We start from the raw sequence: 72,089 nt of genomic DNA, 5'->3' as shown, positions 1-72,089 counted from the left end.
GTCCCAGCGCAGTTGTGGATGCCGCCGGCCTTTTAAGGTCCTGATTGGCTGACCGGTCCCTCACCGGACTCTTCTTTTTCACGGGCACCGGAGATGGTGATTGGTGCCACACAGAGGCCAATTTTCTGTGTCCCAATTCTCTCCAGTGCCGGGACTTAGAGGTCTTAGACTGAGCCTCCTGTCTTGTTAGCAGTGCCGGAGTATGTGCACCAAGGATGAGGTGCTGGGCACCGGATCACGAGGGTCAGGGTCCAAGTGTGGCCGTAAATCCGCCTCCATCAGGAGCACTTTGAGTCACTGCTCTCTGTCCTTAAGAGTCCTGGGATAGAATCCCCTGCAGATACTGCACCAGTCTCTTTGGTGGCTCTCCCCGAGGCACCTCAAGCTGTACGAATGCAGTCCCTTTTCAGCATAAACTTCCCATAGTCCATGCAGAGTTTAAACCCTGGGGACCCAGGCATGCCCCAGCGGGGTGATGCGTATGTTGGGGGGGAAGCCCCCCCAACAACTATTAACTATCTATAACTAACCCTAACTCTAAACTATGAGAGAGGAAACAACTATATACACTTAAATGAGACACTGCTAAGCTTGCTGCAAAAGCAAGCAAAGTTCCAGCTAGCCATCACCGGTGGTAAGAAGGAACTGACGGGGGTGGAGGGTCGGTGGTCCACTATATAGGGCACCATGGAGGCGCCACTCCAGGGGGTGCCAGGACAGACCCTACAGACACTGCTAAGGGAAAATCTTCTGGCTGACATGCACACGGCACGCACACACCTGCTTGGAATGCACATGAGCAATCACTCGAAGAAGAACCTCCATATTCAGAGTGACCCAGATCTTTGCAGGAACCTATGTACTGAAAAATTATGAAGCACACACTTGAATTTCCTTACTTAATTAATATCTATTAAAATATATTTTAAAGGAACTTGGAGAGTAACCCATCAGTTTATCCAAACTTTCAGATAACTTGAAAACCAGCACACTTCTCAGCATAGCTCTGCTTAAGTGCATTTTAGCTAATACAGCAGACATACATACTCTTACTTAGTACATGTCCACACCCTATGAGAAAATTCACCCTTTAATTACAAGGCTAACATACTATGCAAATCACATATGTAATAACATACAAATTACATCTCTAATGGTTCCCCCATACTCGAGCAGTGTATAGAATACATTTCTGTTGGGTAACTATTACATGGCTGCATTGTGTAAAGCTGCTGCTAGAAATCTCAAAACGTTAAAGGTTTAACTAAGACAATGTGTTTCAGAAGAATTTGCTTTCTTTGGAGCAGGAATGTCCCCATAAAAAGGCATGATCTGTACTACACTGCTCTTTCCAATGATCTGCAAATACTACACGACGTGGCCTGGCGTAAACCCTGCTTTCTTCTAACCCAAAGTGGTTTGAATTTATCCTATGCATGCAAAGAACATTTTTGGAAGGTTATTAAAACTATATGTAGTTAACCTGCCAATTGATTTGTATTGTTCCCTTATACAGTGGCTTCAGACTTTCAGTGAGTTTGCAAATCCACTGACAACACCTACAACTCCTTCACTGTATCCTTTTCTCAGAGTGACTTTGTGTCTCTGAAACCAGGACTGTCCTTGTTTTCAAGGCTTATCCCATTGGCCCAATTTTACAAAAAAAAAAACAGTGTTTTGCCTCAGGTTTTCCTTCTCAGACTGGCAGGGTGATCAGATAGCAAAATGTTAAAAATCGGGACAAGGGTGGGGGGAGGTAATAGGAGCCCATATATAAAAAAGCCCCAAATATCAGGACTGTCCTTATAAAATCAGGACATCTGGTCATCCTACAAACTGGCCCCCTGAAAATGCTGTCACTCAGCTGAGCCAATGAAACCAATACCAGGGGAGTGGCACGCATGAACTTCAGTGACCTCCACAAAGCTAATCTCATATGGTCACCTTCCTGATCACAAGGCCTCCAGATGAGCTCCCCTCACTCAATAGGAGTCCTTCTCCCTGTGGTCCACCTCCCTCTGACAATCCCCTGCACTGCACCCCACCCTCTGCTACAACAGCCCCATTTTTAATCTTTGAAATATGGTCTCCCTATTATCTTCCCATATCTTTCTAAGCTTGACACCCTGTCACAGAGTGGGGGGAAGTCCGGGCTCTGCACCTCTCTTCCTGGGATTCACTGTGACTCTCAGCCAGCCAGTAAAACAGAAGGTTTATCAGATGACAGTTCCAAGCAGAACGTGTAGGTACAACCAGGACCCCTCAGTCAAGTCCTTCTGGGAAGCTAGGGACCTTAGACACCAGCTTTGTGGTTCCCTGTGTTTCACCATCCAGCCCAAAACTGAAAGCCAACCCCACTCTAGGCATCTCTGTCTCCCCTCTCCCAGCTCCTCCCCTCCCTTTGTCCAGTTTCCCTGGGCAAAGATGTCACCTGGCACCTCAGGTAACTCTCAAGTAAGATGATTCCCTGCTATCCCATCCCCCATGCAGACACAGTCCCAGTAAAGCTAGATGACATTCCTAGGTCAACCTGCCCTGTTCTCTATTGTGTCACCTACTCCCAACCAACCCCTACTTGATGCTCTATCTCTATAACACAATTGTGATTGTTCATAGAAGGGACCTCAGGTCATCTAGCCCAACCCCCTGCTTAAAGGAGGACCAATCCCCAGACAGGTTTTTATCCCAGTTCCCTAACTGGCCCCCTTGAGGATTGCACTCATAACCCCAGGTTTAGGAGGCCAGTACTCAGACCACTGATCTATCCCTGCCCCCTGTTGGGGTAGGTTTCAGTTAGTATTACTGCACTTGTACAGTCAACACACATTTTGCCTTTACTAAACTCGGTGCTCTTTTCCCCTGGTCTTTGAGATTTTTTTCTTATAAACAACAACAAGACAGTGCATTCCTACTGTGCCCTTCCACACAAGAAAAAAGAATAAGCCTAGTATAGATCATTTGCATAATTCACCAGCTCTGAATATTTCTAGCACTACTTGGTCTGAGCTGCAATATAATATAAATTAATCCAGGGTGGATCAATTTTCTGATTGTGCCCCAGCTGAATTCCATGTATTATTGATTTCAGCAAGAACTCATATGGCAGAAACAGTTAAGACAATATTTACAGGACACTGAGCTCTACAGCAAATCAGTAATGAGTTGGCTCATATGACCTATTTATCTATAACTCATGAGTGAGCTCCTGATTTTCTGTAATAATTTCTCTCTTAATCGTGGTACTATACTGTAATACTACAGAATGCATTTCACTGACAGGAAATAGTTTCTCTCTCGTAGTACACTTTCTGGCTCTTGAGGCAAAACAGTCAAAACAAAACATCTAGTTCCTGACTCCAACTCTTCCTCTACTGTATGTGAAATGGAAACAGAATTTGTTGTGTGGTATCTCATTCAAGATTATCCAGGTTTAGGACTGAGGCCTTCAGACAAGTTTACACAAAACAGAATATATTCATCTCAACATTATTATTTTCCAGAAATTCCTTTACTTATTTGGAGAAGATAAATCTTTAGTCGATAATGTAGACTATAGCTCATACTCAAAGTACCATTTATGGTGTTTAAAGAAATCTGCACTCACAGTTAAGGCAACGCTTCTAATTCTTTTGTATAGAAGCTTCATATGCAAAAAACAGATACTAACTAACAAAAAGGGGGGGGCAATAAATGTAACTGACTGTAGGGAGGAGACCCTCCCTTGCCCCCAGAACACTAACAAAGATATATATTTTTGGAATAAAAAAAGAATAGCTATTATCCTCATTCCCTCCCTGAGAGTTTTAGGAGATACTCCAAATGCGTCTGATTCTCTGGGGGCCTCATTTCACTGTCTTTTTTGTGCTTACAGTTTCTGTTTCCATATGGAATTGAGAATTTCACAGCAAGAAATGTAAAGTCACTTTCAGGGGAAAAGAAGGCATTATTAGAATGCAGGAGAGTCTTTTGCTGTGGCTGGTGGCCAAAATACTGCCTAATAGGAACTGCCTCCCTACATCACTAAGGACCCTTGGTTAGGACAATGTGTCCAGCTTCATTAAAATACGCTTCATTTTTCAAATCTCATGATCTGACAGTCCTGAGGGAAAAACAAAGTTTATCAAAGGGATTAAATTATCAAATGTGAGCTCTGAATTTGCACCAATACATTTCTGCATGCATAAAACTCTAGGTGCAGATGCAAAAGCTGTATGCATGACAAAAAAAATTATGTGCAAAATTGCAAGAATAAATTTAGGGGCTGAGTTGAGGCATCATTGGAAATTTGGCTATATGGTTTTACCAGAATGTGGTTTGTATTTCTGAGAAAAACTTATTTTGCTTGAGGGCATTATGGCCTGACCAGAACACCCCACTAATGTGAACTATATGAAATGAGAAGGACTCAGGATAGATTGGGAATAGTTCTCAAGCTAGCTAGAGAAGGGATAAGCAGCTAGTTTTTTTGTTGTTTTTTAAATCAGGGTCTCAGACCATTTAAACATCAAAAATAAAACACCAGTGAAAGAAGCATAGCATTAGTCTGAGTGAAGGAACCTGTCAAACTCTGAAGCAGAAAGAGATGCACTAAGGGAACTGGCGTTCTAGGTCACTTCACTTTGACGCTGCTTTCAAGAACATTGGCTAACAAGTAAGTCTTTTTCTTACTTCATCTAGTTCTGTTCATCAGCCTGGCATATAGTTAAAGAGTCTGTCTCAGTAACACACAAAGTATTTTGGCTGTATTCATGGATGCTGGACAACACGGCTTTTCTTTTTTGGATTTAACAATTCTGATATTCCAAAAATCTAGGGAATATTTGAGTAACAAATTGAATTGACAAGTGCAGCTTTGCCCTTTTAAATCCTGTTACAATGGGCATGTGCCTATTTTTGACTTTATCCAATGATTCAGCTGATTCAAGAACAGCACCCTTCTCTAGTTCAGATTAAAGCTATCAGCACCACACTTTCATGAAGAGTGAATTCATATCCAGATTTAAAACAAACAAACCTCCAACTAATGAGAGAAGTAAGGCTAACTGTCCATTCATGAAACAAGAATTTCTCCCTAAGTAGTGGTTTGAGCCAATGCTGAAAGAAGAGATGCATAACTTCTGGCCAACAACTGCAGTTCAGCTCAGAGACAGCAGTCCACTTGGGATTCTAATTAGTAATTATTGCAGCTGTGCCCTGAGGGTTCACCTACTTCAGAAGCCCAGAGGTTAAATTTATTTGGGACGTGATGGGAATTTGACGAACAGTGGATTGGCCTTTGTCAAGGGAGATTTCAATTATCTTTTTTGTTCAGGTCCACCAGCTTATGTTGTGAACTTGAGGATGGCAAGGTTAAAAAAGCTTGTACCTCATCGGACATCAGTGATAATGAAATTGATGTAAATACAAGATCAGCCCTGGAAGAAGGTTATCGGAGTCCATACTGATTTTGCTGGAAAACAGGGTCGCTCCTGTTATGAAATCCATTGCAGAAATTCTGAGCACTAAAATTTAGATTAAAGGTTCACTTAGTTTTATACAGAAAAAGAGGTCTTTTTGTATTTGTTTCAAGGCTGCTCAAAATGGTTTTTCAGATTTTCCAGTATAAAGATTTAATATGAGCAGTTTCTAGCTGAGTAATAAAAATTTTCACCACAAGTATAGCCTCACACTTCTACAGTGAAATATGAACAGGAGGCCAAATCCTGACACCCATGTCCAGGCAAAACTCCCACTGAATCAGATGGCAGTCCACCTGAATGCAGACTCAACGATAACTTCAGCGTTTCACCTGTGGTGAGTACCTTGTGTGTGAAATCACTTTTCTTTTAGAAAAAAACCAAACCAAACTGAATCTGGCTCTGGGGACAGCAGTTCCTGTATTTTTTACTAAGCACTTTGTATTACAATTCCCTTAAGGATTTTACAACAATTTTATATGGATATCAACTATGTGGGGGCTCCACAACTGGAGTTTTCAGTGTGCCTGCCACCCTATGAAAGGAACAGTAAATTTGTCTGCTAATCTTATTAATACACCAAGATGTTTTTTGTAATAGGCTGGCAAGTGCTTATGTACACCATTTAAAGAGTCGGTTAATTAAATTTCTTTTGATGCTGAACAAGGAACTTTATTAGAATTAGAAAAAAGTATCCCTAAAACTAGCCTAGCTCTGGCCTGGCCTACATTGAAACATAATATCAGCATGGCCAAGGGTATGAAATCGCTGGCTTATGTAGTTATGCCAGCAAACCCCCCCACCCCCCAGTGTAGATGCAACTATGTTGACAGAAGAGGGCCTCCATCGAGATAACTAACTTTGTTTGGGGAGGTGGTGTTCAGAAAAAATACTTTCTTGCAGTGTAGGCTGCATCTTCACTACAAAGTTATGTTGCATAGTTATGCCATTATAATCTCCGTAGTATAGACATACCCTCTGTTTTACTGCACAGCTTCTATCTAGAATCTTCCCTATCTCCCTCTTGCCTATACAGTTTCCTGAGATGGATTTAAAGAAACATGCCTCTCCTCACACCACTGCCATCTGCTGAATGGAATTAGAAGTGCTAAAATGTGTGATAATTCCTATACTACTAAAATGTGTAGCAGCCAAATGGCAGGGGACAATATGTTGGAGGAGGGAAAAATGGTTACTCACCTTCTCATAACTGTTGTTCTTTGAGATGTGTTGTTCATGTCCATTCCAATCAGGTGTGTGCGCGAGCACATGCATGAGGGCCAGAAGATTTTTATCTTAGCAGCATCTGTCGGGTTGCCCTGAACACCCCCTGGAGCCACGCCCTCATGGCACCTCATATATAGCCCTGTCAACCCACCACCCCTTCAGTTCCTTCTTGCCGGCTACTCCAACAGAGGGGTAGGAGAGTGGGTACTGGAATGGACAACACCACCACATCTCAAAGAACAACAGTTACGAGAAGGTGAGTAATTGTTTTTTCTTCTTCGAGTGCTTGTTCATATTGATTCCACTCAGGTGACTTCCAAGCAAATTTAGAAGATGGGGTCGGAGCTGTCCAGTGACTGGAGTGCTGCTCTACCGAAGGCCACATCATCTCCGGCCTGCCTAGTAATTACACAGTGTGAGGCGAAAGTGTGTATTGATGACCACATCACTGCTCTGCAGATTTCCTGGATGAGGACTTGAAGCAGGAAAGCTGTTAATGAAGCTTGTGTCCTTGTAGAGTGAGCCATTATAGGGAGCGCTAGGATCCCTGCTAGACTGTAGCACTCAGTAACGCAGGCCACAATCCATGATGAAATGCGGTGTATCGAAACAGGCTGGCCCTTCATCCTGTCCGCTATTGTGACAAAGAGCTGTATTGACTTCCTGAATGGTTTCATCCTTTCGATGTAAAAGGCCAGCACTCTGTGGATGTCAAGAGTGTGGAGCCTCTCCTCCCTGCTAATCGCATAAGGCTTGGGGTAGAAAACTGGGAGGAAATGTCTTGGTTGATGTGGAACTGTGATACCACATTCGGGAGGAAGGCCGGATGAGACCTGAGCTGAACTTTGTCCTTAAAAAACACAGTGTAGGGTGGCTCAGATGTTAGAGCCCTGAGCTCAGACACCCTCCGAGTTGAAGTTACTGTCACCAGGAACGCGAAATTGTAGGAGAGGTAGAGCAGGGAGCATGTTGCTAGAGGCTTGAAGGATGCCTCATGAGCCTAGAGAGGACCAAGTTAAGGTCCCAAGCAGGAACCAGTTGGCGGACGTGTGGGTACACCTGTCGAGGCCCTTCAGGAAGTGACTAACCAGGGGGTTAGCAAAAACTGAGCGGCTCTGTACCCCTGGGTGGAAAGCCAAGATGGCAGCTAGATGTACTCTTATGGAAGACAAGGAGAGACCTTCTTGCTTTAGGCAGAAAAGGTAATCTAAAATCTGGGGCACTGAGGCTAGCACCAGGGAAAAGTCACACTGAGCTGACCAGATCAAAAATCTTTTCCACTTGGCCAGGTACATGGCCCTAGTGGAGGGTTTCCTACTATTCAAGAGAACCTGTCTGACTTGTTCTGAACAAGAGAGGCTGAACGTATTCAGCCATGGCGCCTCCAGGCTGTGAGATGTAGCAACTACAGGTTCAGGTGCTGGAGCCACCCGTGATCCTGCGTGAGAATGTCTGGGAAGAGCGGCAGAGTAATTGAGGCTCCGACTGACATGTCTAGGAGAGACGTGTACCAATGCTGTTGGGACCAGGCTAGTGCTATTAGAATGACCCGAGCCCGGTCTCTGCGGATCTTGAGCAGGACCTTGTGGACGAGCAGTATGGCTGGGAAGACGTATAGAATCGGTCCCCACCCAATGGAGGAGGAACACGTCTGCTGTGGAGCCAGGACTGTAAGGAGCAGAACTGCTGACACTTCCTGTTGCGTCATGTGGCGAAGAGGTCGGTCAGGGAACAACCTCACCTCTGGAAGAGCGAAGATGCGACATCCAGGTGAAGGGACCACTCGTGGCTGTGAAAAGATCTGCTGAGGCAGTCTGCCAGCTCATTCTGGACCCCTGGAAGGTATGACGCCTTTAGATCGACTGAGTGCTCAATACATAACTTGTGGACTTCCTGGCACAGGGGAGAGTAGCATGCACCCACTTATTTGTTGATACAGAACATCGCGGTCACATTGTCCGTCATGACTGATACACATTGGCCTGCTAGATACGGGTGGAATGACTGACATGCTAGGCGTACCGCCCTGAGCTCCCTGATATTGATATGAAGCCTGAGATCTGTGTGCGACCAGATGCCCTGCGTCCTATGGTCCCCGAGAGGAGCTCCTCACCCCAAGTCTGACGCTTGCATCACTAGCATCAGGGATGGTTGTGGGGCAGCAAAGGGGACTCCTGAGCACACCTGCTGAGCTTCCATCCACCACAGGAGCAAGTTGAGGACAGGACGAGGCAGGGTCACAGTCCTGTCCAAGCTGTCCCTGGCAGGTCTCTACACTGATGCAAGCCACGACTGAAGCGGCCAAAGCCTGAGTCTGGCATGCCGAATCATGTATGTACAGTCCACCATGTGGCCGAGAAGTTTGAGACAATTTCTCGCGGTGGTGGTGGGGAACTGCCTAAGTCCCTGGATCATGGCGCTGAATGCCTGGAATCTCGTCTGCGGGGGGAATGCTCTGGCTTGGGTTGAATCCAGAACTGTGCCTATGAACTCTATTCTCTGGACTGAGGACAGAGTCAATTTTGTTTCATTCAATAGGAGACCTAGATTCTTGAAGGTGGCTCTGATGAATGCCACCTGAGCCCTGGATCGGCCTTTGATCAGCCAGTCGTTGAGTATGGGAACACCTGTATCTAATGTTTCTGCAGAAAAGCAGTGACGACTGCCATGCGCTTGGTGAAGACTCGAGGTGCCGCTGACAGGCCGAAAGGGAGGATAGTAAATTGGTAATGGGAACCATTTACCACAAACCTGAGGAACTTTCTGTGGTTGTGAGCAATCACTATGTGAAAATACGCGTCCTTCAAGTCGAAAGTGGCATACTAGTCTGCTGGATCCAGTGAAGGAATAATGGAGGTCAGGGAGACATGCGGAACCTGAGTTTCCTCACAAACTTGTTGAGGTCGCGCAGGTCCAGGATAGGCCTGAGGCTGCCTTTGGCCTTCAGGATTAGGAAATAGCGGGAATAGAAACCCTCGCCCCTGTGTTCCAGTGGAACCTCCTCCACTACCCCAGTGCTAGAAGCGACTGCACCTTCTGAATGAGAAGTTGCTTGTGAGAATGGTCGCTGAAGAGGAACAGGGAAGAGGGGTGAAAGGGCGGGAGGGCACAGAATTGGATGGAGTATTCCCTCTCTACCATGCGAAGCACCTAGCGGTCCGAAGTTATACGGGACCATGCATGTGTCATAACCTAGTCCCAGATTTGGACCTTAGCGTCCAAAATATGGGGGTTAGCATGAAAACCTCCAAGCTTAGTTACCAGCTTGGACCTAGTAAAGCTGCCACCAACCAAAAAATTAGAGTGTTTTGGGGCACTCTGGTCCCCCCAAAAACCTTCCCTGGGGACCCCAAGACCCAAATCCCTTGAGTCTCACAACAAAGGAAAATAAACCATTTCCCTTCCCCCCTCCAGGTGTTTCCTCCCTGGGTTCCTGGAGAGATACACAGAAGCAAGCTCCATGAATCTAAACAGAGGGATTCCACCCTCTCTATTTCCAGTCCTGGAAACAGAAGTACTTCCCTCTTCACCCAGAAGGTATGCAAAGTCAGGCTAGTAAATCTAATACACACAGATTTCCCCCGACTTCTTCCTCCCACCAATTCCCTGGTGAGCACAGACTCAATTCCCTGGAGTTCCCCACTAAAGAAAAACTCCAACAGGTCTTAAAAGAAAGCTTTATGTAAAAAGAAAGAAAAATACATAAAAATGGTCTCTCTGTATTAAGGTGACAAATACAGGGTCAATTACTTAAAGAAATATTGAATAAACAGCCTTATTAAAAAAGAATACAATTTAAAGCACTCCAGCAACTACACACATGTAAATACAAAATAAAAAATAAATTTAAATTACTGTTTTATCTTTTTTGTACTTACAACTGGGAAACAGAAGATTAGAAAGCAAGAGACAGAAATCCTCCCATAGCCGAGAGAAAGACAGGCACAAGACCAGAACAAAGGACTCACACACAAACTTCCCTCCACCCAGATTTGAAAAAGTCTTGTTTCCTGATTGGTCCTCTGGTCAGGTGTTTCAGGTTACTTCTTTCCAGGTGAAAGAGACATTAAACCTTAGCTATCTGTTTATGACACGCCCCCCAAATTGCAGACAGTGGGGAAGCTCACTGGCGGCGATTTCCTCCTAGAACTTTAAAATAAACAGAGTAATACAACACATGCACCTTTACATATACCACTAAGTATATAACTAACAGACTTTTACATGTTAAGAACACTTTTTAACTACTGGATTCTGGGAAACTCTCACGGGAGAGAGTATCAGCTACTTTGTTAGAAGCTCTTGAGATATGCTGAATATCAAAATCAAAATCTTGGAGAGCTAAACTCCAACGAAGAAGTTTCTTCTTGTTCCCCTTGGCAGTATGAAGCCACTTTAGTGCAGCATGGTCAGTTTGTAGCTGGAACCGCCGTCCCCAAACATATGGGCGTAGCTTTTCCAGGGCATACACAATGGCATAGCATTCCTTTTCACTGACTGACCAGTGACTTTCCCTCTCAGACAGTTTCTTGCTGAGAAACACGACAGGATGGAAGTTGTGATCTGTTGCTTCCTGCATGAGAACTGCTCCTATACCACTCTCAGATGCATCCGTGGTTACTAGGAATGGCTTGTCAAAAATCCGGGGCCCTGAGCACAGGGTCAGACATGAGCGTTGCCTTAAGTTGGGTAAAGGCCTTTTAACACTCATCAGTCCACTTAACTGCATTCGGCTGGGTCTTTTTGGTTAGGTCGGTCAGTGGGGCAGCGATTTGGCTGTAGTGGGGTACAAATCGCTTGTAGTATCTGGCCAAGCCTAAGAAGGATTGGATCTGTTTCTTTGACCTTGGGACAGGCCACTTTTGGATAGCATCCACCTTGGCCTGTAGGGGGTTTATGGTTCCTCGACCCACCTGGTGCCCCAGGTAAGTCACTCTATTTTGGCCTATTTGACACTTTTTGGCCTTAACAGTTAGTCCGGCCTGCCTGATGTGCTCAAAGACCTTTTCCAGGTGTAGTAGGTGTTCGGGCCAGGAGTCTGAAAAAATGGCCACATCATCAAGGTAGGCAACTGCATATTCTCCCAGTCCTGCTAGTAGACCATCTACCAGCCTCTGGAAGGTGGCGGGTGCATTTCGCAGCCCGAAAGGAAGGACATTAAATTCATACACCCCCGCATGGGTGACGAATGCTGACCTCTCCTTGGCAGGTTCATCTAGCGGTACTTGCCAGTACCCCTTGGTTAAGTCTAGTGTAGAGATGAACTGGGCACGTCCCAACTTCTCCAATAGCTCATCGGTGCGTGGCATTGGATAGTTGTCCGGATGAGTTACCGCATTTAGCTTACGGTAGTCCACGCAAAAGCATATTTTGCCATCTGGTTTGGGTACCAGAACCACTGGAGATGCCCATGCACTGGTAGATGAGTGGATTATACCCATCTGTAGCATGTTCTGGATCTCCCGTTCTATAGCAGCTTGGGCATGAGGAGACACCCGGTAGGGTGGGGTTCTAATGGGATGAGCATTACCTGTGTCAATGGAGTGGTATGCCCGTTCAGTCCGTCCTGGGGTGGCTGAGAACAATGGGGCGAAGCTAGTGCACAGCTCCTTGATTTGTCGCCGCTGCAGACGTTCCAGGGTGGTTGAGAGGTTCACCTCTTCCACGCCCCCGTCTTTTTTCCCTTCGTAGTAGACACCGTCAGGCCACTCAGCATCATCTCCCTGGACTGTAAACTGACAAACCTGTAAGTCTCTGGAATAGAAAGGCTTGAGAGAATTAACATGGTACACTCTGGGCTTTAGTGAGGAATTGGGAAATGCTATGAGGTAGTTCACAGTTCCCAGGCACTCTTGGACTGTGAACAGCCCTTCCCATGATGCTTCCATCTTATGGGCCTGTTGCGCCTTCAAGACCTTGACCTGGTCTCCTACCTTGAAGGAACATTCTCTGGTATGTTTGTCATACCAGGCCTTTTGCTCTTCCTAAGTATCCTTTAGGTTCTCTTTAGCAAGGGCTAAAGAGTGTCGGAGGGTGCTTTGTAGGTTGCTTACAAAGTCCAGAATGTTAGTTCCTGGAGAAGGCGTAAACCCCTCCCATTGCTGCTTCACCAACTGTAATGGCCCCTTAACCTCATGACCATACACAAGTTCAAATGGTGAAAACCCTAAACTGGGATGTGGTACAGCCCTGTAGGCAAACAGCAACTGCTGCAACACTAGGTCCCAATTATTGGAGTATTCGTTGACGAATTTACATATCATGGGCCCCAAAGTTCCATTAAACCTTTCCACCAGGCCATTGGTTTGATGGTGGTACGGGGTGGCAACCAAGTGGTTCACCCCATGCGTTTCCCACAGTTTTTGCATGGTCCCTGCCAGGAAATTAGATCCTGAATCAGTAAGGATGTTGGAGGGCCAACCTACCCTGACAAAAATGTCTGTTAGGGCCAGGCACACAGTGTTAGCCCTGGTGTTGCCTAGAGCTACTGCTTCCGGCCATCAGGTAGCAAAGTCCACGAAAGTCAGTACGTACTGCTTTCCTCTGGGTGTCTTTTTTGGGAAAGGACCCAGAATATCCACAGCTGATATGGGACCTCAATTATGGGGAGTGGCTGGAGAGGGGCCTTGACCTGGTCTTGGGGTTTTCCCACTCTTTGGCATACCTCACAAGACCGGACATACTTGGCAACGTCCTTGCCCATCCCCTCCTAGTGGAAGGACTTCCCCAACCGGGCCTTGGTTCTGTTCACCCCAGTATGGCCACTGGGATGATCATGGGCTAAGCTTAAGAGCTTCCCCCGGTACTTAGTTGGAACCACCAACTGTTTTTGCGGCTGCCATTCTTCCCGGTGTCCACCAGAAAGAATCTCCTTGTATAAAAGTCCTTGGTCTATAACAAACCAGGATCGATTAGAAGAGCTGAGAGGCAGTGGGGTGCTTCGTGCCGCCGTCCAAGCTTTCTGAAGGCTGTCATCTGCTTCCTGCTCAGTCTGGAACTGTTCCCTTGAGGCTGGAGTCACCAGTTCTTCCTCAGACTGTGGACTTGGGTTTGGTCCCTCTGGAAGCGATGTAGGTGATGGGGTTGTTTCTGTTGCTGGTGAACCGCTCTCCGCTGGTGCACCTGAGGGTATTTCAGGCTCTGGCTGAGCCTTTTGGGTATGGCTGACTGTTGCTTCTGCCAGTTCTGGCTCGCTGGTGCCCTCTGGCATTGAGTTTGAAGATGTGGTTGCAATTGCTGGTGCTGGTTGCTGTTCCAGTTCCGGGCCTGAGACTGGAGGTGCTGTGGCTGTTTCAGTGGTTGGCATGGTATCCGGGTCCACTACCTCTGTCTGGGTCTCTGGTAACACAGACGGGGCATCTGTGGACGGCTCAGGAACAGGAATGGGTCTGGAAACTTGCCTGGTTTGGCTACGTGTAACCATTCCCACTCGCTTGGCCCGCTTCACCTGGTTGGCCAAGTCTTCCCCTAGTAGCATGGGGATAGGATAATTGTCATAGACAGCAAAAGTCCACATTCCTGACCAGCCTTTGTACTGGACAGGCAGTTCAGCTGTAGGCAAGTCTACAGCTTGTGACATGAAGGGGTAAATTGTCACTTGGGCCTTTGGATTGATGAATTTGGGGTCTACGAAGGATTGGTGGATAGCTGACACTTGTGCCTCCGTGTCTCTCCACGCTGTAACCTTCTTTCCGCCCACTCTCAAATTTTCCCTTCACTCCAAGGGTATTTGAAAGGCATCTGGGCCTGGGGATCTTTTGGGTGATGGTGGTGTAATGAATTGCACTCGGATGGCGTTCTTTGGCAGTTGGCCTTGATATGTCCCAGTTCATTACACTTAAAGCATCTTCCATCTGATGGGTCACTGGGTCGAGGTGAGTTACTGGAGACTGGTGAGGTGGAAGAATAGTGTGTCTGTGGCTTTACTTGGGTTGTAGGTGGGGTTTTTGGCTGCCCTCGGTTGTAGGGTTTATAGTCGGTGTGCCCTCTGGGGTATTCGTTCCCCTTGACAGTAGCTTTCTTACTTTCTGCCACTTCCATCTATCTGGCTCCAATCTCCCCCGCCTCGGAGAGATTTTTGGGTTTTCCATCTTGTATGTACCGTGTTATGTCCTCAGGAACACCATCCAAGAACTGCTCCATTTGTATGAGGAGGTGCAGTTCTTCCAAGGATTTAACATTGTGTCCTGATATCCAGGCCTCATAATTTTTCCCAACGTAGTAGGCATGTTTGGGAAATGACACATCTGGTTTCCACTTTTGGGTTCTGAAACGCCGACGGGCATGATCCAGGGTTATCCCCATTCTGTATCTGGCCTTGGTTTGAAAAAGTTTATAGTCGTTCATGTTCTCCTTAGGCATTTCAGCTGCCACCTCTGCTAAAGGTCCACTGAGCTGTGGCCTCAATTCTACCAAGTACTGGTCTTCAGAGATGCGGTACCCAAGACAGGCTCTTTCAAAATTTTCCAAGACGGCCTCAGTGTCATCACCTGCCTTGTAGGTGGGAAATTTCCTGTGATGTGGAACCATAAATGGCGAAGGGTTGTTAGGATTGGCTGGCGCATGCAGCCCAGCTTGCGCTAAGTCCAGTTCATGTTTTCTCTGTTTTTCCTTCTCTTCACTTTCTTTTTGTTGTTTTTCCATTTCTCGGCGGTGGGCCACCTCTTCTTCTGCTTGTTTCATTTTGTGGGCCACCTCTTCTTCTTGTAGTTTTCTGTGGTGGGCTGCATTTTTGGCTTCTTGTTCTCTTTTATGGGCTGCCTGTTTGATCTGTTCTTCTCTTTCTTTCATCTCCATCTCTTTTTGTTTTATTTCTAGTTCCTGTTTTTTTTTCCATCTCTCGCCTGTGCTCGGCGTCTTTGATTTGTTCTTCGGCCTTCATTTTTGTCTTGGAAGTCATGGTTCCTGTTTTCTTGTGTTGGGGTGCCCTCTGGTGTTTGTTGTCTGAACTGCAGGTTCTCTGTTGCCTCCTGGGGTCTGCCTAGCAACAGTGCCTTTTTCCCTTTCTTCCTCTAGCTAATCTTTTAAATGTAAAGTAAACCAGAAAAACCACTTTTTTTGCATGTGTATAGTGCTGGTATTTGACTCCTAATGGGAGTGCTATTGTGTCACAAAAGACCCTTTTGTCACAGCTTAATGGTTCCTTGCTTAATATGCAAGCCAGAAACTGCAAGAGAGAGCAGAGAAAAAAATTCTCTCTGGTTCCCTTTAAAACCAAACTGTTTCTCTCTGCTTAAAAGCCCCTAGCAGAGAAAAGAAAAATATAATATTCCTACTGGCTTCTGGATTCTATCTTTCCCATAAACGCTGCCACCATGTCATAACCTAAGGTCCAAATCTGGGACTAGGTTATGACAGCATGGTAGAAAGGGGATAGTTGGGAGGAAAAAGTAAGGCGGGGTGAATCCAGTCTCTGGTCTGGTGCGCCGTCTTTCAAAAGGCCGGTTTAGGCCCAGAGGGCATTTTGGGCTGGCCTTGATTAGCGAAGAGATGTTGCCTTCTCCTACTGTTCCTGTTCCTCCAACCAGAATTGTCCTGCAGTTCTGCTGCTGGAACCTTTGAGGAGTTGTGGGTGGAAGTGTCTCTGCTGTGTAGCAGGGGTATGCAAGCCCAAGGATCTGAGGGTGGCTTGGGAATCTTTTAGGCTGTGGAGCCATTTGTCTGTCTTCTCTGAAAACAGAGCCTCACCCTCAAATGAGAGGTTCTGAATTGTTTGTTGTACTTCGTAGGGTAACCCTAAGACTTGCAACCAGGCCCCCCCGCTGCATAGCCACCCTTGTTGCCATGACTCTTATGGCAGTGTCTGCAGTGTCTAAGGCTGCCTGCAGTGAAGCATGGGAGACTAAATTTCCCTTCTTCCACCAAGGCAGTGAACTCTGACCGAGAGTCCAAAGGGACAAGCTTCATGAACTCAGCCATGGAAGCAAGGGTATTATAAAAGTACTTGCTCACAATGGCCTGCTAGTTCACAATACAGAGTTGCAAACCACCAGTACAGTAGATTTTTCTACTCATGAGGTTCAGGCATTTAGCATCCCTATTCTTTGGGAAAGGACCTTGGAAACTTTGTCTCTCCCGCAGGTTAGCCACATCAATGACCAGCGAGTCCAGAGATGGATGGGAGTAGAGATGCTCAAAGCTTCTGGAAGGGACGAAATACCGGTGCTCATTACGTTTGGCAATGGGTGGCAGGGATGCTGGCATCTGCCATAGACGTGGTCCACCACCATCTTTATGAGGGGTAATGCTACCTGTGAAGGCCCCAAGGATGCTAGAATATCCACCATGGGATCCGTGTCCTCAACCACTTCCTCAGCCTTGATGCCCAAACCTTGGGCAGCCCTGTGAAACAACTGCTGCAGAACTCTGTTGTCCTCTAATGCAGGAGCGTGTACCAGTGGTGAAAGCTCCCTGCCATCTGCCCTGGACAGGTCACATGACTCCCAGGGCAGCACTGAAGGAGGTGGTGCCAATGTCGGTGCCAGAACCATAGGCGTGGTAGTCAATGTTGGCATCAGTCTCACAGGAGGGAGTTGCATCGGCAAGCTCACAGGTGCCGGGGGGCCAGGTGCTAGCATCAGCACCTGGGCTGTAGGTGCCTGCATCAAGGTCGACATCAACAATGGTGCAGGCGTGGGAGATGGATGTGTCACCGTCACAAAGGTCAGTTCCAAAGTCGGAGCTGAACACGGTGTCATAGAGGAATGGCGTTGGGACTGTAGGTGCCGGGTGCGTATGCACAGCAGAATGCAGCACAACAGTGGCAGAAGCAACTGAAGACATTGCTGAATGTGGGCCCTGGATTCCTCCCTGGCCCTGGTGATAAGCCCAGGAAGTCCAAAAGGGCCACTGAGGCAGGTTCTGCCACTGCAGAGGCCTCTCCTGATGCTCCCTTCCATCTCTGCCCGACCTCACTCTACGGTTTCTGCTCCTACTTGAGCAAAAGGTGTCGGACTACGACTCCAAGGTCTCAGACACTGAAGACCATGGAGGAGCCAATCATTGGTGCCTCAAACGTCGAGAGCTCAGGGAATGGGAAGGCTCTTGTCGGAGCATGTAGGTGTCAACGGACAAGGCGAAGGGGAGCACCTCGACATCATAGCAGCTTTCCCTTAGAATTCACTGGAGGACGGAGCTCTGTCAGCACTGAGGGTTCCTCCTTGGCAGGCAAAAAAGGTACCGTCATGTGGAGGAGATCTCTGGCAGCCTGGTATGCTTCCGGCATGGACGGGCGCTGAAACTGCTCTTTAGGCGTCAGAGATAGAGGTGGGGCCAGAGGTGAAAGTAAGTAGGTACGGGCCGGTATGGAGGACTGGTAAGAAAAGGAGACTGCCTGAGGGAGGGAGAAGCCTGCCCCCTGCATAAGAATAGTTTAAACTCAGCTGTTTCCTGAGCTGTTCAGCCCTTGGGGTTAGGACTGGTTTCTGGCATCCTTGTTAATTTCACTTCCAGTTGCTGTTGCGGGGGTGGGGGGTTGGGTGTGTGTGACCAGGCAGGGGCAGTTCTTTGCTGCCCCTGGGATGAGGGGATCTCCTATACACAAAAAACACAATCAAAATATTGAACCATTTCCAAGTTCAAATCTAGCCCATTCCCTCCCTAGCAGAGGAAGGATCATGTTTGTGATGTCCAAACTGCTTGCAAATCCTCTTTGAAATATTACTGAACCGTGTAGGGAACAGCTGAGTTTAAACTGTTCTTAGGCAGGAGGCAGGTTTCTCCCTCCCTCAGCCAGTCTCCCTGTTCCCTGCTGCAAGCTAGAGGGAAGCCCCTGCAGCTGCTGCTCAGTGCCAGGCAGGGAAAAAGCATGGAGCCTAGTGTCCACAGCCTGGCTGGAGGAGGAGGGAAGACACGGAGAAAAATGTGACAGTGAGTTTTCACTTTTTCAGGCTTATTCCAATAGTAACGTTTTATTACAGACAGTCCTGGTAGTAGTAATAGTAGCTTTATTTTCTCTATGTCATGCAGTGGGAGGGATCCATGAAGTACGTAGGAGACACGGGTTGCTTGCAATTGGACCATATGGATAAGAAATGTAAATTACTTTTCACCCCTGCCCAAACCCCAGGGCTCCCAGCCACCTCTGGCTGGTAGCTCCGGGGGTGATTTAAAGGGCCCAGCTCCTAGCTTCAGCTGAATCCCCAAGCCCTTTAAATCCTGATTTAAAACCCAGGGATTTAAAGGCCCCACCTCTTTTGATAGAGGCCACGCCTCTTCCGGTTGAGGCCCCTTCCCCTCCACAGGACTCTGGAGTACCGTCAAGACCTTTAAGTTACTTTCACTCCTGGGTGGGGCTGGACTCAACTGCCTCATCTAGACAGGAGTTGACATGGGCCCGGAAGGAGATGCTGAGGAGTGGCCTGCCTGGGGTCACACTTCGAGGCTTAGCCAGGGGAAAACGGTCATCTGGCTTTTTCTTCTTTTGAGTAACTGGCGAGTGGGAGTGGTGCCTACTATCAGTTTGGCCCCGTGAGGAGCCATGTCAGTGCCGAGTGTCCCTGGAGGAGTCCTTCCTCGGCGCTGAAGTCGCCGACGGTGCCAGGGTGCTCCATGTCGAGGACGCTGCTGTAGGAGTCGGATCTCTCGAGCTGGAGTCAGAATAGGGGCACAAGGCTGCCTCTCTGAGAACCACCTTCAGCCGCCATTCCCATTCTTTAAGTGTTCTCGGGCAGAACTCACGGCAGATCTTGCAACGATCTTTTTGATGGCTCTCCCTCTGGCACCTAAGACACGACAAGTGCGTATCACTCTTAGGCATGCGCTTGGCGCAAACCACACAGTTCTTAAATCCCAGGGACCGTAGCATGCCATGGCGCTGAGGCTGGATTGGGGGGGGGGGAACACCCCCCCACTCCTATGCTAAACTTTAACTGGAGTACTACCAATCATTAACTATATACACAAAATAATGAAGAAACTTGCTGAGCAAGAGCTAAGGGAAGTTCCAGCCACTGGCACTGCTGGTAAGAAGGAACTATAGAGGTAGTGGGTGGGTCAGCAGGGCTATATATTAGGTGCCATGAGGGCTCAACTCCAGGGGGCGCCCCAGCCAACCCGACAGATGCTGCTAAGGGAAAAATCTTCTGGCCATCGTGCATGTGCACACACTTGACTGGAATTGACATGAACAAGCTCTTGAAGAAGAACATCCAAGTTCTATCCCTCCTGTCTCTGGGAAGCTCCAAGGGCCATTCCATGCAGCAGAATGGCAAATGCAGTCCTAAGTGGCCAAACCGGGGATTTGTTAAAAGATTCTTGGAGTGGGTTCATTTTTTCTGGGGTCTGTCTACAACTCTTCTACAAGATTTTCCAGAGTTCCTCTTGCCTTTCTTCTCTGTATTTCTCAGTATCCCTCCCAAACACTGGTGACAGAATACTCAGTGCCTGAAACACTATTAATTTCTCAATGCATTTAATCCTTCTACACACAAAGAATTAAGAGAATCCTCCCTGTATCTCCCTTTATGGTGCAATGTAATCTTGGCTTTTGTCCAGCAATATCCCTGGCTTAGCAGAATGCCGTGAGGGACACTATGAGCCATTGCTATAAGGACCCATCCCACAGGGAGCTGGGATGGTACCTCTACCTACATGCAGCTCCTTTAAGACCAAGATCAGTGTACAGTGCAGGAAGCAGGAACTAAGATGCAGACCAGAAGCTAATACACATTTTAAAATCACTTACTGTAGCCGAGAATAAAGTACTGGATTTATGCAGTGGGGAGTCCCTGGCCCCACTTAATATTTATTGTGTATATTCCTACAGAGTCTGTGCACACACTTAGAAACTTCCACTGCACATCTGTGCATCTCTGCATGGATTTAGGCTCTGAGCCAAAGGCTGGTTTCCTGAATCAATGCAGCTCTCTGATTTTCAGGCACTAGGACCCAGGGGGAGCTTGAATCTAATATGAGTCAGTGCGGCTCTCACCCCTCAGAGCAGTGAATAAGGCTGGAGAAGCAGAGTGTGTGTGAATGGCTCATCTGATCTGGGAAAGTGTCCACAAACTAGGATACTACGGTCTACAGAACAGCTTGGGCATTCCTTAGGATTCCATCTCCCAGTGGTGTTCAGAGTACAGCTCAGAGGTGAGTGACAACACTCTGATCAAAGGGCTTTCACAAAGCAATCACAATGGTTGTTGTAGAAGTTTGGGATTTTTATATTTAGCAAACATGGTTTTGGTATACTCTGATCCTTATCCTCCTGGATGAGGCAGTCCAGATGTGTTTGAAAGATGGATTATACTGGCTGTGACTAGAAAGTAACATTTATGCAAAAAGGCTGATATTTTTTCCCATATTTTGGTTGGTGTATTGAGACTTAAAATGGACCTAATATGAGTTGGACATCATCCTTATCTGGAAGGCTTCAATAAGTGTTTGTGACTAAGTTAAAAACCTGTGACATCCTTACAGAGCAGCCCAGTCTTAGACAAATACAAGGATTCTCTCTCATCTGTTTCCACCTAGGTAAATCAGACTAATTTAATGTTCACAGATACCTCTAAGAAATCACCATTACCCTGCTAGTTTCAGGGAATTAGGCTCATTTAACTTTCAACATATTTTTCCTAAAACAATCCTACCTTAGTTCAGAAAATGTTCATTATCAGAACTGAATTATGGTGTGAGACTGAGCAGAATTGATTGAAGGCTATCAGACATTGGCAGAAGCAGCAGTTCTCCAGAGATACAAATTCTCTAAGTTCACATGGAAAAGCTTACAAACTCCTTGTTATCTGCTTGCTGTGATAGGATGAAACTGTTTATTGATTTGTATTTGGTGATAAAGCTGTTTTATAATAGAAGAGACACTAATCAGGGAGACAGAGTTGGGGACCCCAGTCAGGAAAAGGGAAAGAGAATTGGGGAGCTCAGAACAAAATGTACCTTGATAAAGTTTGTGCGCTCTTTAGGGGCTTCTTCCTTCTCTTTAAATTCTTATTATATGCTCCAGAACTTTTAGGGAAAAAATTAGTAAGCTTGCTTGTCAGGCTGGTTTTTCCAAGTTGCCACAACTTGGAAGTTGCTCTTTAACTGTTAGGAAAATAATTCATGGGTGTTTTCATGCCTTGAAGCGTAGCGCAGTAAAGCCTCTTGGGTACTTTTTGATACAAGCTAAAACAAAATGCATGAGTTCTCCTCTGCACCCCAAGACAGTCATCTGAGGGTCCTGCCTAAGTGCACATTGGTTACAGTTCTGAGTTGCTGCATATATTACAGAAAGAAGTTCCTTTAAAACAACAACTCTGTCAACTGTTATGTCATGTGTGTCAAACTCACAAGCTTGCTGTGGTGTCAGTACTTTCTCAAGAGGACTGCAACAATGGGATCAATGGCCAAATTAAACAGACTGTCCAAATGAGTAAGAGAAGCAGGATTTCGCCCTCAAATGCTTGAGTCATTATATAATAAATCTCAGCAGGATCTGGAGAGATCATACAGCAAGAAAGTAACTTTTCTGTTGAGTATATGCAAAGTAGTAGGAGTTATTCAACAACTTGAGAAATGCAGACAACTCACCCTAAAGGGATCTATCTATTTCACAATGTAATCGCAGAGGAAGTAGTGATGACTATATTGCTCATTACTTTCTCTGCTTGTTAGCTACGCAACCTTAATTTCTTCACTCAAAATTTAAGAATTCCTCTTCTCAGCTGTGTTCTTGGGCTTTCGGTTAAGAGTTACACAAAGCACAACGGCTTATTCCATCACATGTATTAAATAAAAATAGTTGGAACCCTAATTCATCACAGTCATTACCCACTTGCTTTAAATTTGTGTTTAGAAAAACTGAACATGTTTTTGGAGGTCAGTGTTATGCTAACTGCCCTTCCTTTAAGTAGCAAATAGAAGAGGTATGGCTGGGGCACATGTAGGGACTGAATCTGTGCAAAGTGGAGGCTGCAGCAGAGTATTAATAAGTAGATTAGATTGCAAAAGATCATATATGATTCCACTTGCTTTGGTCATGTATATATGATGCTCCCTTTTACTCTTAATTTGAGTTTAAGAAATAAAAATTTTTTAAAAATATTTGAAAATCCTAATACATTTTAATGAACATTTCTTGCATTCTGACCACCTCTTCTAGTTTAAATTATAAAGGCTATTCTTACATGTACTGGGGAATTATATACTTGTAGTTTTAAGGCAGTAATATAGTTTTGTAGTTATTTTAGGACCAACCCTTCCTACTACAATACTTACACCTGAAATACAATCTGTAGTAGAAGATTGAAATTAAATCTCACCACCAATAAAATCAGTCCAATATTGGTGGAAACAGAGATTTTGAGTGTCATTAAAATCTCTGCCCTACAAAAGCAAATGAAGCCAGGATCTTTCAAACCATCTAAAGCAATGGTGACCTCTGCTGGCAATTGCCAGCTCATCACCATGAGTGTAATGGGTTTATTTGATAAAATGTAGAAATTGCTCTAGATTTCATTAATGAACAGCTTTAATGGTGTTTGCACATCTATGTGCGTGTATACATCCGTGATGAACGATAGAGCCCATTATACACATATCCCACTTCTAAAAACCAGGGACAGAGATGTTTCTCTAAGTTTCCTCCAGCAAGTCTTGCAATATTGTGTTCAGTCCATTGTTGAGGAGTAATTTTAGCACTAACACTTTCGGGGGGAAATCTGCTTCTGGAACTGTCATCATTTGAGATGGAAATAGTTGATTTCACTATAGGCTAAATATTAAAAGATGCAATGGTCTAGAATTAATTCCCCAAATGGAAGCGGAGTAAAAGCTCTGGCTCAGTGTCCTGTTGGATTTTCTGCTTATAATGAGATTGAAGGCATTGGGGACTGATACCAGCCTGACCCACATGCAGATAGTAGACCAAATTCTCAGCTAGATTGAATGAGTGACTTTAGTGTAAATACACCAATTTATGCCAGCTGAAAATCTGGCCTCTTGAAGGAACAGGAACTCGTATAGGAAAGGTAGACCACCCATAAGAATGGAAACATTCATCCACTAGCAAGAAGTAACTAAGGCAATGAACCAGAGAATACTGGAGAAACTTGTGAAGTAGATGGGATCTACCTACTGAAGTGTTTTCTACATGGAAGACAGTTCATCCATTAGAAACATAAGATTTGAACTCCATAAGGGTCCCCGGCAAGAATTGCAACTTGTGGAACAGAAAAGAGCCAAATCATGCTATGAAAAATATTTTCCCAAGTTAAGTGCCCTAAAAATTCATAGGTTTTAACTCTACCTTTTAAATTAACTCCTCCCCAAGTTCCTGTAAAAATAAAGCTCAGTAAAATCTACTTTTGGAACCTCAATCAATGGGAGTTAGGTGGCTAAATACCTTTAAAAAAAATCAAGCCTCAGTGCAGGACTCAATGTAGTCAAACACCACAGAACCATTTCTGCTCTAGATATGACTTCATAAACCCCATTAGCATGATTTGTGTACACACATTGAGAGCACATGGGCCTTATTCTCATTTGTACAAAGGCTTGTTTACACCATACTGGCAGCAAAGAGAGGCTATAAAATGGGCAGAAATTACATTAAGGTCCTTTCACACTGCCAAAGTGCTGCAAAGAGGCCATAGGGTCTGAGTCTCATTTACACTAATTATTTTAACATGTAAAATACTGTGTGGTCTTGCAGAACACAAAGCTCACTTTAAAAAAAAATTCTTTAATACAGGCTGTTAATTCATTGATGGTAAAATTATACCAACTGTATTTGGTTTGTTTAAAGCAGTGGTTCTCAAATTGGGGGGTCAGTACCCATCAGGGGGTCACAAGGTTATTACATGGGGGCTTATGAGCCGTCAGCCTCCAACCCAAACCCTGCTTTGCATCAGCATTTATAAAGGTATCAAATATAAATTAAAAACACTTTTTAATATGGGTGGGTCGCACTCAGAGGCTTGCTATATGAAAGGGGTCACCAGTACAAAAGTTTGAGAACTACTGGCTTAAAGACTAATGGCAGAGAAAAATGAATGATATAGGCAATATGCATTCATTTATTCACTGTAAAAAGAGGTTCATACCAGGGCACAAAAAATATTTATTCAAGAGCAGGGAGGATTATGACTAAAGAACTGCAGAAAACTACTAACAAAACTATATAATAGGTCAATTTGAGGGCAACTGTAATTCAGGAGAGTCGTGCAATGTTCTGCATGCTGGAAAAAAAAGGTCATCTGTATATAGTGATGAATTTTGTAAGTAAAGTCAAAGGAAGATTTTCATTGTCAGCATGGGATGTTCAAGACAGACATCTGCCAAATGCACAACAAAAATGAGATAAATAATAGCAAGGAAATATTATAGAAAAGTTAATACAACCCTGCCGTGAATACTGCATCACAGCTGGAATACATGCAGCTGAAATAAAGGTCCAGAGAAAGGCAATGAAAATAATGGGGCTCTGGGTACAAGGGGATCTTCAGCATTAGGAAAAGAATATTCGAGGTGGTATGAGAGGCATGAAATGCTGAACAGACAAGGGTAAGTGGGCACTGTAATTAACTCTTTCCTGAAATACCAGAGCAAGAGAGCACTTGAAGTTCATAGATTCTAACGCCAGAAGGGACCACTGTGATCATCTAGTCCGGGGTCAGCAACCTTTCAGAAATGCTGTGCGGAGTCTTCATTTTGTCATTGTAATTTAAGGTTTCGCGTGCCAGTAATACATTTTAATGTTTTTAGAAGACCTCTTTCTATGTCTATAATATATAACTAAACTATTGTTGTATGTAAAGTAAATAAGGTTTTTAAATGTTTAAGAAGCTTCATTTAAAATTAAATTAAAATGCAGAGCCCCCGCAACTGGTGGCCAGGACCCGGGCAGTCTGAGTACCACTAAAAATCAGCTCGCGTGCCATCTTCGGCATGCGTGCCATAGGTTTCTTACCCTTGATCTAATCTGACCTCCTGTATAACAGAGGCCACACAACTTACCCAAAATAATTCTTTCTAAACTACAGCATCTCTTTTAAAAAAAAAACAAAAAACAAAAATACTAATCTTGATTTAAATAGAGAGGCGAGAGGCGGAAGCGGAGTCAACTGGGGATAGAGTATCCACCAAGACCCTTGGTAAATTGTGATAAAGAATCCACCAAGACCCTTGGTAAATTGTTCCAATGGTTAATTATTCTCCCTGTTAACAATTTACATCTTATTTCCAGTCTGAATTTGTCTAGTTTAAACTTTCAGCCATTGGATCTTTTTATACCTTTGTCTGTTAGACTGAAGACCCCCCCCTTATTAAATATTTGTTCCCCATGAAGGTGCTTATAGATTGTGATCTAGATGCCCCTTAATGGTCTCTTTATTAAGCTGATTGAGATCCTTGAGTGTAACTATAAGGCACGTTTTCTAATCCTTGAATCATTCTCATGGCTTTTCTCTTAACCTTGTCAAATGTATTAACATCCTTCTTGAACTGTACACACGAGAATGGACAGTGTATTCCAGCAGTAGTTGCATCAGTGCCAAATACAGAAGTAAAATAACCTCTCTATGCCTACTTAAGAGTTCTGTTTTTACATCTGTAGCAGAGCCAGGTAGCCTTGTGCTCAGTGCACTTGGCTTCCAGTCTCTCCCCTCCCATCAGGAAGGGCCTTCAGTGGCTTATCCTCATTTCAGAGTTTTCAACATTCTTACTCTCTTCTTACTAGAGCGGGAGGTGGGGGGGAATTGAGGTTACACGCTCACAACAAGGGCAGTTGGCAGGGGAGCGTCACATGGTACTCTACTCACCACTGAACCCGCCTTCTAGCCTTCTGGCTGGTGATTAGCTCGGACAGTCTTGCACCCCTTCTGGTGGGTGCTCACTCCATCTCTCTCTCCACCCCCCTCAACTGCTCCCTTGGCCCTCCCACCTGGTCACTGTACTTTTCCCCTTCCAGGTGGGGGATGCGGTTGTGTACCAAAGTTTCTCTGTATCAGCTGTCCCAGGCAGTCTTCTAATTCACTGATTCTCAGTAATGCCACTTCCCCAGTGGCTGATAGAGGAACCCAGGCCCACGCTTTTCTCTGGGTTCCAACCCAGAGACCCTACAACCAGAAGCTAAGGTTTGCCCCATGCTTCATTGCTGTTTTCCTGAACTGTTTCCTACATTACCTCTATCAGCCTCCTTCTCCACTCACCTCCAGGTACACCGTTCCCTGCATGCCAAACTCCCTTTTCTTACTCACCTCAGAGAGACTCCAGGCCACCACCCTGTCTGCCCACAGCTACCCAGCTTTATACCAGTCTTGCCTGTTCCTGTCCAGGTGAGCTTCCTCCTTTAATTAGTCCTCGTTTCTCCCTGGCTCCTCCTCCAGGTGTAGCCTAGGCACTTAATTGGCCCATCTTGCCACCTTAACCTCTTCAAGGCAGATGTGGGGTGAACACCCCATCACGGGGCCAGGGCCCTCCCACACCACTGACCTCTGACCTAGAGCCTTTTGAGAGGCTCTAGGTCACTCTGGTGTGCCCACATGCTACCACCCATCTCTCCGACCAAAACAAGCAAGTCCAATATAGCAAAAAAGAAGATACCTAAACCTTTAATCTCAGCTGGGCTCATCTTCCTCACAGCGAGGCTTGTTCAGGAGACCTCACCATAAGTCTATCTTCCTTCCCTGTCTTTTCCTTTTTAAGGTTTCTCTCGAGGTGGAGAAAGCTCTGCAGGCCTGGTGGGGTGGGACAGAGCTACCTGGATCCAGTATTGTCCTTTGACCCCTTTGGGCCCAGAGGGAGGGTTGTACACTCCATCACAGCACCCAAGCATTAGCCCTTTTGGCCACAGTGTCACACTGTGAGTTCATATTAAAAAGCAAATATTTTGTCGATTTTAAATTAATACTCCCCCCCATATAGAGGCAAGTAGCTCAGGAATGTTCCAGAAAGGACTAAAGATTTATGTGAATACAAATAGCATCTCAGTTATTCTAGCTCAGATAAAAGTACAATTAAAATCTGGAAATACCAATGTTATGTTTCCTACAGAAAGCATAATGTAGCCACTTTCCATGTGAGTAGCATCTTATATTGCTATTACAATCTATGTTTTATACTATATGGTATGTGCAAGGGCTTGGTCTACACTAGGAGGGAATTGATCTAAGATACACAACTTCAGCTACGAGAATAGCGTAGCTGAAGTTGATGTATCTTAGATCAACTTACCTCCCATCCTCATGGCGCAGAATCGACAGCCGCAGCTCCCCCGTCGACTCCGCTTCTGCCTCTCGCCCTGGTGGAATTCCGGAGTCGACGGCAGAGCATTCGAGGATTGATTTATCATGTCTGGATGAGACACAATAAATCGATCCCTGATAAATAGATCGCTACCCGCCGATCTGGTGGGTAGTATGGACATACTCCAAGTTACAACTGCAAGTTATGATGCGTTGTGCATAAAGTGACATTATTGCAATGTCTGGTGGCTCCAGCTGTGCACCCATTGATGTGTGCCTGTAGCTGAAGTGCTCTGCCTCTGAACTTCCCTAAAGACAAGCGAAGCAACACATGTGTGGTATACGTAACTATGACTCTTAAACATCAATTGGGAATGATTAATTCCTCTTACGCTTGTTTAAATCAGTAATAACTAATGAAGTAAAAATGTGAGAAGGAGCAGATTCTAAATGGTAGATCTTTAATAAAGTCCTCAGTAAACACAACTGCATTTGAAGTGGTTAATAGAGTTCAAAAGTGTCTGAATTATTTTAATATGTGAACTTTTTTTCATACTTTGAGAATGCATAAAAGGTCACAGAATTATACTGAGCTCTCAAGGCACACATGAAAACCTCCTTTATTCTAAGATCAAGCTTGAGACTTTTGAGCCCAAAGGCTATGTTTTTCTGAGAGTTATAAGCACCTGAAGACAGGGGCTTATAATGAACGTGCCTACTCAGCCATGCACAAGAGCCAATACACAGAATGTTATACTGTATAGGAAGCCATATACGAAGTCACTGCTGGGCATAGATAAGGGTCAAATTTAGTGGAGAGACAAGGTGTGAGGTCATACTTTTTACTGGACCAACTTCTGTTGGTGAAGACAAGCTTTCGAGCTTACACGGAGCTCTTCTTCAGGTCCTATAAAGCTATTCATGGTGAAAATTAAAGCTACCATATTGAGAACAGGGCCTTTTGTATTTCCAAATCTGGATGACATTTTGGTGGAGCAGAGTCCGAGATCAAAACTTTTGTACCAGATAGTTTGAAAAGCCTGAGGGAGCATATCAGACTTCAGCAATATCACTTTAAATCCCCTGCTTCAGTGTACGAGAAACCTTTTGGACTCCATCTCAAACACTGAGGAAAGAAATATTTACCTCCTAGCAAAGATCCTTTCTTCTTTTTCCAAGGATCCTGCATTTGCCATAAAGCCTCAAAGAGTTACTGTAAAGTGGTTCCCATTGGCAGAAGGCCATATCAACCCCTATCAAAGTCACATTCTCCATTACTGGGAACAGTTGTATTGCATGATTACACTTTCCAGATTTCTCAGTGGAATCCTCTGAAAAAAAAATTGTGTTATGGTTACAGTCTCCAATAAAAATCCAAAGAAGTTGCATGATACAGGCTCTGCAGCTTGTCAAACCTAAGGCATTCTCCTTGGATTGGCAACCTGCAACATTATTTTCCTGGTGATATTCAGATGTTCCTGACCTAGAACCCACTGATTGTAAAGTGGTACCTGCAACTTCTGATTCAGTTGATACTGTTATAGTTTGCTCAGGAAGCTTCTAAAATTGAAAACGGAATGTATTCTAAAAGAACTCTTCCAAAAGATCATTCTTTAAACATATAATCCTGTCTCCAAAATCTCATGTCCCTTGCTGTGGTATATCATAACAATGTGCCAATAAAAGAGCAGATCCTGCTCCCACTGATTAAGTAGCAAAACTCCCACTGATTTCAGTGGAAACTGTTTCAAGCATAAAGAGAAAAAATTGCCCACCCACACAGGAGGTGATTTCTTTGGCTTTATTTATTTATTTATTGGTTGATGACTTGCCAACAACCCTCATCAAAACTATGACAATCAGATATGATTCAAACATCAAATCCTTTCCAGAAATAATGTGGTCAGGATTCTCACTCTGGTGGCTGGTCATTTATTTGTAATTGCTACATTTGTGAGAGTTGCTACAGTGTTGAAGTTGCTGGGATAAGCTTATTTAGAGATCCCTCCTATGTAGTGGCTGCTTGGAAAACTAAGATTAAACTGTTTGACAGTCTTTAATCACACAGAGGAAGTTAGATTACAATGTCAATGGGATGGGGATTATTTCTTTGATGATTTCCTATTACTCTGAGTATTTTTCTGGCTGTCAACTAATGTGGTTTTGCTAGTCTAAACATTATTTTTTATGATGTTTTACAACTCATTAATTTCACTGTTTTTTTCTAAGTGAGCACGTGTGTAATTGTGCCTCAGAACTCTTCCTGATTTTAACAGAGTTGTGTCTCATTCACCCATTTTCTTTATTTTCAGTAGAGCCATATGAAATCTAAATAAAAAACAGAAAGTGTATTGAGTTCATCAGAAATCTTCCACATGTGGACTTGCCAACTACCCCATGCTACATGTTATCTTTGTTTCCTGGTTAAACAGCTTTGGCTCAGAAGTGAGCACTTTTTTCTGTTTTCAAATTGATCCTTTATTATGAGAAGTGGCCATGTGCGGGATAGTTCACTGAAATATGAAAAAGCATGTCCACACTTAGGTGCCAATTAGTTTCAAAGAGATTTCTAGTAACTTCAAAGACAACTCAAACTGTGCATAATGCATCTTCATCTGGTCATTACTTCTGAAGAGGGTTGCTCCTGCCAGGTGCTGAGCACTTTGGCCCCAAAGCACCACAGCACATGCTTAACTTTAAACATAGGAGGAGTTCCATTTACTCCAATGCTGAGCACCTTCCAGAATCAAATCCATAACTGTGAAACAATGTAACCATCAGTGATTAAACACTTTTCAATTCCGCCCTGATATAAGCAATGCAATTCTGGTGGTTTTAGTGGAGGGATGAATTCTGCCCTTCAAATTTTTACAGAAGCAAAAAGGACTAAGTTTCTGTCATGCAGATGTCTGAAAGTGGATACTGAGGGTATGTCTACACTTACCAGATCGACACTGCAGTGATCGATGCACTGGAGGTCAATTTAGCGGGTCTAGTGAAGACCCGCTAAATCAACTGCAAATCACTCTCCCATTTACTCTGGTACTCCACCTGAACGAGAAGCATAAGGTATGTCGACAGGAGAGTTTCTCCCATCAACTCAGTGCAGTGTGGACACTACAGTAAGTCGACTTAAGCTACATCGACTCTAGCTATGGTATTCACATAGCTGGAGCTGCATAACTTAGGTCAACTTAACCCTGTAGTGTAGACCTGCCCTGAGACAGCTACATATCAAGGCTTAAAAAAAATCCACCCATCAGTGGGCAGTTTTCCCAGGTAAACAGTATGGAAGCAGGCTGGCCATACATTTATGGATATTAAACTTGTTTCTAATTATTTTGGATGTGAAGAAAATCATCTAAATGCAACTGATGCAGTGTTATATTTCTGAGTTTGCAGGCAGACTGCTCCAGTGCCTCTGCTGCTGCTCAGAGCTTTCCAAATTCACTGTACCACCAGTTTCATATCTGCATCAGCTAGGAGAATAAAGACCAATTTTTCAAAAGTAGTCCAAGTTTGGATGCTTCCATTTTTAAATGTCCAATTTTATATACTTGGGACCTGATTTCTTGAGGTGTTGTGCACCAAAAATTCCCATAGACTCCATTTGGAGTTTTAGGCACTCAGCACCTCTGAAAATCAGGTTCTAGATATGTAAAATTAGGCATTTAAAAATCAAGGCACCGAAAAGTAAAGGCCACTTTTGAAAATACTAGTTTGCACAGTAATGAGGCAGTGAGTTTGGTCACATTCTATTGCCTGAGCAGTCTCCAGGACTGGGCCTATAATGATTTACATAAATATTTCTGAAAGACCAGAGGACAGCTGTTTGTAATGAATCCGTGATTTCTGCTTAGTGTTCCTATTTATTACTGTGTGTCCATATATAATTTTGTATGTCTCACAATAACTAGAACATTTAAAAAGTCTCAATTCCAGCAAAACAACCAACTTTTATTTTTGATCTTTTTGTTATTTATCCCAATTATACCAGATCAGTGCTCTTTTCATGTTATTTTATTAGTAGTTTAATTTTAAATGCCCATCAAAATCTTAAAGACTCCGTGTACCCTTTAAATGTGAAAGGTTCACTGTCTGAGAAGAAAACATTTATGTTACTCCTGGGGGATTCTGTACCACTGCGCATGTGCAGAATTTATGTCCCCTCCAAATTTCTTCATTTCCCCACCAGAAAAATGACTTTCTGATGGGGAAGCAAAGGGAAGCCAAAAGAGCGGTCATGTGATCCTCACGAGCAGTATGTTTTGGGTGCCCAGGGTAGCTGGCAGAGGTAAATCACTGTGGGGCAGGACTGGGGAAGACCCAGCTTTGTGGCTTCTACCCTTGGCTCAGCTGCTAGTCACAACTGGGCTGGGGAGGACGGGACTTCTTCCCCTGCACAGCATCCAGGGCCAGGTCAGAACCAATCCCAGATTATTCCCCTGGCTGCAAGTTGTTCTGCATACTCCCCCTCCCCATCACTTACTGCAGCCATCACTCCTCAGCTGCAGGGAAAGAGATCCTTTTGCAGGGAGCTGCTCTCTCATCCACGCAATGTCCATGCATCCAGACCACCTCATACCCAGACCCTCCCATCGAGCCTCACCCCCTCACTCTCAGAACCCTCTGTGATGAGCTCCACTTCCTCTGCACCTGGACCACCCTGACAAGCCACCTGCACCTAGATCCCCATTCCACCAAGTCCCAACCAGTTGCACCTGGATCCCCACCCCGAGCCCCACTCCCTCAGCATCTGGACCCCCCACTGAGTCCCACACACCCAGACCCCCCTGCTGAGCACCATCCCCCCACAGCCAGACCCACACACACACTGAGCCCCAACCACCTTCACATTGACCACCCTGCAGAGTCACATTACTGTTGCACCCAGCACCCCCAGCAAGCTCCTGTGCATCCAGATCCCCACACACACTGATACCCCACTGAGCTGCCTGCATCCAGATTGCCCCACACAGAATCCTCTCAACCCATACCTGGATCCCCCCTCCCCCTACATTAAGCCTCTCCACACTTGGATCCTGCCTTGCTGAGCCTGCCTGCCCACAGTAGGGCAGGGCCCTGGGGTGTTTCTGGCGCAGGGTGGGTCCTTGTGCTGTGTATGGGTTGGGTGCAGTCTCACTGCTGAGTCTGTGCCTGGGGTGGGGGCAGAGCTGCACAGTTATCTCCCACCTTTGTGCAGCCAGTGGCCTGTGCTTCCCAATGCCATGCTGGAGCCTCCACACTTATTTGACAAATAAAATTTGCAGAATTTTAAAATATTGTGCAAAGAATTTTAAATTTTTTCTTGCAGAATGCCCTCAGGAATATTATGTACAATGACTAGGCAGGGAACAAAATTGGAGATTTAAGTACTGTGCATATTAAAAAATAATTCATTTGAACTAAATGTGACTTTGTAAATGGTGTCTGATTGTTGCCTGTGCTGCATACAATTGACTTTCCATGTATAGTGAATTTTGGATCCAATTGAACAGCAATAGGGTTCCCAGGTAACCACAATATATTTTCTGTCCTGTGCCAATGTGCTGAGCTTCCTTAATTATTTCTGTCAGTGGTAACTTTAATAACCCAAATACATGCTACATTCTCTCATTTTGAACAGAAACCTCTCTAGGGCCCAACACACCATCCTTTCTTACCTAGAAGGGAAGGCCCTATTTTAAATCAAGTTATTTACCCTTCTACCACTCTGGCCATCTGTAAAGCTAGTATTTTGTGTTGAAAAGGTCACAGCATTCTGGCTGAGATTACAGGGTCTCTTATTTGCATTAATTGCAATCATTTGGGTAAATGGCCTTGGGTATTGAGAAGAAGAAACTGCTAAGATAGAAAATACTCATTACATTATTAATTTTTTATATTGCATCTTAAAAAGAAAAGCATAGTCACAGGGAGCGTGTCTACATATCAGATATTTGCTGTCTTTGCAATATTCTCTTTCCCATGGATAGGATCAAAATCTCAAGTATTTGAGAGAACATGGCTGGTTTTAGTTCACAGTTCTAAGATGCAAACATTTTTTGTCCTTTGTCTCTTACAAGGCCAAATTTCTGTATTCCTTTCAATATCTGATTCTTTGGACATTCCTCACTATTAGGGAATAGGAGTTTATCTGAAATTTCTGTATTTGGATTCATATCTGGTCTTCACTCTTACAGAAGAGGACTGGAGTTACGGTTTATGGAGCCAGTATCTGTTTGAGGTTTGATCCCTATAAGGATATAATCGTAGGAATGGAGGGATATTGTGATCCCATCCGCAAGTCTCCTCTGAGAAGGAGAGTTTTATGGTTAAGATACAGATTAGGACTCAGATCTGGATTCAGTTCCTGTTTCTGCTACAAACTTACTCTGTGAACTTGGGCAAGTCGCTTAATTTCTCTGGGACTTAGTTCCCCTACTATAAAATGGGTATAAACTATAGTTTCCTGTCTCCTGTTCTGTCTTATCTATTTAGACTGGAAATTCTTTGGGGCAAGGCCTACCCTTTGGTGCATGTTTGTACAATGCCTAGCAAGAAGAGGCCTGTAAATGATATCATTATGCAAATATTAATCTAATTCTTAATTTTTATATACAGCAACTCATCATGGTAAATCATTCTTAAATATTATTAATCCATCAGCAAGGTCATTTGTACATTGTGATGCAGCTGGAAATGCTGGCATCAAAAGAGATAATCCAAGTGCCCCTCTGGATGCAAACACATAATATTCAGGGAATTTAAAAAGGAACATGGAGAACAACTTTGCCAAATCTTGAAGACTATAACGGATACTTTTGGAATCATAATCCCAAAACACAGTCCAATCAGCCATATCTGAGGTTGCTTCATTTTGCTTCATCTTTGCTCCCATTTGTTTCTGATTTAAATTGCCACCATACTTGGCAATCTCAGAGGACAAGAACTGAATGCCTAGAGAGACTTGGCATCCCTCTTCCCTAACGATCCCTTTTTTTAGGACACTGATGACCCCCGTTGATTGGGTGGTATTATTTACATTACAGTAGCACCTAGAGGCCCAAATGGGATCAGGGACCCATTATACTAGGTGCTACAGTTAGAGATGGTCCCTGCCCTGAAGAGTTTATATTCTACACAGAAAAGACAAAACAAGATGAGAAAAAAGTATTCTTCTATTTTACAGCATATAGTACTTGTCACCCTTGGAAGTAACTTAACTTTTCTGTGCCTCAAGGTATGCAACACTGCAGCTGGGAGCACACTTCCCACTTCGGGTATACAGAGTTGTGCTACTAGGGCTTAGGATACACTAATAGCAGTGTGGATGTTATGGCTTGTGCACCCCAGCCCATCTGATTCTCTAGGCTTGACAGCCCAAGCTGCAACATCCCCACTGCTATTGTTAGTGGGCTAGCTCATGCCCTGCTTGTGCGAGTGTCTACCAGAGCTGGGAGGCTGTCTCCTGGCTGCAATGCAGACAGACCCTCACTTTCCCCAATATATCGCATGAGGATAAGATGATTTACCTATTTCGTAGCACGTTATGAGTATTTAATGTTATCAAGGTGCTTGGACATCCTCGCAAGAGAAGTAAAAGAGGAGGGCATGGAGTATCATCATAATCATTTTATGTCTGCGCTTAAGTTGTGGTGTATTAGCATAGGAATGGAAAATGACCGATTTATCACTGCTTTGTGGTAGTAATGGTCTTCAATTGATGTAGAAAAATAGCATCATCACTGTCATTTTGCCACAGTAAGGATGATTTCCCCATAGCTATTACACAATTCAGGACTACTGCTGTGACAAGTTAGAAAACAGCATTTCAAGAAAGGCAGAGTCCTGTGTACTCAACAGGAACTTTGTAGTATGTGCAGGCAATTCAGACAAAAGCCAGTTTCCACAGCATGTTGCGTTGAGCCACAGAGCATCATTTTTTCAGGGACTATTGGATGCCGTATTCCTCTCCTTTGTGAAAATAAGTATTGTTTTGAATGTTTAGCAGATACAATGTATCAGATACAAGTTAATGTGGTGGGAGGAAGGGGTGCGGCGCAGAAGGGTAAATACAAATTCAGCAAATCAGCACCTTAAAGGATTGTGAGGGGAAAATGGCCTCCTTGTAACAAGCAGGAACATGGAACATTGGACAAAAAGGTTAGCACTGGGTATTAGGTAAGGTGGGCCAAGCTTTGTGCAATTTTATTTTCTTGGACTCTTTTCATCAGCTAGTCCACAGTGATGTCATTTGTTTTCTAACCTATTTGTGACATTTCATGTAGCAGTAAGGTCAGTGCAGAGAGAGGAGTACTGTTACTATAGATCAATACAGGACACGCTGGGTGCGCCAAATAGGTCCTGACAGCTTGATCCTCAATAGACTTATAAAGAGGACCCACCACTATGGGCCAGAGCCTGACCATCTCTCAGTTACCTCAGGCAAAACTCCAGTTGATTCCACTGGCTTCTCCTGATTCCTTACTCGATCAGTAGATGGCTGTATGTAATATCTCCTGCATAATAATGTTGGCACCCCTAAAGTAACAGCTCCCATTTATTCCCTATCCAACTGGCTTTCCATGCCCAGGGCCTCCTTTCTGTTCAATTTGACTGCTGTTCACCATAAGCAACTATTAATGAGTTATATTTGCTCCATATATCTTTTCAGTTTGTCTTTGACTAGGAGCCCAAGCAGAGTGATTCTACCAAATATGGAGACTTATCCAACAAAGGGCCAAGTTCTTCCCTCAGCTGTTTGTTCTTATGGTATAAACCAAGCCGGTGTATATGACTTGAAGTCAATGAGAGTGGTGCACTTGTAACAAAGGACAGAAATTATGCCCAAGTCTTCAGCACTCTACACTACTATGGATATGTATTTAAGTCCTATAGGAGCAAGATACCATTAAAAGGGTATTTTAATTGGGAACACACTTGAGTCTTCCCCCCGCCCCCAAGCAGCCCATTCAATTTTGTCATCAAAAGAGCAGCTCAGATATCCAGCCCCTTACCTGGGGAAGAAAGGGACAAGCCTGTGCATTGTATCAAAAGAAGAAAAGGAGGAGACTATGCAGGATAGTACAGACAAATTCAGAAGAAACTTTATTAACCTGTGACCAGTAATTTTTCCCACAGGGCAGAATCAGAATGTTTCAATTGGAAAACCCCTTCTCTTGTCTATCTGTCACCTCCACTTCTGGCAGTCCCCAGCTCAGTTCCTTCCTCTCGAGATTTTTCATCTAAGCTAAGCACAATATAGGGATAAGCCTCTGTCCCACTAGCGTTGTCACCCTCCAGGATTATCCTGGAGTCTCCAGGAATTAAAGATGAATCTTTAAAGCTTATGTCATGGAATGACACCTCCAGGAATACAATCAACCCTAATTGGCAACCTATATCCCACCCAGACAGGACAAGTTCCTGATAATGCTCTCTCTGCAACTTGCGTGCCCTGGAACATCCCAATCCACTAACAGACCATTAGAGGAGATGCATGTTGCTTTCCTATGCTAGCCTAACCATAGCCATCATGAGTGATATGAGGATTGGGCCCTCTAGGCAGCATCCCACATTGTGGTCACTGCAGAGCCCAATCCCTTCCAGAGTTGTTGGGGGACAGGGAAGCCCCCCCACAGCTACATCCTTGTGCTCCCCTCTGCAGCCAGGCAGCTCCAGGGGCTGATGAAGACTGGGCAAAGGGCCATGACTCCACAGTCAGATTTTAAGGCCAGAAAGGACCATTGTGATCGAATCGGACGTTCATAACAGGCCAGAGGACCCCTCTAAATTAGTTATTGCTTCAAGGCCAGTAGCTGTGGTTGAACTAGAGTACATCTTTTAGGAAAACATACAGTCTTTATTTTGAAGTTTCCAATTAATCCACTACAACCCTTGGCAAATTGCTTCCATGATTAATTATCCTGTTTAAAATGTGTAGCTTGTTTTGAGCCTGAATTTCTCTAGCTTCAACTGCTAGACATTGGATTTTTATACCTTTGTCTGCTAGAGTGAACACCTCTCTATTGTCAAATTTCTGTTTGTGAGAAAGGGTCGGTTTTGACAAATGTTTTGTTTCACTTTTTAAATGAAAAGTTGTGGTTTTTCAATTTGAAACAATTTTGGTTAGAAATTTTATTTAATTTATACTAAAAAAATTGCATTTTTAAAAAGTCAAAATTGAAAACAAAACATTTTAGTTGACCCAATCTGATTTTTTTTCAGTTTGTGAAAATTTTGAAGATTGACCTTTTTGTCCCATTTTGAGATGGGAAAAGTTTCAAAATCTCAAAAAAAAACAACTCTTGTGGGATGAGAAAGTGATTTCTTACCCCGCATAGTGGCTTAAGCTTTACTTATAGAAAGTACAGGCGAGAGACAATAGACAGCCTTTTAATTTCCCATGTCAGGATTCTGTCCAGGCCCCATTTCTATCCCTATTATTAATGCATCTTATCCACTTTATAAATACTCAAAGACGTTTCAGCTCTTCCCAGATGCAAATCTGTCCTGCCCCAGTAGTTCTTGCCAACTCTTCTCTCTCATCTTCTCAGGCATATGCTGTAAATAGGAGAGTGCACAAGGTTCAGTGCTGAGCTGCACATTCCAGAGCCTCTTCTCTGCCAGAATTGTGCATTCCCAGCTTTGCCAAAGCACGTGAAACCACTCACATGAGGAAGAAGAAATCAGGCTACAAACTATATTCTTATCTAGACACCCATCACTGTACTATCTGTGTGCCTCCCAAAAAAAGGACTAAGGCAACATGGGGTCCAACAAATGAACTATATTTCTCCCTCCTCCCTCTCCCACTTTTGTGTCTGACTCAGAGGGGGAGAGAAAGAATGAATGTGCTTCTCCACCCTTCTCTCTTTTTTTTAGTTGTTGCAAGAATACTAAAGAAATTATGGCTCCTGATAAGGAACATTTTTCTCCATGTCACATACAACAATTTAACAAACTGCAGAATTTCCTCCTGCTTTGATCTGAATTTTAAGTGTTTTGTGCTTTAACAAGATAGCCTTTTTAAGAGAGTTCATAATCAATTTCAATTCGGCCTGCAGCTTTATGGTCTGTTGACAACTCGACATGTTTTGGAAGTGAAAGGAAATAATTTGCCAGGAGGCAGATACATTTTTCATGCTGGAAAATGGCTGATTTTATGTTCTCTGTTAAGATTTTGAAGTTAATTACTTTATTTGATTAGGTTGCTAAGATCTTATTAGGAATATAAAGCAATCAAAATTACTTTTCGATAGCACTTTGAAACTCTGGTATCCTGGGCATAGGAAGTATGTTCTCTGAAGCATTTTTGTTTTTAACTCTTTAGATTTGACTTTACAATAGGCAGAAAGTGACCTGCATAAATTAAGACTTTTGCTTAACACAATGATTTGATTATCCTTTTCAAACTCTAGAGTTCATCCAGAAGAAAACAGGCAAAAGCAGAAATAATGTTGCCAGATAGAACATAAGGCCTTTTTACAGGTTGGGGGAAGATTTTCAAAGAACAAGCTTGCATTTATGTCTTTCACAGATTCATAGATTCTAGGACTGGAAGGGAGCTTGAGAGCTCATTGAGTCCAGTCCCCTGCCCTCATGGCAGGACCAAATACTGTCTAGACCAGGGGTCGGCAACCTTTTGGAAGTGCTGTGCCGAATCTTCATTTATTCACTCTAATTTAAGGTTTTGCATGCCAGTAATACATTTTAACGTTTTTAGAAGGTCTCTTTCTATAAGTCTATAATATATAACTAAACTATTGTTGTATGTAAAGTAAATGAGGTTTTTAAAATGTTGAAGATGCTTCATTTAAAACTAAATTAAAATGCAGAGCCCCCTAGACTGGTGGCCAGGACCTGGGCAGCGTGAGTGCCACTGAAAATCAACTTGTGTGCTGCCTTCGGCACACGTGCCATAGGTTGCCTACCCCTGGTCTAGACCATCCCTGATAGATATTTATCTAACCTACTCAAATATCTCCAGAGATGGAGATTCCACAACCTCCCTAGGCAATTTATTCCAGTGTTTAACCACATGACAGTTAGGAACTTTTTCCTAATGTCCAACCTAAACCTCCCTTGCTGCAGTTTAAGCCCATTGCTTCTTGTTCTATCCTTAGAGGCTAAGGTGAACAAGTTTTCTCCCTCCTCCTTATGACATCCTTTTAGATACCTGAGACTTTGAAAGTCTCCTCCATAGTTTATTTCTCCTGTTATGCTGATTATTCTACAATTCTGGAGGTCTGATTGCTCTGGTGAAAAATTGTAATAAAAATAGGAAATGGCCAAAGAGTCCATTCCTGTGGCATTGATTGTGAGCACAGCCTAGGCCCTGGCTATTCAACACCACATAGGTTTCTAGAACCCAGGGCAGGTGTTCTGAAACATTTTTGTACTGTAGACCACAATTTAACACAGAGATTATCTTGTACATCTTTCCCTTCACACTTGTGTGACCTACGTCCCCTCCCATTCACAATAGAATGTCATTACAACAACTGACTATTGAGGACTTTTGGTTAATGCCTTAATTTCTTGATCCAATAACAATGTATTAAAGTAAAACTCCTTGAATGTATATATATACCCAGATAGACCCCTTCTTCCCCCCCTCAAATTATAAACTTTTTACAGTGAATAATGAATGATATAATGATGGCAAACTTCAAATGTGACTGGTTATTTTACTGTCTAATACTTACTCACAGTAGATTGAACTATGGATTTTCCATCAGACTTTCCCTAATTGCTACTGTGGAGCTATAAAATGTGCACGGCCTTGACATTTGGGTTTGGGCACATCTCTATAATGCAGCTGCGGCTCATCCTGAGCATCATCCCAGTTGATGCTCTTTATTTAAAAAGATCCCAGAGAACTTTGTGAACTCATTTAAATGATATGTATTGGAATCACTTCATTCAACACTGAAAAGAAGAGTTTCACCCACCAGATGGCCACAACTTTATATCCTTAAAAATTGTGAATCCTCTTAATCTTTGTTAGAGGATAAATCAGATTCAGTGTATCACATAGTCTGATTTACTAATATGTTCACTGTGCAGTATTTTTGCTGCCTGATCATTCCTATGTGCCCCCATGCTTAGCCTCAGTGACCTGCAGAGAAGGTGTTTGTGGACAGCTAATTGAAAAACAAACAACTGGAATTGCTTACATGGAAAAGTATTTGATGTATTTTTAGATGCTTCTACTATGAAGTATCACATAGTAACAGGAAGAGAAACATCGGTCTGTTACTAGCCAGCTGTCTGTACACATCATGAAGTGCCCCACAGATCAGTGTCCAAGGTAACATTGAACTCTAAAGTAAGTCTGCTTAAATGTAAATGCCATGTTTGGCAGAATCCAGCACCACGCTAGATAATATAAATACAAAACCAAAATCATTTATCTAAAAAATGTAATAGAGCTATACATTCTAGCAACGGTGCTGCTTGCGCATTCAATTACTCCTGTCCCAAGGCTCCACAGTGCTAAATAGCTAAGACTTAAAACAGTGTCAGTAAGTTCTGATAGAATTTTGCATCAAGTCCACACTCAGATTAGGCAGGCTCCTGTAATAATGCACCGCAGATTTGTGCTGGGAGTCAGAATGTAGGGCAGTGGTCCCCAGCATGGTGCCTGCAGGGGCATTTATGTGTACCCAGCAGGGGAGAGAAGCTGCAGCCCCGCACCTGATGGGGACAGAGAACTCAGACTGCGGGCATGGTGTTTGTCGGCAATACAAGACTTGCAGTTATCAGACACAGTTATGAGGAAGATACATGCAATTTCAAGTGACATGCAAACTCAGCTAAAGGATGATTTGGAAATATGTGACTGGTTTTCGCTGCAATTTGATGAGTCAACAGATATATCAGATACAGAGTAGTTGGCAGTTATGGTGAGGATGGTATTTAGTGACTTCACCATAAAAGAAGAGTTACTAAAAGTATTGCCTATGAAAGGGCGAACAAAGGGTGAGGACATCTATAGTTTATTCAAATCATATGCAACATCAATTAGTATGCCACTACACAAGCTGTCTGCAATCACCACTAATGGGGCACCAGCAATGATGGGCAGCGCCAATGGATTCATTGCACTCTGTAAGAAAAATGAATCCTTTCTGAACTTTATGTCTTATCATTGCATTATCCACCAAGAAGCTTTATGCGTCTATATTCTTTCTTTTCAACACATCATGAATGTCGTTATTAAAATAACTCATTCGAGCAAAACCTTTGCAACACCAACTTTTTAAGGCCCTGTTGGAAGATGTTGATGATAAACAATCTGATCTTATCTTACACACAGAAGTACGAGAGCTGAGCAAAGGTAAAGTTCTTGCATGTTTTTAAGCCTAATTGAAGGGATCAAAGAGTTTCTGAAGTCCACAAATCAGAACTTGGAGCAATTAGAAGTTTCCAGTTGGTTAATGGACTTGGCTTTTCTTGCCGACATCACTGACAAATTGAACATTTTAAATCTTGAGCTTTAGGGAAAAGACAAACGTGTGGCTCAGATGATAGGTTCTGTAAAATCATTCAAAACAAAACTGATCTTGGTGATGTCACATAAGACGACAAAGTCTCTCGTACATTTCCCCAAGTATGAAGAAAATGGTAAGTGACAGTGATTTTAACCCATCACCATTTGTTATCCACATTCAAACACTTCTGGAATAATTTGAAAAAAGAGATTTCAACAGTTCACCATCATCGAGCCTCTAGTTGCCTTTCTTGTGAATCTTTTTACTTGCCAAATAGAAGTAACAGAAATGCGAGTCTCATTCAAGAAAGAACAGAAGACATGGAACTGGAGATTTTGGACTTTCAGAATGATATTGTTCTAAAATCCTGCGCAACAAATGAAAACTTTTGGAATCTGGTTGACTGAAAAAAGTTTCCTGCCTTAAAAAAATGTAGCATACAAAATAAAAATCTTATTTCAGTTCCACTTATCTATGCAGAGTTCTGTTTTCAACAATGAACATCGTAAAATCAAAATACAGATCTCGGCTTACAGATGCCCATCTTGACAATTTCTTATGAACGGGAATATCATCCTACTCCAACTATGAAAAATTGGCTGAAGAAATGCGCTGCCAAAAATCAAACTGACTTTATTAGAGAAAACGTGAATTAATGATACCTATTTTCCATTAAGTGCTGATGAGCGTGTATGATTAACTTGTGTTTTACTTTTTTCATATTTGTTTGTTTATTGAAATCCAGATACAAGTAACAATACAGAGAATATTTTTAATTAATCATAACTGGCTATGTATGTTAAAATAAGAATAAATATATTTGGACCAGCAGTTCAACAATGTTTTACTTTTTTAAAATAAATAAGATGAAAACTGTTTATTTTGTAAAAACTCCTTAATTTTTCTTACAGGTAGATAAAAAAAGAGCAAATTCACATGGTAAGGTGAAAGACTAATTGCCAAATAATTTAATTAATACCTTTTACATGTAAAATTACCATTTTTATCTGATGGATTCATATATTATGTAATATTAAATATGATGTTTTCCATATTATTTAATGTACAAATACAAATACAAAATAAGCCTTGAAAAATTGTTGGTGACCGCCACACTCTGAGAACATGAATGTGCTACTGGCCACAAAAAGTTGGGGACCACTGGTGCAGAGGATAAGGTGAAGCAGAAGTGAGTTCTCTAGAACATCTAATTAAACCCTTGAATAAGTTCTTGTATTCCCTTCTCACATTTCTGTTCAACAGACAGCAAAACAAACAGGAAGAGGGAGCATTTTAGTGAACTTTCCTTTTGTTTAAGGAAAATGACAAGAAATATTCAGCATTTCCAAGGAGAACCAAGGAGATTAGCTTTAGGCTCGTGCTGGGGAGAAAGCTTTATGGGCAGGAGGCACCCTTCAGCATTTACTGTGATGTTCAGTGGTGCAGAGGAAGAGAAGTAATTGCTTCTACTGTAACAATGAACCCTACTCATGTTTCTGCTGCCTGCATTATGTGGTATGTGTTACAGTACATAGTACAGCTATAAGAACAGATGTTAAACTCCAGATACATAATTTGAAGGCAACCTTGTGTTGATAATTAAAGAATATTGCATCAAGTTGCATACAGTTATGATATGATTATTCACGCCTTTTGAATGTATTAAGTGTGAGATTGTGTCAGGGGCATTAGGTTTGTATGGAATTTTCTATGTTACAAATGTGATGAAATAGCAACTCTCAGATGCTAATCAAAGCAAGTAGACAGATAAAATTAAAAATGCATAATTACAAGGGGACTAGAAATGAAGATGATTCAGTTACAGAAGTGCTGTTGATAAAATTCTCATTGCACAATTTGGGGCAGATTAAGAATCCAACAAGTGCCTTAAGGAACCATATATTTTTCAAAAAAAGAACATGAAAACGGCTGCTACTCTGAAACCATGTATTTTTCAAGTATTTCATGTATTTGCTGAAGGGTTGTCAAAAGTGATAGAGTCTATAATCAACTCAGAGGAGAAATATGTGGGTTCCCTATGTAGAATAAAAAGTCTTAGTAACATCCTTTTGGATTTCATTCCTATAAACAGGAACAGAAGAAGCTACCAAGCATTCAAGCCAGCATTCTGATTTACTTCAAAATGCTCCATTCCACTTCCAGATGATGTTTTCCCTGCAGGAATTTGTGTAGATTGCTATCAATCAGTGGAAAACTGGTATAACTCCCTCAGCCCAACCCCATTACTCCCTCCCCTCAGGCAGAGTCCAAGCATGCAAAAGTTTGGCAACAAAGGCAAAGGTTTCAGAATAAGTGAGTGAGAAGGAGACACAGTGGAGATTTTAACCATAACTGTGTAACCAAACTGGAGGTGCAGTGTGAGGAAGCAAGTGCTCAATCCACTGAACTGCAAAACCCAGGGAAAAGATTAATACGTGTAAGCGAAGGAATGGTCTTGCTATCCTGGGAAGCTTCCCTGGCCTAGACACCACCCTTGTGGAATTGGCTAGCAAAAGAATCTGAGTCCTCTCTCTCATTCCCTTTACCCAGTAGCCTGCCTGCCATCGAGAGTCTCTTTCCTCCCTCCCGTGGGGCAGAGTCCTCGTAACCCTGACAAGACCAGGCCCAGGATCCCTGGGGGGCTGGACTCCCATCTCGTTGTGGTCACTTAGGACAGCGGCTAGGGTGTCCCCATGGCGGGCGCGCTCTCCGCCCTGGCCATGTCCCCAACCACTGCTCATTACATAGAGTTCAAAGCAAACACGATTGATTAAACAGCAACCAATAAACAAAAAAAGGCAGGGATGCTGTGGGTGAGTTGCCAGTTTTCAGGTGAACACCTGGTTGAGAAAGGGCCCTCCCCAGCCCGGTGAAAATGAGCGAGTGAGTGATGGTGGGGGTGGGGTGAGGAGATGGAGTGAGTGAGGCAGGGCCTCAGAGAAGGGGTGGGGCAAGGGTGTTCGGTTTTTTGTTTTGTTTTGTTTGGCCAGAACGTTGGCAACTCGGGGCCGCCCTCAGGCTCTAGCTGGCAGGGCCCTTTCCCCCAGCATTGCCCTCTCCCAGTCCGGCCTGTGAGACCCCTTGGCTGGTGACCTCGTCCTGCACTGGGCCCTCTGCTTGGGGTCCCCCCTCACGCTTCCCAGCTGCTCACCACACTCGGCTCTTGTCGGCCCCAACTCCTGCCTCAGCGCGGCTGCGGCTCTGCCTCCAGCGCAGCTCCCCGGGCTGCCCCTCTGGCCGGCGCGGCTCTGCTCCCGGCCCAGCTCTGCTCTCTGGGCTGCTCCTTTCTGGCTCTGCCCCCGGCCCAGCTCCAGCCCCTGCTTTCCCCTTAGCTCAGCCCTGCGCTGCCCCAGGCAGCTCCAGCACGCTCGGAGGATGGGACCCCAGGCTCCTGACACCCTCATTGGCCTGTCTGCCCTGTTAATCAGGCTGACCTGGAGCACTGACCTCTCCCCATTGGCCCTGGGGAGTCTCAGGCTTCTGATTTCCCATTGGCCCTTTCCCTTGGTACTGGGAGAGGGCCAACCAAAAACCCCACTAAGCCAACAGTCCCCTTACGTATGCATGGGGACTGGCTTCAAGTGCGACCCCGATTGTTCCCAGAATGTAACAAATAAAATAGTTTTTAAAAGTTACTATACACATGTAAGAGCTAGAGTTGAAACTATCCTTCTTCCTTAGTTGATACTAAAGCTCTCAGCCAAATCATATTTTGTGAAGATCCTGCTGGACATAGGAGATGGAAGTGTTGAGAGTCTCTGGGTTAGGCTAAAAGGGGTAAAAAACTCGGGTGATGTCGTGCTGGGAGTCTACTACAGGCTACCTAATCAGGTGGAAGAGGTGGATGAGGCTTTTTTTAAACAACTAACAAAATCATCCAAAGCCCAAGATTTGGTGGTGATGGGGGACTTCAACTATCCAGATATATGTTGGGAAAATAACACCGTGGGGCACAGGCTATCCAATAAGTTCCTGGACTGCATTGCAGACAACTTTTTATTTCAGAAAGTTGAAAAAGCTACTGGGGGGAAGCTGTTCTAGACTTGATTTTAACAAATAGGGAGGAACTCGTTGAGAATTTGAAAGTAGAAGGAAGCTTGGGTGAAAGTGATCATGAAATCATAGAGTTTGCAATTCTAAGGAAGGGTAGAAGGGAGTACAGCAAAATAGAGACAATGGATTTCAGGAAGGCGGATTTTGGTAAGCTCAGAGAGCTGATAGGTAAGGTCACATGGGAATCAAGACTGAGGGGAAAAACAACTGAGGAGAGTTGGCAGTTTTTCAAAGGGACGCTATTAAGGGCCCAAAAGCAAGCTATTCCGATGGGTAGGAAAGATAGAAAATGTGGCAAAAGACCACCTTGGCTTAACCACGAGATCTTGCGTGACCTACAAAATAAAAAGGCGTCATATAAAAAATGGAAACTAGGTCAGATTACAAAGGATGAATATAGGCAAATAACATAGGAATGCAGAGGCAAGATTAGAAAGGCAAAGGCACAAAATGAGCTCAAACTAGCTATGGGAATAAAGGGAAACAAGAAGACTTTTTATCAATACATTAGAAGCAAGAGGAAGACCAAAGACAGAGTAGGCCCACTGCTCAATGAGGAGGGGGAAACAGTAACGGGAGACTTGGAAATGGCAGAGATGCTTAATGACTTCTTTGTTTCGGTCTTCACTGAGAAGTCTGAAGGAATGTCCAATATAGTGAATGCTTACGGGAAGAGGGTAGGTTTAGAAGATAAAATAAAAAAAGAGCAAGTAAAAAATCACTTAGAAAAGTTAGATGCCTGCAAGTCACCAGGGCCTGATGAAATGCGTCCTCAAGAAGTTAATAGAGGAGGTATCTGAGCCTCTAGCTATTATCTTTGGGAAATCATGGGAGACGGGGGAGATTCCAGAAGACTGGAAAAGGGCAAATATAGTGCCCATCTATAAAAAGGGAAATAAAAACAACCCAGGAAACTACAGACCAGTTAGTTTAACTTCTGTGCCAGGGAAGACAATGGAGCAAGTAATTAAAGAAATCATCTGCAAACACTTGGAAGGTGGTAAGGTGATAGAGAATAGCCAGCATGGATTTGTAAAGAACAAATCGTGTCAAACTAATCTGATAGCATTCTTTGATAGGATAACGAGCCTTGTGGATAAGGGAGAAGCGGTGGATGTGATATACCTAGACTTTAGTAAGGCATTTGATACGGTCTCGCATGATATTCTTATAGATAAACTAGGAAAGTACAATTTAGATGGGGCTACTATAAGGTGGGTGCATAACTGGCTGGATAACCGTACTCAGAGAGTAGTTATTAATGGCTCCCAATCCTACTGGAAAGGCATAACAAGTGAGGTTCCGCAGGGGTCTGTTTTGGGACCGGTTCTGTTCAATATCTTCATCAACGATTTAGATGTTGGCATAGAAAGAACGCTTATTAAGTTTGCGGATGATACCAAACTGGGAGGGATTGCAACTGCTTTGGAGGACAGGGTCAAAATTCAAAATGATCTGGACAAATTGGAGAAATGGTCTGAGGTAAACAGGATGAAGTTCAATAAAGATAAATGCAAAGTGCTCCACTTAGGAAGGAACAATCAGTTTCACACATACAGAAAGGGAAGAGACTGTCTAGGAAGGAGTATGGCAGAAAGAGATCTAGGGGTCATAGTGGACCACAAGCTAAATATGAGTCAACAGTGTGATACTGTTGCAAAAAAAGCAAACGTGATTCTGGGATGCATTAACAGGTGTGTTGTAAACAAGACACGAGAAGTCATTCTTCTGCTTTACTCTGCGCTGGTTAGGCCTCAACTGGAGTATTGTGTCCAGTTCTGGGCACCGCATTTCAAGAAAGATGTGGAGAAATTGGAGAGGGTCCAGAGAAGAGCAACAAGAATGATTAAAGGTCTTGAGAACATGACCTATGAAGGAAGGCTGAAGGAATTGGGTTTATTTAGTTTGGAAAAGAGAAGACTGAGAGGGGACATGATAGCAGTTTTCAGGTATCTAAAAGGGTGTCATCAGGAGGAGGGAGAAAACTTGTTCACCTTAGCCTCTAAGAATAGAACAAGAAGCAATGGGCTTAAACTGCAGCAAGGGAGATTTAGGTTGGACATTAGGAAAAAGTTCCTACCTGTCAGGGTAGTTAAACACTGGAATAGATTGCCTAGGGAGGTTGTGGAATCTCCATCTCTGGAGATATTTAAGAGTAGGTTAGATAAATGTCTATCAGGGATGGTCTAGACAGTATTTGGTCCTGCCATGAGGGCAGGGGACTGGACTCGATGACCTCTCGAGGTCCCTTCCAGTCCTAGAGTCTATGAGTCTATTGCTACCAGGAACCTCTATTGTCAACTGTAGATTTGTAAGGATATCGAGGATGACAGGTTAGTCCAAGCCCTTATAAACAGTGAAACATTTCCTGTTTGTAAGCAGAAGTTGATGCTCATTTACACTAAGACCCCTTTATGTTGCCTTATAGTGGGCAAAAATGTAAAAGTAGCCTTAGTGTAAATGAGGATTGGGCCATCTCTCTAAAGAGCATTTCATCTGATCCTTTGCAGAGAGTTGATGTGGGATCAGCAGAGCTGGACAGAAACTCCCCAAAATCTACTAGTGAAAAAACAAAACCCTTCCTGAGGTCAATGCTGACCATCAGGCAGCAGGGCTCAGCATAGGTGTACATTAGTCACATTAGTATAACCTCACCCTATAACATAATAGTCACAATTTGCACCCCCTCTGCACCTGTGTAGATCAGTATTTCTCAGGCCCCAACAATTGTAGTTTGAGTTCTGATTCAGAGTAAGTCCCTTTTCAAACTCCTCCTAATGTTCTTGGTGGGTGAGAAACCCTCTTGCCATGAAAGGCTTGGCGCTGCTCCCTTCCCTCAAGCTCAGACATGATACAGAAAGAACTCCCACTCCACACTGGGTCCACTCCCAAGAACCCACAACCCCAGGCAAGATATGAATTCAGTTCAAATGTGCCTTCCTCCCTGGAAGCTGGATTTCTGGGCAGCACCTGCTTGCCTCTGTGTGGCCTGACACTTTCACATGGTATTGGGATTTCCACCAGCGAAGAAAGTAGGGCTGAGTATTTCTGGCCTGACTGGGTTCACTGTCAGGTTCTCGTTACATCCCAATGGGACCCAAGAATCTTTCTGAATGAAGTTATTTCACTGTGAAAATGAAGACACATTTAGTGACTTATCGCCTGACTGTGTGGTTTCTGCCACATGTAGAACACCCCAGTTGTACATTACATTGTGTGCTGGGTACAAGGAGAACAAGTGAGTCCCTCCAGCAAAGACCTTGTAGCCTAAAAGCACCAGAAAATAGAGGAGTGCAGGACAGGAGGAGATTGGTCAGCAGAGCAGGAACTCTTCACAGAAGAGATGTTCCAGTATGTGAAAGGAGGAGGGAGCTTGGCCAACATTGAAGGAGAGGCTTCCTCAAACGTTGTGGGCGGGCATGGAGCGAAGTACAAGGGCTGGAGCCGAAGGGCATTTGTCAGTGGAGATACTTGGACAGAGCGCAGGAAGCTTGAAAATGCAGCCCAAGAAAGGGGCGCAGAGTCAGGGGAGGAGCTGGGTGGTGTAGTTGGAGCAGGGCTCTTTAAGGTCTGGAGGATTGTTTTACATATTCCTAGAGGTAAATTTCATACTGGCAAGTAACTGATGCCTGACTATTGAGTGTGCTGCCCAGCAAACTGGACAGTCTCACAGCAATCTAGTCGTTACACTCAAGGTCCAGACTGCCTTTTAGGCAGGGGAGCTACAGCTCTGTACTGCCCCAGAAGAACCACTGTGATACCCAATGTCTCCCAGAGTTCCCAGTGTGGAGATCTGTGTTTGCGCTGCTACACCCCTTGGAGGCATGCAGCCTTCTGCCTCCACTGGTTTGTGCTGGGGTTGGGGGTGGCATGGAGCAATGTCCCTGCTCCTTTGGCTGCCACACATCCTAGCTAACAAGTAGAGAAAACAGCCCTCAGGGAAGGGTGACCAGATAGCATGTGCAAAATCAGAATGGGGTTGGGGGTAATAGGTGCCTATACAAGGCAAAGCTCTGAATATCAGAACTGTTCCTATAAAATCAGGACATCTGGTCACCCTACCTGAGGATCACCAGGGAACACGGTCTGCCATCTAGTTTGGCCCTGCAATGGATGATGCAGATTGGGGAAAGAATTTCCCTTCCTTATTCCCTCATCTAGCACCAGGGTAAGGGCCTCGTAGAATCTGTTCATTTGCATTTCCTACCACTTGAGGGCAAAGTGGAAAAAATGCAAGAACAGTGCCAAGTAAGAGCATCAGCTGCACAAACAAATCCTGCAGATTTACAGAGACAGAAATGACAGTGGTATACTCTGCTGATAATTAATCAAAGACAAAGGAGCAATGTAAAGACAGTCCAGGGTAGAATACTGACAAAAAAAATGAGGTATGGGGCTTTTAAAAAAATATCTTCAGATCTATGCAAATCCCACATCTTCATGGTAGCAAAAACGTGCAAACTACAAAGTCACATAAGCATGAATTCTGGGAACACCATATGCGCAATGTGCCTCTGCCTCTATCTAGAGAGCACTTCAGTGGCTCTGCTCATATACTGCAAGCAGAGAACTCAAAGCTGAACATTTTTTGCTTGTTTTCTTTCTGATGATGATTAGAAGAGCCAAAGAATCAGTACAAATTGCTTTTATTATCTGATGTTTTTCTTGGTGGACTACTCAACATGGCAGGAGAGCCTCATTCTCATGAGGAACTGCTTATGGCTCCACAGAACATTACAATTGTAATACAGATTATACTTTATTCTGGTAGCATTTCAAGGTTGTCGTTTTCTTGTGGGTAATTCAGATATAACCCCTATTCTTAGGAGTTCACAACTGGTCATTTCAAAATTGCATCAGATTTAAATGGGGCTTGTTTGTGCAGAGACAGGGAACATTTGCCTTTCATCTGTGATAATTTGGAGGTTGCCAAAAACCAACATGAAATCCCTAAAAAAATACCTTTTTTCCTGGATTAAACTGAAGCCATAAAATCTTAATTTTCCAAAAGAAAAGCACAGCTACCAGATGGAGTAATTGCTTTGAGTATGCTGATGAACGGTTGCTTTGAAATTATTGGGATACAGTCTCTAGGATGGGCTCAAACTTCCACCAAGAATATGTACAAGCATGCATGCATCTGACAAAGTGGGTATTCACCCATGAAAGCTCATGCTCGAAAACGTCTGTTAGTCTATAAGGTGCCACAGGATTCTTTGCTGCTTTTACAGATCCAGACTAACACGGCTACTCCTCTGATATCTAGCTTCTGATTTTGTAGGGCCGCTGTCTACATTGCAAATTCTGATCTCTGTTTCACTGCTGATCTATTTTTCTTCTTTGAGTTGCCAATTACAAACAAGTGTAATAACGATCACATGGAATAGAATTCCCATCCTGTTGAAAAACTTCTGTGGCTTTTACAAAATGTAAAAGCATAGGAAAGTTTATGAGTGACTCTGGTAGGAGTTAAAAATTCCTTGTTTGGATAAAGAGTGAATGGAGAATGAAGAATTGAAACAACAACAAAAAATCATTAAATACCACTAGGATTATGTCAGCATTTCCTGGAGGTTGTATGTGTTTGAAGAATGTTTTTCTAAAATAAAGTTTTGGAGAAATCTTACAATGATGGAATCTGTTTGCCTAAGAGATTCTGATCATGACTTATCTGCAGAACTGGGCAAAATATTTTGGACAAATAGTTTATTTGCCAAAAAATGCATTTTGGTCAACTTTAAACTATTCACAAATTTGGCACTCATTCACTGAGTAGCTTAGGACAAAAACAATTTTCAATCTCGATTCACTAGGTGACTTAGGAGGAGTTGAAGGTTGTGGTGTTCGTGCTTCCCCCATCCAGGACCAGCTCCAGTTTTTTCGCCGCCCCAAGCGGCAAAGAAAAAAAAAAGACAAACCCGATTGAAGGACCTGCCACCGAATTGCTGCCAAAGACTGAAGCGGAGCAATTGAGCTGCCACTGAAGAGGACGAGAGGGACTGAAGGATCCGCCGCAGACCCAGATGTGCCGCCTCGCTAACGGACAGAGTGCCATCCCTTTCTATTGGCTGCCCCAGGCACCTGCTTCCTTCACTGGTGCCTGGAGCTGGCCCCCCCTCCATTCCCGATAATCTCAAATAGTCACCGAGGCAGAGACAGTTATTCTAGAACCTAATGGTTAGGGCACTCACTGGAGATGGGGCATGTTGGGGAAAAAAATAAGGTTCTGAATCCCCGTACCCCAATTAATATTATTTATATAAAGTTGAACAGCTTCAACTGAAGAGATTGAGAGCAAGACCTGCCCCAGAATACCCAATAGCTTGGGAGTTGGAGCATTCACCTCGGACGGGGAGACCAGAGTCCACATTGTTGTTGCAGAGTAGGAGTTTGAACCCATGTTCCTCACATCACAGGTGAGTTCCCAATCCAGTGGGTCAAAGGTGGAGGGGGGTCAGCACAAGCTCCTCCTCCTCTGGCCAGTTTGTGAATTTAGCTCTTGAAAATGCTCAGAAACAAGCATTTTGTTTGATCCAAAATTGACTTTTTCAATTGACTGAAAACTCTGAAAGTTTCGGATTCTGTTCAGGTCAAACAGTTTTCCTGATTTTTCAGAACTACTACCAAAGCAAAAAGTCAGTTATTCACCCAGCTCTATTTTCTAGTTTTTATTTTATACAAACACTTCTGTGTTTCCATGTTACATGCTCCACAAAGTACGACTGATCTCAGGCAGGTAACAGATTTTTTAGAGACCTCCCTATGCCCTGTGGTATAAACTGACATCTCTTTTTTTATTGCTAACAAAAAGTGAACTTTATGATGCAGTTCCTGTGCCTAGGGGGGGTAGCTGCATGGCAGCCCTGCACCCTAGCCCTGGGTTTGGTGCGGGCAGTGAATTTCATTTCCCATCCACCCCAAATAGGAAGGCTTCACATTCATGGAGTGAATTTCACCCTGAGCCCTCAGCTGTGATTTTCCAGTCAGTCAGTGCCTGAAGCCTCTGTGTGAGGGTTTAGCCTCTTTCAGTCAGTGCCTTGTGCCAGTAAATTAGTATTTATGAAACCCAAAATTCCAATAAAACACTCATCCATAGACCAAAGTCTGCAATGGAAGATTCCAAGCTAGTCATCATGTGTCAATCATTAGCTTTAGGTTTGATTTGTGGCTATTATTATGATCATTCTACAACTGCATGCTCAGCTAATGCTTTGCAGCCCAGAGTTTTGGGCATCTTCAGCCTGATTCACCACTCCATCATACCAGCTTTAAACCTTTTGAGTCCATTGACTTACCGAGAATTAGGACCCTTGTGTCTTGAGCCTCACACTCCCTCTGATATTTTGCCGTCCTTTATTTTCAGAGAAACTTCCCACCAGTCTCATGAGTGACTATTAACTCATTTTTCCTTCACTGTGTTTAAAGGCACCTTGGAATGACATGACTAATTTTAGTAACATTTGTTCTGTGTAAGCCATTTTGTCTTAGTTATCTAAATTAGATAATTTCATCTCTGTCAGGGCAACTTTGTGCGCTTTTATCACCCTGCTAACCCTCAGGATTGTCAGTGACTGCTCAGTCCCATTGGAAACCCTTAATTGGGGCAGCATTCTAAAGGTCATGTGTTGTTACTAAAAGGAAATCAGTTCTCTAGACAATTGTTGGTTATTAGAAAGCCTCATGAATATGTGCTCTAGATTGGGAGAAACCGTAGAGAGCCCTGATCCCAAAGACACCCATAAATATGAGGGTACTCTCATACATCGGCACATTCTCCGACCAGAATTCCCTAGCCTGCATTTGTGTGAGCCAACAATGGCAGTGTGTGCAATGAGATTGCTAGCATGGTCTTCCTTAACCCCCATGAACCAGACAGCAAACTCACTGATCAAACAGCCAGCTGATAATACCTGTTTGATCCTCACTGTCTGGGCTGGATTTGAACCTGAAGTCTAGAAGTAGATCTGCCGCCCGTCCTTCTACAACTGTGCAGAATGATACTGCAGCCTAGGAAGAGACATTGCAATGTATTATTCCCAAAGGTATCACCTTCCTGTGGAAGCACTCGTGGAACGTTACAGCATTGGAGGCATATTGGTAAGAAGGGCTAAAGACAAGTGGTATCCCACAGGCACTGTAATACATGCACTAGATCAGCTGTGGCCAAACAGTGGCTTGTGAGTCACGTGTGGCTCTTTGCAGTTAAAGTGCAGTTCGTGGAGCGCTCCCCTTAGCCCCCATTCTCCACCCACCAGACTGGGCAGGGGGAGCTTGGGGCTTCTGCCCTACAGGGAGGTGGTGGGACCAGGGGGCTTCTGCCCTCTAGGGAGGTGGTCTCAGGGCTGTAGCCCTGAGCCCCAGCATGTGCTGTCCCACAGGGCAGGTTGTGCGTGTCTTGCAGCACTCAAACTTCTGAGGGTTATCATATGCAGCTCGCAGGGTCAGGAAGTTTGGCCACCCCTGCACTAGATGATAACTTGCTGATAGTCTAAGAAATGAGCTCAAAGTTCTTTTTTTATATACTTCACTTGATCTTACCCAAGGTAAGACCCAGTCATTATGATGCCATTCTTAGTCAGCATGGTTCCACCCTTCCCCACACCTTCCGGCGTTTCAGTGCTTGAAGTTACATTTTATCACTAATTTATACACATTGTTAAAATATTTGTATTGGAGATGAGCTTGTGGCCATCCTCCCCTTATTAACAAAGTCAGAGTCATAAGTGAGGAGAATTTCTGAGATGCACATTTCCTAGTGGTTTTCACTGTGTTGGGTAATATTAAGCAAAAATTGGATGACTGTGGAATGTAATGTTACTGAGGTTTTAGTTTTATATCTGGGAGAGGCCAAACTGCCCTGTTTCAGGATAAGCAGGGCATTTTCCTGTTCTCCTACAGCAGAAATAGTTGACAGAAAAGGGGCCTAATTCTGACCTCACTTGCATAGGTGTAAATCAGGAGTAACTCCATTAAAGTCAGTGGAATTTTATGGATGTAAAAATGGTATGAAAGCAGGATCAGGCCAAAAAAAAGCTTCTTAAACTTGTATCATGGGCAACTTAAAATGTTTGCTACCCCCACTGGTGGCCTGCTTCTGGCTCTAACCAGCTGTGTCACTCTGGAGCCCACTGCCAGAATTACTTGTGACAATCAGATATATAGTGTTGGGGTCTGACTGTACACTGAATGGGTAGTAGGTACCCGGATAGATATTGGACAGAGTCATTACTCCAGCTCCCTTCAGGCAACAGGTTTTTTACAAATCTTGCCTCCATTCACTCACCTTTAATTCCAGCTTGGATCCTCTCTATTCCAACTTTCACCCGCTTCTGTGAAAGGACTTGGGCTCTGACAACCTCTTCCCAGTCAAACCTCAGGGCTGATACCCATCCACTCAAATGGCTTCAACTATTATCTCATAGCTGGTCACTCTCAAACCGGCTTTTCTCTCTGGGTTTGTGTCCATCTGCCCAGTGCTGTCTTTCAGCAAGGTATCTCCCTGGCATCGTCACTTGGATAGCTTGCCAATTACTCTAGTTTAATATGGCTAAACTTGAACTCCTTATTTTTTCTCTTAAACATTCCCATCTTGTCACTGTTGGTCCTGCATCCACTTGGCTGTTCGAGCTTACAATTGGGGGGTCATCTTTGATTCTGCCTTCTTATTCTGCCCAAACATCCAGGTCATGTCCAAATTCTCCATAGCCTATGAAAAATCCATCCCTTCTTCTGTCCTAACAGCAAGGGTGGCTGTCCATGTCCTCTCATTCTGATTACTAAAGCCTCCTCCTCTCCAATATCCCCGATGACCATATCAGACCCCACCAGTCCATCAAAATGCAGTTTCCACTTTACTGTTCTGCCTGTTCCTCCTACTGTGTCAAGCCCTCCCATTCTGGCCCCTAACGTGGGCTTCCCATGCTAAACACATTCTCACTATCAAAGCCCTGCACAGCTCCACTGTGGCCTCCCTCCCTCATCTCATTTATCACTTCCCCCCCATGGATGCAAGTCATTGTACCCTGCTTGTTCCCTTTTCTCAACACCTATCTCTACTGGATTACCACCCTCTAGTAATTCTGAGCCTTCCTAAGTGAGTCACTTGTTTGAAAATGCCCAAATGAAGTGATCCACCAATACTGAAGACTCACCTCCCAGTTATACCTCCCTTTGGGATTCCCAGTCCACCCAGACCTTTGCCTGTCTTCCTTTGTGTTTGTACGTTCTAGGGAGCATGACTAGCGCAGTCCAGGTTTACTTGGTCCTGCGTTAGCATAGGGGTTGGGACTTGATGGCTTCTTGAGGGCCCTTCTAGCTCTACGTTTCTATGATTTTATGACTCAGCAGTGACTAGGAGTCGGAGAAGTACACTTTACATTTGGAGACGTACACATCAGTTAATAAATTCAAGGCACATCTGAATTTTTCTAATCATTAAGACATGCTTGAACCACTTGTGGTTTTTATTTAAGTATTTATTCATTTTTACCCGGCCCAAAAATCTGCCATCTTCTTTAAAGTATTGTTTCAGAAATGACACAAACAGGCATTCCAAATAGTGTCTTGCATAGGACTAGAACATAACCCATGTGGGTAGGTTTATTTTTCTGTAGAATAGAATTTTACTGTTACTTTTGATTGGGATATTAGTTATATTTTTCTTTGTAATGTGGGAGATCTGGTTTTACTGCATAGCTGTGATAATGTGCATGCTAGCAGGCTGAATTCTGTTTTCTCTACCAACATATCTGCACCAAAAAAGAGCCCAGGATAAAAATAATGTTCCTTGCTCCTTGTGTTATTCTCAGATAGGGCCTGATTCTGCAGCATTTACTCATACTGAGTAACATCACATTAGTAGTCCCAATTAACTTTAATGATGTTTGTCTGCACACATAAAGGTTAGATATTGTATGGTGATGAGCAGGTTAAGAGGGCCAAAGGGCCTAAGTGGTCTCCTGTGACCTGATAGCTTTGTTCAGAATTCTGTCCCACCACACATGCAGCTGAATGTTCTGCAAGTCAGTTCCGTTTAAATGCCGGGGAGAAGAAGAGCATGCTGCAGTGTTTGAAAAATGTTGCTGTACTAAGAATCAGCGAACATGCCTCAGATGCAAACAAAGCAGGTTCTAACTCTTAAGTCTTATTTTTCCCATAAAAAATTAATGTTATGCAGATTTTCTCCTCATCCAGTGAAACAATTACATTCATAACTGAACTTTGTTAGTATTCAGGGAACCCCAATAGGCTGTTAGAATTGGGCAGATAACAGAGCTTACATATAGCATATTGGCTTTGTCATTGCTAATCATAGAATATTAGGGTGGGAAGGGATCTCAGGAAGTCATCTAGTCTAATTCCCTGCTCAAAGCGGGACCAGTCCCCAGATTTTTACCCTAGTTCCCCAAATGGCCCCCTCAAGGATTGAACTCATAACCCTGGGTTAGCAGGCAACTGCACAAACCACTGAGCTATCTCATCCCCCCAATCTATCACCCAACTTCCCTTCCATGGGTCAAAAATAGGACTTAGCATTGAAAGTTACTGGCAACATTAACCATGGCCCAACTGGTACATTATTCCATAATAAATCTGGTACAATTGGAGCTGTGGGTACTAAACATCTCTGAAAAAGCAAGCCTTTATCTTCTCTGGACCTTTATTTGCCCCTCTTTAAAAGATTCACTTGCCTCTTAGGTATCCATGTGGAAAGTGCAAGATAATTTTTATTATAATCCCATAAAAATGTGGCTTTTGGCTGGTTTCACCAGCAGAAGGCTTTTGCACAACCGTAGACCACACAAAAGCCAACTAATAGAAGGCACCAATCCTACAGTTAATAAGATGGAAATCCTTACAGAAGAAATGTGTAGGTGAAAAAACTGAGTAGTTTAGATGTTTCTGAAATCTACTAGCCAGGGCTGGCTCCAGGTTTTTTGCCGCCAATGAAGCAAAAAAAAAAAAGCCAAAAAAATGGAGTGCTGCCACGGAAGCAAAGTGCCACCCCTCAAAGGGCCAGAGCGCTGCCTCTTAAATAGTGTTCCCCCCAACACATGCTTGGAACGCTGGCGCCTAGAGCTGTCCCTGCTAGTAGCCTTTGGCCAGTTCTGTTCAGAGGGCTGTCTCCAGAGGTATGAACAGTCTGCATCTTCTTAAGACAACATGGGTGAAGAAAGTGATCAGATATTGCTACATAAAAGAAAGAAGGTCTCTTTCAGATGAGCAAAAAAATATATGTAATCTCCATTCACAAAATAGTGTGACAAGAACTGAAGACTCAAGGTGGAAACTGTGGTGTAATTAGAAGCAGAAGAGAATCACTGGGGCATTTATGAACAGCAAGTCAGAAGGTTTTGCAGAACTTTTGGGAGAATCTCCTCCTTCAGCTCAAACAGCAACCGTCTGCTTTCGCACAGCTATTGCTCCCACCAGTTTAATACCAGGCCACCAATTATGTGAGTTTTTCATAGGTGTCCTTGTATAAACTCAAGGTTTGCATCTTAGTTTTCAGTTCACACTGAAGAAAATGTAACATAGGAGTATGGCTTTAATTACCAATTGCACAACCAGGTTTTTATATATTTTCCTGATCTTTCATGTCTTGCATTATGGGCTATGACAAAGCAATGAAATCACCTTCTTTACAGAGCTGCATAACATAAGAGGTGAAACCTCAAAGGAAAAATGGAATATGGCAATCTTTAAGGAAAATCCGTGTAGCAAGAACACATTCCAACCAGACATGATGGGAATTATGAGCTGTTAATACTTACAGCACATTTTAATCTCTAACAGTCTAATGGAAGGGCTTTTTGGTCAGAATTCATGTTCTAGCAAGAATTAATTGCTATCAACAGTAAAATCACATAGACAGTTCTGCAAAAGCTAACTGGACTGTGATTTGTATTTGAATGTGTTTGGCTCTGAAGGCACGTCTTCTGATCCTGTAGCTTCTTGTTCAGGACAGGAGAGGCTTGTTTATAGACATTATCAATAAGAATCTGTGTCCAGATATCTTGTAATAAATGGGAAATGCTATCACAATCCTGCTTTTGCACACTCAGGGTTAACACATTTATTGACTTTGAATATTTTTCAAGCAAGTGGCACAACATTATTTAGCTGATACATTTCATTTATCAATTAATAAATTGGATTTGGACAATTGGGAGAGCAGCTGGGAAAGTGATGCACATTAAGGCACTAACTGACTCAGTAAGAGAGATCAGAGTGTCACATTTATAATCTAATGATTACAGACCATGGTTACTAAACTGCTGGGTGACTGTAGATTAATACAGAAGGGGAACATATTGTACAAAGTAGCAGCTAAAACTTCCAGCAGTTTCGGTATTGCCATCAAATAATTTCCCCTCGCCTCACAATATGGCTCGTTTTGGGGTGCCATGTATTAAAGAACAGGCAGATTGTTCTTGCTTTCAAAAAGGTGGGTGGCTGAGCTCTATATAATTGAAACAAGGCAATCTGTAGAGAGACTGCAATTTCTGCTGGGAATTGAATTGCTAGAATTCACATTCCTTTGAGTCTAAAATAGCTAAATTGCACTAGGTTAGTGGTGAAGGAGAAAGCAGCTGGTTTCCTTCATTCTATAGGTGTGGGAAAAAAGAATCTGCTCTTAATCCCAGGGATTCTCTTACTCAAAATGATTCAAGTCCCTTGGGAGAGATGAGTACTATGGAGCTCTTGTTAGCCCCAGAGTGAATTTCCCTGGTGGAAAGTTGTCCTTTGTTCATGATGTCATGGTCAAATGGAACCAGAAATAAGAAACACTAGAAGACTTTTTGAAACATAATTATATGTGTATCGAGTAAATTTAAGATACCAGGTTTTCATCTCCTCTGACCTTTGTTACTGAGTTAATGAAAGAGCGAGATGAATCCACTTTAAACATAAGCTTAAAAATACCCATGAAATCCAGCCTTCATTATATCCAACCGCTTGGTTGATGTTTTGGCAGTTACCATCAAGCATATATAATATAATTTTGTGATAAAAGCTGAGTTTATAATGTCAGTCGGTTAAAATTATACAGAAAAATACTATTAAATACAACATTAGGATTCTGATAAACACCAAAGGGGCATTCTAGGAAGGGAAATTCTGATTTGAAGGTGACAAAGCTCCTCTAGCTCCCAGCTTAGCCACAGGAGACCCAAGTATGTATTGCCCATCATTCCACAGTAAGGCTGAGGTATCACTGGTGCCCTGAGTCCAGATTTTATATTTGTGAAATCATTCAGTGTACCAGGAAACAATGGCAATAAAGAGCTGGACTTATGACAAATAAAACTCCAAATTCTCTCTTTTAGTGGGTTTAAATCAAACATTAATATTATTGGAGTGTTGATGCACTCTGGATTTCCTAAGAAGAAGAGGTAGATAGTATTGAACTTGCAGTGCTGTATTTTGTGTTAGTAGAGTAATGGATCTCTATAATCATTGTGACAGACCCAGGCCAGTGGGGTAAAGGAGTCTGGTAGAGGGCAAATATACTGGTCACTGGATGAGTAGTTTTCTGTTCCCTGAATGACCAGAGCAGGGGCTGCAGTAGAGTAATCAGGAACCTGCTAGCAGAGGCAGCTCTAGACATTTCGTCGCCCCAAGCACGGCGGCATGCTCCGGGGGGCGCTCTGCCGGTCCCGCAGCGCCGGTGGACCTCCCGCAGGCATGCCTGTGGAGGGTCCACTGCTCCCGTGGTCCGCTGGCCCCGCGGCTTTGGTGGACTTCCCACAGGCATGCCTGTGGAGGGTCCACTGGTCCCGCAGTCCGCTGGTCCACCGAAGCTGTGGGACTAGCAAACCCTCTGCAGGCATGCCTGCGGGAAGTCCACTGGAGCCACCTGCCGCCCTCCCGGCGACCGGCAGAGTGCCTCCCATGGCATGCCGCCCCAAGCACGCGCTTGGCGTGCTGGCGCCTGGAGCCGCCCCTGCCTGCTAGAACCAATTAAGGCAGACAGGCTGATTAGAACACCTGCAGCCAATCAAGGCAGGCTAATCAGGGCACCTGGGTTTAAAAAGCTCACTCCAGTCAGGCAGGGGGGAGCCAGAGGAGAGGAAGTGCGTGTGAGGAGCTGGGAGCAAGAGGCGCAAGGAGCTGAGAGTGAGAGGGTGTGCTACTGGAGGACTAAGGAGTACAAGCGTTATCAGACACCAGGAGGAAGGTCCTGTGGTGGGGAAGTAGCCCAGAGAGTTGTAGCTGTCATGCAGCTGGTACAGGAGGCACTATAGACAGCTGCAATCCACAGGACCCTGGGCTGGAACCCGGAGTAGAGGGTGGGCCCAGGTTCCCCCCAAACCTCCCAATTCCTGATCAGACACAGGAGGAGTTGACCCAGACTATGGGGAAGATCACTGAGGAGAGCAAATCTGCCAATAAGCGCAGGACCCACCAAGGTAGAGGAGGAACTTTGTCACACCATGAACAGGAATTCTTTTGATGTTGCATGAATATCTATTGTTTCCCCATTGTAATGGCATTGGAAAAAGGTTTGTAGTTTTCAGAAAGGGTTTGACTTACTATAGATCTAACGAAAGATGAACTTCCTTTTTTATGTATTTATTTCTTGTATTTCTAGCAAAAGTCAGAGCTGCCAATATTTCGCTATAATCTTCACAGATATTGGTGTTAATTCCATACATTCCTGCAAGAAATTCCACCCCTTTTTTGTGTGTGTGCGTGTGCTTAAAGGCTATCTACTGATTCTTCAGATTATATAGAATAATTCTACACAACAATTTCCTAGACATGTATTGAAATCAATGGATTTTTGTATATTTAGCATAACAAGGAAAAGAAAGCAGCAAAGAGTCCTGTGGCACCTTATAGACTAACAGAAGTTTTGGAGCATGAGCTTTCATGGGTGAAGAAGTGGGTATTCACCCACGAAAGCTCATGCTCCAAAACTTCTGTTAGTCTATAAGGTGCCACAGGACTCTTTGCTGCCTTTACACATCCAGACTAACACGGCTACCCTGTCTGATATATAAGGAAAAGAAAAGATTTTGGCAATAATGTTAACCACTGGTATTCATCTTGGAGGAGGCACAGGGGCCATTCATTTCATATATTTCAAGTATTGAATAACCTCCATCCAGGCAATGTGTCCTTTTGTTCTTTTTTATTTTTATAAGCAGATCCTGGAGCACGTGAGGTAAGATGTCTATTAGTAGAAGAAGAATGGAGCTGAATTCCTTTGTTTTATGTGGTGTAGGTTAGGTTTTGCTTTGCCTGCACACATTGCTTACTGTCTCCCAGGTGAAAAGAGAGTCTCCTTCTGTGTGCTTTAATATGGGTCATCATTTCTAGAACCCGATACTTGTTAGCAAACTGTTAATTTCATGTTGTTCTGCTTTTTGCTAGTGTGCCTTTATTGTAGGGTGGGCAGCCAGGACTTAACATGTGATACAGAAGAAGAGAGAAGGTTATTTAAATCTAGGTTGATGACTTTTCCAGTAACCATTTGTCTGAGGTTCTTTTTGTTTTGTTTTATTTTTAAGTAGTAAAGTGCTTTGTTTCTCTGTAACTTATGTGAATAGTGCTATATATATTTATAACGTGCTACTTCTTTAACTAGTGCATGAGTAAGAGAAGATCCCGAAAGAAGGAAAATGTATATTTTGCGATTCCATGTAAAATGTTTGTCGCAGTGGCTTACACTATCTTTAAATTAGAAAAAAGAAATCTAAACTGACAAGTTCTGAAGAAAGTTTTGCTTCAGTATATCTAACATGCTATTAATCTCTGAGAATTGGATATAGAATGGAAACATGGGTAGGTGCTGTCTTCAGCATCATTTGAATGACTCTGCATCATTTACTGGATTCAGCCATGATGGTGAATCCGGGAAGCATGGAGTAAAAGAACTTTGAAAAAAACTGCTGAAATGAAACTTTTTCTTGTGGTTAAATAACCAGCCAGTTGGAATTGAGCAGTGTTTTCTTAGGGTGGCAGAACAGTTGGAAAAACTGTTGGATTATTTTTGGCAGTGGCATGTATCTTATAACTATCATTAGTGTTGCTAAACTAACAGGCTACATTGAAAGGGTTATTATTTTACTAGTACATTCTTACTAAAATATAATTTACTCAGTTCTATAGCATGACAGTTTTGTTTTTAGGGTTTGATATAACTTAACAAATTCATGTAATTGTAATTTGCCTTATTCTGAAATTTTCTCTATAACAAACTCCATACTGTAGACTGTGGACCATAATCTGCGTTACAGTAATGAATCTGGACATTGGCCACCTCATGTTATCAAAGTGATGCAAGGTCCTTCATCTGACAAATCAAAAGGCTCCAACAGACCATGATGCTATCTGAGCTACTCCCAGGTTTAGTTAGTGCAAGCCCCATACTAAAAGTGCTTTGGAAATTTTCAATTAAACTATTAATAAGAAGTAACCTTGCCTTCTTGATTTTTTAAGAGCCACGCTATCAACCAAATCCCACAACCTCACTTCCTGATGTGCAGCTCCTGTTAATGAAAACAGGGGGCTTGTGCAGGGGCAGCCAAAAGCATAGTTTGACTCCATGGATTTGGCCTATGAAATTTCAGTTTAAAAATAACTTGATTAAAAAAAAATTCTAAAGCTTCTTTAATGCCTTGGTGCCAGGTGGATGATCCTCTCACTGAGCACACCCACACTAGCGGGGCCTAGTTCTGCCACCTTTACCCACATTGAAACCGAATGGACCACTTGCAGAGTAAGGTCAGATGCAGTCTGAGGGAGGTTGGCACAATCAGCCACTGAATAAGTTAAACTGGCCAAAATTTACTTTCCATTGACTTCAGTGGCATACGTGTGCTTAAAGTTAAGCAAGTGCTTTCATGCTTTGTTGTTCTTCAAGGCCAGTGCCCGCAGAGTCATCGAGTGCTGTGCTTCAGACATCTCCTATGCCATGAAATTAGCAAAAAAAAAATCATAGTTCGAAGTGCCCTGCAAGTGAGCTTCCTGCCTGCCAGGTCTTGCTCCTGTGCTGCTTCTAACAATGGGGAAAGGTTATTTGAAAAGCGTATTTTCTGAATGATTATTGACACAGATACTTTCATTCCTCTAGCAGAATCCAGACTAGGTTGTTCAGAGATTCTTAGCTGTGCAGTCAGACTGGCCTGATGGCATGCTGCATCCAACTTCAGCTCAGAGTCTGGAGGCACTAAAGACCTTGCCTGGGAGCAGCTTTCCGTTCAATGCACACAGAGGTAAGCTCAGTAGTAACTGCTATATCAAAACAGACCAGCCTCCTGTCTCTGGCAGTGACTTGTACCCGCTGCATCAGAGGAGAAGTAGAAGAGTAAATAAATAATAATACACTTGATCAACTGTACAACCAGGTGTCGAAAGAGCAGATTTTTTTTCTTAGCCGAAAGAGTGCTCGGTTTATACTCTGAAGCTGGAAGACCAACAGACCCTGTCATTTTTACTTTTGTCAGTTTATTTGCACTTAATATTCTTAGTTTTGTAAGCACCTAATTTGTTATGACTCTTAGTAAGTGATTTTCCTCAACAATATCATCTAGCAGCAAACTCCCAGGTGAACTAAACAGATCATTAAAAAAAATTGATTAGTTGCCTTTTAATTTCATTGAGTCTTTCCTTCTTCTAGCAGAATTACATCATTTGTGGGAAATATTTACTAATTACTGTATTATAATGGAAGCTGAGCCATTCTGAAGTCACATCTGTTATGCAGTACTCTCCATTGCAGTATTTACATTTTTAGTATTGAAAGGTTTGTGATGACCCACATGGCTATATTTGCTAAGAGGTGTCCCTGAATTTCATGCCTAAAGGTTGCAGCTCTGTAAAACCTCTCTGAAGCTCAGATGCACTTGGCATACACTTTACACATTTTCAAAGAGCAGCACTTAAGAGTCAAATACAGGGCTGCCGGGGGGAAGGGCAAGTGGGACAATTTGCCCCAAGCCCCGGGCCCTGTACGGGCCCCCATGAGAATATAATATTCTATAGTACTGCAACTTTGTTTTATGGAAGGGGCCCTGAAATTGAATTGCTTTGCCCCAGGTCCTCTGAATCCTCTGGGCAGCCCTGGTCACGTATGTACTAAGCATGTGAATGGAAGAACAGAAACAAACAAACCTTGTGGAATGGCCATTTACGTAAGACAGCAAATCCATATTTCACACACTTCAAGGTCTCCTTGGGCTTTACATTTATTTTGCACATACAATTAACTGTGATTGAGGTACACATTGCATACAATTAACTGTGATTGAGGTACACATTGCTTTAATCCTTCATCTTCCACTTCCCATAAACAAATGGAGAGATCCAGTTTTGAAAATGCTTTCTCAAGGTTAAAAAATAACTATTCCGCTACCTCAATATAACGCCACTTGATATAACACAAATTCGGATATAACGCAGTAAAGCAGCGCTCCAGGGGGCGGGCCTGCGCACGCCGATGGATCAAAGCAAGTTCAATATAACACAGTTTCACCTATAACACGGTAAGAGTTTTTGGCTCCCAAAGACAGCATTATATTGAGGTAGAGGTGTACCAAAAACCCCAAACAAATAGCTTTGTCCTGGTTAGTCCTACCTCACACTATGCTGCTTGCACAGTACTTGCTACAGTGAAGAGAAATATGGAGCAATGCAATTATAAAGTTGGGGGATGGGGAAAAAAAATTGGAGATGGTTTCAATTTTGTGTTAGTAGGTTTAAAGCACAGACTACAATGATGTTAGTAACTGTGTAATAAAAGAGCTGGAGGAAGGGAGATAAATCATTCTTTACATGTTGCTGCATTTTAGTGAATTCTGAATCACACAAAAGCAGAAAACAGGCTTTTACTGGCATCGCTAAGCTCTTTCCTATAGAAGGAAAGTATAAACAAAGGGTCTATATGTAAATACATTTGGTTGAGGCTGCTGTGGGGGTGTTTAAACTACGTCTGGATTTTGTTCTGCAGACCTTTTTCAATAACATCTCTGTTGAAAAAAGAAAACTCTTTAGCGATGTTGTGAACCATCTGACTTTAATTTGAGTTGGAGAACTGGAGGTTACTTGTAGACTCACATGGCTATAGTGCTACTCCCACCTCCAAATTCTATTTCCTTACACAGACGATGCCTGTGTAGCACAAGCCGAATGTGGGAAGAAGGCAGCCTCGGGTCCTACTAAATGAGGTTAGGTTTGGGATGGTGAAGATTTTCAGTGCAGCAAAACCTGCCTCTCGCTCCAACATTCAGTCTCCACTTAATCCAGTTTGGTCACTGCACTGAGAATTGCTAAAGTGGCTCTTGGCCTCTCTCTCTCCCCTTATTGCAGGGACTTTCGCATCATTACCGTCTTCAGTAACTCCTTCCATTTGGCATCTTCGGCTCGCTTCTTGAATCCATCAGATCATCCAGTCCTGCACAAACTCAGCTGGTTAGTTCTATCCAGCTCTTATCTCAGATAGCAGTTTCCTCATAGGCTCCTGAGTTCTCCATGAGATCCCGGTCTTAGCATAAGCATAAAAACTTAACAAGTACTCTAGTAATCCTCCCAATTTTAGGCTAGGGAAGGCTGAGCAGAAAGGAAGGGGGGAGCTTTAGTTATAAGTGATCCATGTCCAGAAAAATATTAAAACATTATGGGAAATTAGAGCTACACTGCAGAGTTTGAATTTTCCCCTGTGAAATCATGTTTGTCCAGTCAGTGCGTGCCTGCCGGACATGCAGTGAAATCCAAGGCAGCTGAAACATGTCAGGCAAAATGAGACACTGAGACAGGGGAGGAGTCTGGCTTGGTAGTTTTTGTTCTGTTTATGCCCTGTCTCTACTTATTAATGCTTTGCAGGGGAAACCCAATGTCTGCCCTTAAGTGCAATTTCAGATTATGTTTCAAATGTCTTTCTTATTCATAGGATGCCTACTACTGATTCATTACCTAACACACGACTGTGTTGCCTAATGCAGCTTTCACTGTCACTGAATTTATGGCATAACGTTGTTCTTGAAGAATTTTTAGAAATTGATTTTGCATTTTTTCCACACCCAAACAGATGTGCATATTCTCCAGCTTCCAGAGCGACGAGCCCTGGCCTTGTTTCTCTATTCAGTGATGTCTTGAACTTGAACTTGCTCATGACTGTCCGAATAAAGAAGGGTGTTTCGCTACCCGTAACTCCCAGTGCTGTGGCCAAGATGGCCCCAGAGTGGCAGTAGCCATTGTGAAAGAGTTTGAGAAAAATATCAATGGAGATAAGTACTCCAGAGAACACCTTCTTATCCTATGGTCTCCACATTAATAACCCCAAACAAGTGCTTCATATATAATGTTCTAATAACAAATACCAAAGGAATTAATTATAATCCAGCCATTATTTCCTTGGATTACCACTTTATTAAGCACATTAGTGCTGTTTGAATGAGCTTTTCTGGAAGAACATCTGGGACTCACATGAATACCTGATGAGATCTGTATGATCAGCATTACAGTACTAAATATCCAGCAAATTCATTGTCATTAGCAGCATTAGATCAATAAATACCCGTCAAGGTCAGAGTGGGCACTTTTCATGTAGCACAAGTGCTTTCGGTTCACGTCCCTGTCACTTGTAGTAACCCTCAGTTTTTGTTTCATTCTAGGTGCATAGCGTAATGTCCATGCTGTACTACACTCTGATTATAGCTTTTTTGCTCGGCATACAGGCAGCACCAAAGTCAGAGGACAATGCTCCATGGGGGTTTCCTGCAGGACCCACCATTCCAAATATCCTTCGGACTCAAGCAAATCACATTCCCAAGGCAGCTCAACACACGGCCGCTTATCACCTTGCTGGGAAGGTAGACAGCAGAGAAGCTGGACAGGCAGCAAACATCACTGTGGATCCAAAGCTTTTCAGAAAGAGACGATTCCGGTCCCCTCGGGTTCTGTTCAGTACGCAGCCCCCTCCAGTGTTGGGGGATGGGCAGAACATGGAGTATCTGGACAGTACAGATTCTCTTAATAGGACTATTCGAACCAAGCGGACTGCTCATCCTGTGCTGCACCGGGGAGAATTCTCAGTTTGTGACAGTGTCAGCATGTGGGTTGGGGACAAAAGCACAGCTACTGACATCAAAGGCAAAGAGGTGACAGTGCTGGGAGAGGTGAACATTAACAACAATGTTTTCAAGCAGTACTTTTTCGAAACCAAATGCAGGGACCCTAAGCCAGTCTCCAGTGGGTGCAGGGGAATTGATGCTAAGCACTGGAATTCCTACTGCACCACCACGCACACCTTTGTCAAAGCACTGACAATGGAAGGCAAGCAAGCAGCCTGGAGATTTATCCGAATCGATACCGCATGTGTGTGCGTGCTCAGCCGGAAAACAGTGAGACCCTGAGATGGAACAAACACTCATGCCCACATCCTCCCATCCCCCCCCTACCTCAGCCTGTAAATTATTTTAAATTATAAGGACTGCATGATATATTTATAGTTTATACAGTAAAGAAAGAACCTCGCTATTTATTAAACTCTTTTGCAAACTCTTTGTGTGTTGCACACTTAATTAAATGACGTAACAATCTTTTGGGGAAATGTTCATCCCTGCCTTGTCAGCCACAGAGTTTGGCCATTAAAATGCTGTTTTCACCAGTTCTATGAAAAACAAACATTTTGCACTTTTCATCTCCCCCTCCCCCCTCTTTTTCACAAAAAGCCATTTTTCACAGGCAAAACCTGCCCTTTTGGTGTGAAAATCTGTGGCTTGTTCCAGAATGTTGTTATGTTCTCCAACTCATGCAAGTGTGAAAAAACCCACAGAAATATTGCTGGTTTTACCCCCATTCTTCTACTCAGTCATTAGGATCCTAGGAATTGTTGAGGCAATGCACCATAGTTTTATACCAATATGGATATTTCAGAGTAAAATTCTCAGTGTGCCTGAAAAAGTTGCCAAATATTTCAATTATGAAAGTAACCAACTCTAACTTATGTTAGAGAAAAGAAGACTATGACTTCACCCAGGATGCAGATGTTTGTCTGATAATGGCATCATTTATGAGTTGTACTAGACTGATGGGGCTAATGATATTTTTAATCAGAAATCTCTATTTCCGGGAGTGTAAAACTTAACTGTAGGCATTCACTTAAAGCTGGATCTTGGCGACAGTGCCTTAATGTGGGAGCAAATGTTTTAAGGCAGCTAGAAAAAGATCTTTTGGCCATATTTCAGTACGAATGGTCCAAAAACAACCCTCCCATTTATGGTTTCTCTGCTCACACTCTCTTGGGAGCACTACGGTTTATAGACTTGGTGTAGCTGCCAGCCTGAGGCCTGTAATGTGTGTTCCAGCCATTGCAAGTTGAACAAAATCTACAAACTTTCCCATTGTTTCCTTTGGAAAAGCAGCCGCTCTCCCGCCAATAAACTGTTTCAAAGCAAGTATTCCAAGGACTTCTAGTGTGGTGTCTCCCATGCCCTAGAGGATGAACCCATCTCCCAACTTTCACTTCCTCCTCACAAATACTGTTATTTTCTCTAAAAAAATCTCCTTCATTGTTACCTGGCCTGTACAAACAGCAAAGAGGGACAACTTTTCACTCTTCACTCAATTCTTCACTTGCAGAGACATTGATCTTTGCATTGAAGGCCGCACGTTGTCTGAAACCAGCCCCAAACCCATCCTGTCTCACTGTCTTTTCACTAAGCAGGAAACAACCTAAACTAGACAAAATATTCTTTGTGTTAAAATAATGCCAGTTGGGCTGGCATCAGGAAGCATATACCACAAATTCTGACTGCCCATTGGGATGTACTATGTATCCTGTCCTGTCAGTCTGAGCCACCCTTGGGCTAATTTATCACATTCAAGCAGGAGTGTTTTCAGGCTTGAGAAGAACAGCAGCAAGCTGCTCTCCAGTCCCCTCTAGTAGCTGGTTATAGTGCAGAACAGAGGCACCAAATTAACATTTTTTGCTCTCACCAGCAAGGTAGATGCAAAGTTTGCATGTGCAGCTGTTAGGTGGAAGGCTGGGGGACAGAATCAAATGGTTCTCACTCTGACCCGTTCAAAGCCTCCAAAATCATTAATTCTTGCTCTGGGGAGGGATGTATGTGAAACAGGCACATTCCTGGTGTGATGGATAATGGTGCGGCCCGCAGCTACTCTGGGAATGGGTGCCCTTAACAGTGGCAGCTGTCACAATAAAATGCCCCCCCATGGGGTCCCCTGGGTCAGCACCAGCGTTGTATATTGCTAACACCTTTATATGCATTGAAAAGTATCTTGGGAAGGGTTAAAGGTGTGAGTGTGAAGTGGGAGGTTCCTTTGCAGGTTACAAGAAGCCAAAAGGGGAGGCAAGGAGAAAGGAATGGGTTACCTCAATGATCCAGCTAGGCCTGAAAATAAGGAACAAAACTGCAGCCCAATGCCAGTGCACACAAACAAGCTCTCTGCTGCAGCCAGAAGCTTGTATCTCAACCCCGGCCAGCCGTAAGAAAAAAAAACTGAGACAGACAGAACTGAAGGGGTTGCAAAACTAGTAAGATTGCAAAGGTCAGTGAATTGAAAAACAACAGTCTCATGACCCTGAAACCAGTGTGTTTTGGGTAAACTAAGGGAGCCGTGGAAGGCCAGTTCAGACTGGTACCAAGAGCATGGGGGACAAGGGTCCCTGGACGAAAATGCCCCCGGAAGAACCCAGGGCTTAAAACCCTCCCGAGAGCTCAAGCAAGTCAGAGATTTACAGCGGACCCTAGACGACCTGTGCACAGGGCAGAACTCTCGTCTACGCTTCCCCTCATCTTCTTCTTAAGTTACACCCAGGCTTGGCCAACCTTGGGTTGTGTGTGTGTAAGTATGAAAGTGGGTTAGGACTCAGGCACTAACGCTTTCTTCCTCCCTCTGAGTGACGTGGGGCATGCCCAGTACTCACTGCTGTTATTTGGTTAATAAAGCTTTAAATTTTAGTCACTTGGTGTGATCCTTCATCTCCTCCCCTAGCAACCCTGCAGCCTCAGCCTGATCACCTGAAGCCCCAGGCAGATTAGTAACATAAATCTGCCACCCAGCCTCCTGCAGATCAGCTGGAGAGTAATGGAATGAGATGCCACCTGCAGATCAACTAAAGCAGAGAAATATCCAGAGCTGGAGCTAAATCCTTTGTATGCTTGTTGGTTGCAACCTTTAAAGCAGGGGGGCTTCAGAGCAATGAATGATGTTTCATATTATGTGTTCTAGCCAGATCTTCTGCCTTACCTGAGACCAGTGCAGTTAGCAGAGAATAAAATCTCTGTATGTCTTAGCTTTTCATGGTTTATGAAGACTCTGCCATTATTTTACCATTGACATAACAAAACTGCAGCTCAAACATTGTCTCAAGACTGTAGCTGATAATCTGAAACACGTGTAAGACCTGGAGTCTCTTCAAAGAGCTGTGGAACTCTGACATGGGCTTTCTTCTGATTGCAGTAGGAATCCGGAGAGCTGGCATTCTTTCCACAATCAGCCCACTTGCCGTTTTTTTTGTTACTTCTTAAAACAAATTCTTGCCCAGGATGAGATCAGTCCCAACAAAGCTCAATCTAGGGGGCCTATAGTTGCTGATAAAATAACCATCATCATTATTATAAATCTTGACTTTGATTAAAATTTCCACGAGTAAAATATTCAGTTATACAGTGTGATTATGCATATTTTTAGTGAGGGTATTGATTTATTACACCCATCTTCTT

General features: G+C 43.5%; 1 protein-coding gene across 4 annotated transcripts; it reads left to right on the top strand.

Moving 5' to 3' along the window:
* Positions 1–20,642: 20,642 nt before the first annotated feature.
* On the top strand, positions 20,643–68,868 carry NGF (nerve growth factor). Of its 4 annotated transcripts, XM_030562728.1 has the most exons (4): positions 20,643–20,771; positions 64,475–64,616; positions 66,709–66,810; positions 68,013–68,868. In XM_030562728.1, the coding sequence occupies exon 4, from the start codon at positions 68,025–68,027 to the stop codon at positions 68,751–68,753; it is 729 nt and encodes a 242-aa protein (XP_030418588.1). In that variant the 5' UTR covers positions 20,643–20,771; positions 64,475–64,616; positions 66,709–66,810; positions 68,013–68,024; the 3' UTR covers positions 68,754–68,868. The 4 variants fall into 4 exon arrangements, with proteins under 4 accessions (XP_030418588.1, XP_030418587.1, XP_030418590.1 ...); XM_030562727.1 differs by lacking the exon at positions 66,709–66,810 and having other exon boundaries at positions 64,478–64,616; XM_030562730.1 differs by lacking the exon at positions 66,709–66,810 and having other exon boundaries at positions 68,076–68,868.
* Positions 68,869–72,089: the final 3,221 nt, after the last annotated feature.

Source organism: Gopherus evgoodei, chromosome 4, assembly GCF_007399415.2.
Source record: "Gopherus evgoodei ecotype Sinaloan lineage chromosome 4, rGopEvg1_v1.p, whole genome shotgun sequence".
Lineage (NCBI taxonomy): Eukaryota > Metazoa > Chordata > Testudines > Testudinidae > Gopherus > Gopherus evgoodei.
The sequence above is the reverse complement of the archived record's forward strand: the minus strand, read 5'-3'. Positions and strand labels throughout refer to the sequence as shown.